Source organism: Bufo bufo, chromosome 3 (genome assembly GCF_905171765.1).
Source record: "Bufo bufo chromosome 3, aBufBuf1.1, whole genome shotgun sequence".
NCBI lineage: Eukaryota > Metazoa > Chordata > Amphibia > Anura > Bufonidae > Bufo > Bufo bufo.
This window is the reverse complement of record NC_053391.1, coordinates 100,786,912-100,859,000: the sequence shown is the minus strand read 5'-3', so window position 1 is coordinate 100,859,000 and position 72,089 is coordinate 100,786,912. Positions and strand designations below refer to the sequence as shown.

The following is a 72,089-nucleotide window of genomic DNA, read 5'->3' as shown; positions in this document are numbered from 1 at the left end:
ACTTGGAAGGGATGTATTCATAACCTTGAAATGAGATTTGTTAATTGAAAGTGAATATGAAAAAAAAGAAGTGTTCTATAAGTCATGAGGATGTTACGGCTGTCTTATATGGTGCGGGGGCAGGCGGCGTCTCATTGTAGTTTTCACAATGATGAAAAGATTTATATTTATTAGTAATCTTTTTCCTGTTATTGCAGCACCAACATATTCAAAAGCAGTGTACAAAGAGAGGTTTATCAATGTGCAAAACCTGTGTCCTAACGAGTTTTACTTGCTTGTTGTAAGGCCTCCAAATACAACCATATTTTCGGTCCGCGTCCAATCTGCATTTTTTGTGAATTGCATGAGGACCCATTCATTTCTGCGGACATGACATCTGTGTGCTGCAAATTATAGAACATGTCCAATGCTTTATGAACAAGAATAGCCATTCCCGTGATGGCGAGCGAGAAAAGTGTGGGATGCGCACGGCTGGTATCTGCACTTTGTGGATCTGCTGACTTACTCATGATCTTGTAAGCTTAGTGTGTTTTATCAAATGGGTTTGTCATGGAGTGGCTTGTTCAGCTGACAGACTTGGGCTACATTCACACTCGCGTTTGGTGCGGATCTGTCATGGATCTGCACAAACGCATCTGTTCAGATAATGCAACTATCTGCATCCGTTCAGAACCGATCCATTTGTATTATCTTTAACATAGCCAAGACGGATCTGTCTTGAACACCATTGAAAGTCAATGGAGGACGGATCCGTTTTGGCTCAGTTTCGTCAGACGGACACCAAAACTCAGCAATGTTTTGGTGTCCACCTCCAAAGCGGAATGGAGACGGAACGGAGCCAAACGGATGCATTCTGAGCGGATCCTTATCCAATCAGAATGCATTAAGGGCAAAACTGATCCGTTTTGGACCGCTTGTGAGAGCCCTGAACGGATCTCACAAATGGAAAGCCAAACCGCCAGTGTGAAAGTAGCCTTAGATAAATGTGTATGGGGGCCCCCCAACTGTCTGCTGAATGCAGTGGTCAAAGAGGAAATGAAGATGGAGCATGTTGAAGACCACTCATGCTGAGTGGGCATCTTTATGGTTTGGACAGACAGCCTATCCTAGGGGCAAGACCAGCTGTAGTCTCAGTTGTACGACATCGATTAATCTGTAAAAATGGCAGTCTGACCTCATTACTATGGTGAGAGCGTGGACAGACACCTCCTTAAGGTGCATTTACACGGCCCGAGAATCCGGCAGATCATTGGGGATGGTCGTTCCCGATAATCTGGCCATGTGAATGTGCCACCGATCACCCAGTGAACGAGCGAAACGCAGGTGATCCTGTCGTTCATGCAGGCACCACTGATCATTGCTTCTGGGCAACAGATTGTGCGGTCTAAACAGCGATCTGCTGCTCAGAAACCATCATTCTGTATGAGGACGAAGGATCGCAATAACGATTCCCACGTCCTCATACTATGGAGGAGATTGATGCATGAACCAGCAGCCAACTGTCGGGAAGGAACGCTTCCTAGGTAATCACTATGATGTATACGCATGGTGCATTTTTAAAATGTTCTTAACTGTACGCTTTATGCTTTAAAAAAATTAAAATTATTTTTTTTTTTTTAAAACTGAAATCCTGCATAATGCATAAAGGCCGTCACCTATACAGTGGTAAGTGACTCGCTTTGCCTCCTACTCATTTGTTTAGCAAACTGATATGTGAATTTATTGCTGTATTTTCAGCCTCCGTTACTTTTGGCAATTAGTAATGCAATAGATAGTGGGCACCACAAGAGTATCTGAACTGGGTGCTTCCCATGTGCAATATGTATGAACACAACACAGTACACATGCAAAAACGGAGCACCTCAGGCAAATAATAATTAACATTATCATAGTTTTGGTCTCTGATTGCATTAAAAAAATTAACAAATTAAAGACGCAGAATTCATAATAGCAGGTTTACACGGCCGATTGGTCGGGCAGATTATCGGGGATGAACATCCCTATGAACATTCGTTCCTGACAATCTGCCCATCTGAAGGTGCAGCCGATCACCCAGTGAACGAGCAAAACATTTGTTCATCGGGTGAAACTGTCGTTAGTGCTTGCAAGTGAATTATCGTTATCTGGGCGGCAGATCGTGCTGTCTAAACAGAACTCTGCTGTCAAGAAACAATGCAGCTGTATGAGGACTAGGGATGGCAATAGCGATCACTCCTTTTTATACTGTGGAGGTGATCGCTGCATCTAAATACAGAGCTTCACCCCCACTAAACGAGCAGCCAGTTGGCAGGAAGGAACGCTTCCTTCCAAATAAACAGCTGCTCCTCCGCCCATGTAAACCCACCATAAGCAACAGAATTGATAAGCAACAACTCTACAAACCACAGCACAACCCCCTAAGGGCTTGTTCACACGAACGTATTTTGCGTTCCGTATACCGGCCATTTTATGCGTTCCGCGTACGGTCCATATACGGAACCATTCATTTCAATGGGTCCGCAAAAGATGCGGACAGCACTCTGTGTGCTGTCCGCATCCATTGCTCCGTTCCGTGGCCCCGCAAAAATTATGAGTCCTGTCCTATTCTTGTCCGTTTTGCGGACAAGAATAGGCATTTCTATAATGGGCCTGCTGGTCCGTTCTGCAAATTGCAGACCGCAAAAAAACAGCACGGTCGTGTGAACAAGGCAAAATCAACATGTGAGGCTGAATCACAAAACAGATTGCTAAATCACAAGCGCTAGCAAACTGCCTAGTGCAGGGATCAGCAGCCTTCGGCACTCCAGCTGTTGTAAAACTACAATTCCCAGCATGCTCCATTAGTTTCTGTTGGAGTTCAGAGAAGAGCAGTGTAAGTATGCATGCTGGGAGTTATAGTTTCACAACAGCTGGAGTGCCAGAGTTGCCTACCCCTGGCCTAGTGCAATCAATGACTAGAATATGCCAAATCTAATGTAAAATGAAATAAAATAATGAAATATAAGTACTGTATTTTTCAGACCATAAAATGCACTTTTTCCCCCAAAGTGAGAGGAAAAGTGGAAGTGCGTCTTATAGTCCGAATGCTAATGACTGCTTCCATTATAGAAACGGTCATTAGTATGCAGGTCACAAGGAGCAGTGAGGGAAGCACTGTGCTGGCTCTACTCGCGCTCCCTGGTCTTTTTGCAGCCCTGTGTCTTGACGGCGTACAGCGTCAGTACATACTGCGATGTCAGTTCACAGTGTAGCATGGGCCGGAAAAAGACCAGAGAGCAGTGAGTGGCAGCGCCGTCTGGAGCAAGCAAGGTAATTTTTTATTATTTTTTTCCCCGGTATAATGAGGCTGGGGGGTATTTGATCTGAGAACGATGGAGCTGGAGGGTCTGATCTGAGAATGATGGAGCTTGGGGATCTGATGAGGGTCTGATGGAACTTGAGGGTCTGATTAGAGATCTGATGAAGAATGGGAGTCTGTGTTAGGCTACTTTCACACCTGCAAGCTGCGTTTTAGTGTCCGCCTCAAAAGCCAAGCGCAGCCAAACTGATGCATTCTGAACGGATCCTTATCCATTCAGAATGCATTGGGGCTGAACTGATCCGTTTTGGGCCGGTTGTGAGAGCCCTGAAACGGATCTCACAAGCGGACCCAGAAACGCCAGTGTGAAAGTAGCCTTAGGGGTCAGGGTCTGCTCTGAGGTCTGATGAAAAAAAAATAAATAAATTTATTTTCCTCCTCCAAATCCTAGGTGCGGCTTAGGCCTTTTTCACACGGGCGTCCCGGATTTGCTCCGCTTGCGTCACGTGTGCATTGCGGGAAACCCGCACGAGTGCGCACACAGTTTCAGTCAGTTTTGACTGCGATTGTGTTGCGTTCAGTTTTTATCGCGCAGGTGCAATGCGTTTTGCACGCGCATGATAAAAAACTGTGGTACCCAGACCCGAACCCGGACTTCTTCACTGAAGTTCGGGTTTGGTATCGATGTTCTGTAGATTTTATTATTTTCCATTATAACATTGTTATAAGGGAAAATAATAGCATTTTTAATACAGAATGCTTAGTAAAATGTGGCTTGAGGGGTTAAAAATAAAAAATGAACTCACCTCATCCTCTTATTCGCGCAGCCGGCATCGTCTTCTTTCTTCTTCTTTCAGGACCTGCAAAAGGACCTTTGATGACGTAATCGTGCTCACCACGTGGTGAGCGCGGTGACGTCAGCGCAGGTCCTGCTGAATGAAGATAGAAGATCCTAATGGGGTTGCGTATCCCTATCATCTCCTAGCAACCATGCGTGAAAATCGCACCGCATCCGCACTTGCTTGCGGATGCTTGTGATTTTCACGCATCCCCAATAACTTCTATGGGGCCTGCGTTGCGTGAAAAAAGAAACAACATAGAGCATGCTGTGATTTTCACACAACGCACAAGTGATGCGTGAAAATCACCGCTCATGTGCACAGCCCCATAGAAATGAATGGGTCCGGATTCAGTGCGGGTGCAATGCGTTCACCTCCCGCATTGCACCCGCGCAGAAATCTCGCCCATGTGAAAGGGCCTAAGGGTGAATAGGACAAGGGTTCCAGCCCCTAAGGGGGCTAATGGTAAGTAAAAAAAAAAAAAAACACTAAGGCTATTTTCACACTTGCGGCAGTGTGATCCGGCAGGCAGTTCCAACGTCGGAACTGCCTGCCGGGTCCGCTGATCTGGATGTGACTGAAAGCATTTGTGAGACGCATCCGGATGCGGATCCGTCTCACAAATGCATTGCAAGAATGAATCCATCTGTCCGCTTGTCATGCGGACAGACGGATCCATCTTGTATCTTTTTGAGAGAGATTTTCACGCAGACCCATTAATATTTTATGGGGCCTGCATTGCGTAAAAAAACACAGAATTGCGTAAAATCGCAGAACATTTTCACCCAACGTACAAGTGATGTGTGAAAATCACCACTCATCTGAACAGCCCCATTGAAGTGAATGGGTCCGGATTCAGTGCGGGTGCAATGCGTTCACCTTGCGCATTGCACCCGCGTGGAATTCCCGCCCGTGTGAAAAGGGCCTTATAGTCTGAAAAATACAGTAAATCATACCATGTAGAAAGCAGCCTCGTACAAATACAGGGAGTGCAGAATTATTAGGCAAGTTGTATTTTTGAGGATTAATTTTATTATTGAACAACAACCATGTTCTCAATGAACCCAAAAAACTCTAATATCAAAGCTGAATATTTTTGGAAGTAGTTTTTAGTTTGTTTTTAGTTTTAGCTATTTTAGGGGGATATCTGTGTGTGCAGGTGACTATTACTGTGCATAATTATTAGGCAACTTAACAAAAAACAAATATATACCCATTTCAATTATTTTTTACCAGTGAAACCAATATAACATCTCAACATTCACAAATATACATTTCTGACATTCAAAACAAAAACAAATCAGTGACCAATATAGCCACCTTTCTTTGCAAGGACACTCAAAAGCCTGCCATCCATGGATTCTGTCAGTGTTTTGATCTGTTCACCATCAACATTGCGTGCAGCAGCAACCACAGCCTCCCAGACACTGTTCAGAGAGGTGTACTGTTTTCCCTCCTTGTAAATCTCACATTTGATGATGGACCACAGGTTCTCAATGGGGTTCAGATCAGGTGAACAAGGAGGCCATGTCATTAGATTTTCTTCTCTTATACCCTTTCTTGCCAGCCACGCTGTGGAGTACTTGGACGCGTGTGATGGAGCATTGTCCTGCATGAAAATCATGTTTTTCTTGAAGGATGCAGACTTCTTCCTGTACCACTGCTTGAAGAAGGTGTCTTCAAGAAACTGGCAGTAGGACTGGGAGTTGAGCTTGACTCCATCCTCAACCCGAAAAGGCCCCACAAGCTCATCTTTGATGATACCAGCCCAAACCAGTACTCCACCTCCACCTTGCTGGCGTCTGAGTCGGACTGGAGCTCTCTGCCCTTTACCAATCCAGCCACGGGCCCATCCATCTGGCCCATCAAGACTCACTCTCATTTCATCAGTCCATAAAACCTTAGAAAAATCAGTCTTGAGATATTTCTTGGCCCAGTCTTGACGTTTCAGCTTGTGTGTCTTGTTCAGTGGTGGTCGTCTTTCAGCCTTTCTTACCTTGGCCATGTCTCTGAGTATTGCACACCTTGTGCTTTTGGGCACTCCAGTGATGTTGCAGCTCTGAAATATGGCCAAACTGGTGGCAAGTGGCATCTTGGCAGCTGCACGCTTGACTTTTCTCAGTTCATGGGCAGTTATTTTGCGCCTTGGTTTTTCCACACGCTTCTTGCGACCCTGTTGACTATTTTGAATAAAACGCTTGATTGTTCGATGATCACGCTTCAGAAGCTTTGCAATTTTAAGAGTGCTGCATCCCTCTGCAAGATATCTCACTATTTTTGACTTTTCTGAGCCTGTCAAGTCCTTCTTTTGACCCATTTTGCCAAAGGAAAGGAAGTTGCCTAATAATTATGCACACCTAATATAGGGTGTTGATGTCATTAGACCACACCCCTTCTCATTACAGAGATGCACATCACCTAATATGCTTAATTGGTAGTAGGCTTTCGAGCCTATACAGCTTGGAGTAAGACAACATGCATAAAGAGGATGATGTGGTCAAAATACTCATTTGCCTAATAATTCTCAAAGACAGAGAGGCCGGTGTAGCAGACGGATGGGAGTGGAAGTATTAACGTTGCAGGTTGTAATCCCGGGGCGGGGGGGTACTGGCAGCAAGTGAGGAGGCAGTCTTGGGCTCTTTAAACAATTGATGACGCCCTGCTGGGCACTGAGACTTATTTGCAGATCTGTAAAAGCTCTATTTCTGTGGGTGAGAAACGTGGATAAACACAAAGGTATGGTTGGAATTATGTTTGAGGGAACTACAGCGCATTGGCATGTGCTACAAATAGTAAAAACGGGTGACAGATTCCCTTCAAAAGTAAAGTAATGAGGAAGAAACTAAGGTTTAAAAAAAAAAAAAAAAAACACAAAAAGGAATGTTTGCATGACTCAATAAAAGCCTAAAGCTCTGCTATCTACCAAGTGTCTATTCACTAAATATTTTCTAACATTTGAAGCAGTTACATAGTTCAGCATGCTCTGTTTAACAAGGTCTAGCTTCTAGAGTATACAATTACAACAATGTGCTAAGTGAAAGGGGTTAACCCTTGATTTATGTTACATGGTTAATACGGTTGAAAAAAGACATAATTCCATCAAGTTCAACCAAGGGATAGGTGGGGACGCGAATCCCAGAAGGAAATGAAAACTAAGAATACTTTCACACTTGCATTGTTTGATTCCGGCAGGCAGTTCCGTTGCCTGAACTGCCTGCCTGATCAGGCAAACTGTATGCCAACGCATGTCATTTTTTTCTGACTGATCAGGCATTTTTCAGACTGATCAGGATCCTGATCAGTCAGAAAAAAATGCATTGCAATACCGGATCCGTTTATCCAGTGTCATCAGGCAAAACTGATCCGGTATTTTTTCTTTTTTTTCTTCACATTTTTAAAGGTCTGCGCATGCGCAGACCGGAATACCGGATCCGTCAATGCGGCAATTTGAATGCCGGATCCGGCACTAATACATTCCTATGGAGAAAAAAAATGCCGGCATTAAGGCCTCTTTCACACTACAGTATGTCCATTTCAGTGTTTTGCGTTCCGTTTTTCACGGATCCGTTTTTTTGTTTCTGTTGTGTTTCCGTTTCGGTTCCGTTTTTCCGTTCCGTTTTTCCGTATGGCATATACAGTATACAGTAATTACATAGAGAAAATTGGGCTGGGCATAAAATTTTCAATAGATGGTTCAGCAAAGAACGGAAACGGAAGACATACGGATGCATTTCCGTATGTGTTCCGTTTTTTTTGCGGACCCATTGACTTTAATGGAGCCACGGAACGTGATTTGCGGCCAAATATAGGACATGTTCTATCTTTCAACGGAACGGAAAAACGGAAACGGAATGCATACGGAACACATTCCGTTTTTTTGGCGGAACCATTGAAATGAATGGTTCCGTATACGGAACGCAAAAAACGGACCGCAAAACGGAAAAAAAAACGGTAGTGTGAAAGAGGCCTAAGGCAAGTGTTCGGTTTTTTGGGCCGGAGATAAAACCGGAGCATGCTGCGGTATTATCTCCGTCCTGAAAAGTCAAAAAGACTGAACTGAAGACATCCTGAACTGATTGCTCTCCATTCAGAATGCATTAGAATAAAACTGATCAGTTCTTTTCCGGTATAGAGCCCCTAGGACGGAACTCTATGCCGGAAAAGAAAAACGCTAGTGTGAAATACCCTAAGATTTATACACATTTTCATAAGCATTAATGTTATTTACTTTTAAGAATTCATCTAAACCCTTTTTAAAACTGTCCACTGTTCCTGCTGTGACCACGTCCTGGGGAAGTCTATGCCACAGATTCACAGTTCTTATAGTAAAGAAGCTTTGACGCTTCTGGAGACTGAACTTTTTCTTCTCCAGTCGGAGGCAGCGCCCCCTTGTCTTTTGAGGGCATTCTACATAGAACAGTTTTTCTCTGTATTTCTTGTATGGACCATTTATATACTTGTATAGGTTAATCATGTCTCCCCTTAGACGTCTCTTCTCAAGACTAAATAAATTCAATTCTTTTAATCTTTTTTCATAACTAAGACCCTCCATGCCCCTTATCATTTTAGTCGCTCTCCTCTGTACTTTTTCCAGCTGCAGAGCGTCCTTTCTATGGACTGCTGCCCAGAACTGGACTGCATATTCCAGATAAGGCCGCACCAACGCTTTGTAAAGTGGTGATATCACATCCCTTCCCCGTGAGTCCGTGCCTCGTTTAATGCATGACAATATCCTGGTGGCCTTAGAAGCAGCTGATTGACATTGTATGCTGTTATTTAATCTACGATCTGCAAGGACACCCAAATCTTTCTCTATAAGTGACTCTCCCAGTGTTACATCACCTAGGACATACAGTACAGACCAAAACTTTGGACACACCTTCTCATTCAAAGAGTTTTCTTTATTTTCATGACTATGAAGGCATCAAAACTATGAATTAACACATGTGGAATTATATACATAACAAACAAGTGTGAAACAACTGAAAATATGTCATATTCTAGGTTCTTCAAAGTAGCCACCTTTTGCTTTGATTACTGCTTTGCACACTCTTGGCATTCTCTTGATCAGCTTCAAGAGGTAGTCACCTGAAATGGTCTTCCAACAGTCTTGAAGGAGTTCCCAGAGATGCTTATCACTTGTTGGCCCTTTTGCCTTCACTCTGCGGTCCAGCTCACCCCAAACCATCTCGATTGGGTTCAGGTCCGGTGACTGTGGAGGCCAGGTCATCTGGCGCAGCACCCATCACTCTCCTTCATGGTCAAATAGACCTTACTTTCAAAGTTTTCACAATTTTTCGGCTGACTTACTGACCTTAATTTCTTAAAGTAATGATGGCCACTCGTTTTTCTTTACTTAGCTGCTTTTTTTCTTGCCATAATACAAATTCTAACAGTCTATTCAGTAGGACTATCAGCTGTGTATCCACCTGACTTCTCCTCAACGCAACTGATGGTCCCAACCCCATTTATAAGGCAAGAAATCCCACTTATTAAACCTGACAGGGCACACTTGTGAAGTGAAAACCATTTCAGGGGACTACCTCTTGAAGCTCATCAAGAGAATGCCAAGAGTGTGCAAAGCAGTAATCAAAGCAAAAGGTGGCTACTTTGAAGAACCTAGAATATGACATATTTTCAGTTGTTTCACACTTGTTTGTTATGTATATAATTCCACATGTGTTAATTCATAGTGTTGATGCCTTCAGTGTGAATCTACAATTTTCAGTCATGAAAATAAAGAAAACTCTTTGAATGAGAAGGTGTGTCCAAACTTTTGGTCTGTACTGTATGAAGCACAGAGATTATTACTACCAACATGCATAACTTTACATTTAGCCACATTGAACCTCATTTGCCAAGTTGATGCCCAATCACTCAGTGTTTGTCAGCTTGTATTTTATTGACATCTTCAATAGACTGAACAGTACTACATATCTTAGTATCATCTGCAAAAATAGAAATGGTGCTATTAATCCCGTCCTCGATATCCTTAATAAATAAATTAAATAATGGAGGACCTAGCTCTGAACCTTGGGGTACACCACTTATAACCCTGGACCATTCTGAATAGAAATCATTGACCACAACTCTCTGCAAACGGTCCTTCAGCCAGTTTTCAATCCAATTAGAAGCTATAATTTCCAAGCCTATAGACCTTACTTTACGTATTAAACGTCTATGAGGGACAGTATCAAAAGCCTTTGCAAAATCCAGAAACACTACATCCTCAGCCCCCCCTCTGTCCAGGCTACTACTCACCTCCTCATAAAAACAAATCAGGTTAGTCTGACAACTTCTGTCCTTGGTAAACCCATGTTGGTTATCGCTTAAAATATTTACAGTCACATACTCCTGTATTTAGTCCCTTAAGAGTCCTTCAAACATTTTTCCCACAACAGAAGTTAAACTAACTGGTCTATAATTACCTGTGTGGGACCTTGATCCTTTTTTGAATATGGGCACCACATTTGCCTTTTCGCCGATCACTTGGCACTGTACCAGGACCTAGAGAATCTTAAAAAATTATAAACAGGGGCACAGCAATGACTGAACTGAGCTCTTTAAGCACTCTTGGGTGTAATCCATCTGGACCTGGAGCATTGTTCACATTTACCTTATTTAACTTATCTTGGACCATATCTACAGTTAGCCAATTGAGTATATTACTGGATGTACTAACAGCCCCAGCACCACAGATATCAGCTCCTTTCTCTTCTTTTGTATAAGCAGAGCTAAAAAAAAACATTTAGTAACTCTGCCTTTTCCTTATCTTCAGTGACTACCCCCCCCCCCCCCTCCCTTTTCCAATTGTTTAGGGGACCTACCTGCTCAGACCTTGGTTTTCTAGCATTTATATATTTAAAGAATTTTTGGGGATTTGGTTTGCTCTCTTTTGCCACCTGCTGTTCGTTTTGTACGTTTGCTAATTTTATCTCCTTTTTACAGATTTTATTAAGCCCTTTGTAAACTTCAAACGCTACAGCTGACCCCTCAGATTTGTATTTTTTAAATGCCTTTTTTGTCTTTTATTGCACTTTTTACAGTAGCTGTAAGCCATGGGGGGTTTAATTTTAGCCGTTTATACTTGTTACCTAAAGGAATACATTTTTTTAGTGCAATTACTCAATGTGGATTTAAAGCTCTCCCATTTATCCTCAGTATTATTATGTGACAGTAGCTGCTCCCAGTCTATGCCCTGAAATGCTGCCCTCAACCCACATAAGGCTACTTTCACACTTGCGTTCGGGGTTCCGCTTGTAAGTTCCGTTTGAAGGCTCTCACAAGGAACGGATCCGTACAGCCCCAATGCATTCTGAGTGGATGCGGATCCGCTCAGAATGCATCAGTTTGGCACCGTTTGGCCTCCGTTCCGCTCAGCAGGCGGACACCCGAACGCAGCTTGCAGCGTTTTGGTGTCCGCCTGGCCGTACGGAGCCAAACGGATCCGTCCAGACTTAAAATGCAAGTCAATGGGGACAGATCCGTCTGACGTTGACACAATATGGTGCAATTGCAAACGGATCCGTCCCCCATTGACTTTCAATGTAAAGTCAGGAGTCCCTATTAATATACCATCAGATCAGAGTTTTCTCCAATCCGATGGTATATTTTAACTTGAAGCGTCCCCATCACAATGGGAACGCCTCTATGTTAGAATATACCATCGGATTTGAGTTAGATCGTGAAACTCAGATCCGACAGTATATTCTAACACAGAGGTGTTCCCATGGTGATGGGGACGCTTCAAGTTAGAATATAGTAAAAGAACTGTGTACATGACTGCTGCCTGGCAGGTGCCCCCTCCCTCCCCTGTATTTAACTCATTGGTGGCCAGTGCGGCCGGCTCCCCCTCCCTCCCTTGTATTTAACTCATTGGTGGCCAGTGCGGCCGGCCCCCCCTCCCTCCCCCCCTTAATTAAAATGACCGACCCCCCCATCATTGGTGGCAGCGGAGAGTTCCGATCGGAGTCCCGGTTTAATCGCTGGGACTCCGATCGGTAACAATGGCAACCAGGACGCTACTGCAGTCCTGGCTGCCATGGTTACTTAGCAATTTTAGAAGCATTATACTTACCTGCGATGTCTGTGACCGGCCGGGCGCTCCTCCTACTGGTAAGTGAAAGGTCTGTGCGGCTCATTGCTAATAGCAAAGACCTTTCACTTACCAGTAGGAGGAGCGCCCGGCCGGTCACAGACATCGCAGGTAAGTATGAGGCTTCTAAAATCGCTAAGTAACCATGGCAGCCAGGACTGCAGTAGCATCCTGGTTGCCATGGTTACCGATCGGAGTCCCAGCGATTAAACTGGGACTCCGATCGGAACTCTCCGCTGCCACCAATGATGGGGGGTCGGTCATTTTAATTAGGGGGGAGGGAGGGGGGCCGGCCGCACTGGCCACCAATGAGTTAAATACAGGGGAGGGAGGGGGGGCCGGCCGCACTGGCCACCAATGAGTTAAATACAGGGGAGGGAGGGGGGGGTCTGCCCCCTGCTGCCTAGCAGCACCTGCCAGGCAGCAGGGGGCAGTCATGTACACAGTTCTTTTAGTATATTCTAACTTGAAGCGTCCCATCACCATGGGAACGCCTCTGTGTTAGAATATACTGTCGGATCTGAGTTTTCACGAAGTGAAAAATCAGATCTGAAAAAAACAGTTATGCAGACGGATCCGTTCTGAACGGATGCAAGCGTTTGCATTATAGGAGCGGATCTGCTCCGAACGCAAGTATGAAAGTAGCCTAAATTAGCCTTTTTAAAATTCAGTGTCTATGCTCTGCTTGACAGAGTTTGCTTCTTATAGTTTTGGGGGAATATACCGTATTTTTCGCCCTATAAGACGCACCGGCCCATAAGACGCACCTAGGTTTTTGGGGAGGAAAATAAGAAAAAAAATATTTTTAACCAAAAGGTGTGCTTTTGGTGGGTTTGGAACTAATGGTGGTCTGTGGATGGCACTATTACTGGGGATCTGTGAAGGACACTGTTATGGGGGGATCTGTGGCTGACGGACACTGTTATGGGGGGATCTGTGGCTGACTGACACTGTTATGGGGGGATCTGTGGATGACGGACACTGTTATGGGGGGGATCTGTGGATGACGGACACTGTTATGGGGGGATCTGTGGATGACGGACACAGACCCCCCCAGCCCATAACAGTGCCATCCACAGACCCCCCAGCCCATAACTGTGCCATCCACAGATGTCCCCCATAAAAATGTCATCCACAGATTTGACCCCCCCCCCCGCGCGCGCCGCTCCAGTATACTAATATAAAATGTCTTATTTAATTAATAATTATTAAACATGCCCCCCAACTCCTAATAGTACCGTACATCCTAACCGCTTTAGTAGAATGCAGGCAGGCCGGGCGGCCGGCGCGTCACTCACTGACGTCACTTGCCTGTGCCCCCTGCTTCATTCATAAAGTAGGCGGCGCAGGCACGTGACATCAGGGAGTTACGCTGCCGCCTGCCTGCATTTTACTGAAGTGATTAGGATGTACGGTACTATTAGGAGTGAGGGGGCATGTTTAATAACAATTGAATAAGACATTTTATATTAGTATACTGGAGCGGCGGGGCTATAGTACACTGACTGCACCGCCCCGCCGCTATCGCCGGCCCCCATCTCCTCCTCCCAGTCCCTCCCCGCTCGCTCGTACATCACAGCTTGCGATGTAAAACTGCCAGCATTCGCCCCATATGACGCAGGGGCATTTTCCCCCCATTTTGGGGGGAGAAAAAGTGTGTCTTATGGGGGCGAAAAATACGGTAATTATATTGTGGTCACTATTACCTAGTGTTTCTCGAGCAGTAACATTTCCAACAAGCTCTGCATCTATAGAGATTACCAGATCCAACAGAACATCGCCCCTAGTAGGAGCTTCTACAAACTGGCCCATAAAGTGGTTCTGCAGCAAGTTGAGGAATCTTCTCCCCTTTGCGGTTGAGGCAGAACCATGAACCCAGTCAATATCTGGGAAGTTAAAATCTTCCATTATGACCACTGTGCATCCCGCTCTATTTGGTTATATAGTTGCATTTCTATCTCCTCTGTGATGTTAGGGTGTCTATAGATTACACCAAGTATTATTTTTTCAGTGTTTATATCCCTTTGAAATTCCACCTATAAGGTTTCACCATCCGCACCCACAATTGCCTCATTCACACTTGTCTTCAGATCACTCCTCACATACAGGCACACACCACCGCCTTTTCTATTGACCCTGTCTTTCCTAAATAGTGTAAAACCCTCAATATTAACAGTCCAGTCATGTGAAGAGTCCAACCATGTGTTAGCCACACCAACTACATCTATGTGTTCTTCTAGTACCATAGCCTCCAGCTCCCCCATTTTGCTAGCTAGACTTCTGGCATTTGTGAAAATACATTTTAAATTACTATTACCTGTAAAGTGAATATCCGGGATTTTTTGGTTACCTTGGTTGATGTTTGTATGTAACAGGTTCTTGTTACCAGCAGTTCTGTTTTTCATAGGTGTATAGTTCTGCCCAGTCTTCTCCCTACTTTCCTCACTAACCCCAGCCCCCACTAAATTCCCACTGTCCCCTCCTATATCCCACTTTCTATCTACACTATCTACCCCCTTATTAGTATGACCCCCACCCTCCCCCCAGATCCTAGTTTAAAAGCTTCTCCAGCCGTTTTTTTCCCCCAGAGCAGTTGCACCCTCCCCATTTAGGTGCAGCCGTCCCTACTGTAGAGCCTGTAACCGACAGAGAAGTCGGCCCAGTTCTCCATGAACCCAAACCCTTCCATCCTGCACCAGCTTCTGAGTCACTTATTTAACTCCCTAAGCTCCCGTTGTCTCTCTGGTGACACTCGTGGCACTGGTAGTATTTCTGAAAACACTACCTTGGAGGTCCTGGAATTGAGCTTCTCTCCTAGTTCCCTAAAATCATTTTTAAGGACCTTCCATCTCCCCCTGACTTTGTCATTGGTGCCAATGTGTACCATGACCGCCTGGTCTTCCCCAGCACCACCCAGCTATCTGTCAATCCGATTCGCAATGTGCTGAACCTGAGCACCCGGAAGACAACACACTGTTCGGCATTCACGGTCTCGGCGACAGAAGACCCTGTCTGTCCTCCAAATAATAGAGTCCCCTACCACCAGCATCTGCCTGACCTTTGATGCACTCCTTATCCCATCGTTCCTGCAGTGTTGCTGGCCCTGGGCTTTCATCCCTAATATCAGCCAAACAGGCATATTTACTAGGGCGTTCCAGCTCAGGACTAGCCTCCCGGGCACTTTTCCCTCTACCCCTTCTTCCTACATTAACCCAACTGCTGACCTGATAGTCCTGATCTTGCCCTCCTCCTCCCACCTCCATTTCACTGACCCCAGCCAGTACCTGCACAGTGAGGTCTAAGCCTCTCTCCAGTTTTGCAATGCCCCTAAGTATTTCGAGCTGCTTATTTAGATCCAAGATCTGGGCTTCCAAATGGGCTTCCTAGGCATATGTATTCACCCTCAAATGGCTCTTCAAGGCATGCATACATTGCACAAACCACTCCCCTTACACCATGGAAAAAACGAAGACCGGAATGGTTTGACGCTAGTGTTTAAAACTGATGGAATACAGTATACATAGTATACAGTATAAAATAGTACAGCAGGGTCCCATAGGCTTCTATAGACGCTGCATTACCGCTTTGGGGAGGTTACGGAGCAGTAATATGGTAGTGTGCATGACTTAGTGTTTTTTTTTTTTTTTGTTTTTTTTTACTGTTATTAGAAGCCACTGAATAAAAACAAAAAAAAAGTGACATACCCTCCACGACTGATCACAACAGGAATCACGTAATGCTTTTCAGAGCTGCCGACTGGCTGGGAGGGATCTTGGGATCTACCATGCGACTCCACATAACCCATGTTCGGTGCCCTTTCATAGTTCGCTCAGAATTTTCTGTACCGGATAAATGATCGTCCCTTCATTTTATTCTTGTAGTTTAAACAGGTAAATATTTTTTCCTCTTTAAAGTTTTTTTTTTTTTTTTTTTGCCCTTGGAGAAAAGGTTTATATTGCAGCCATGCTTTACTCTGCAAATCTCATTTTATTTTTGACTGCCAGGAACATCCTGGATGCAGTATGAGAGCCCGGAGCTTGCTGCCTATACAACTTCTTACACCAGACTTTTTTTATTTCTAGACCGTCATTTGTAGGACACGATTCAGAACGGAACTTGTAACAGCAGTTCCTCTTTTTGATCTTGCAAATAATTGAAACAAACCTATGATCTTACCTGGTGTCTCCACATAATTAGCCTCTGAACATTGTGAAGGGAATTTTCAATTCTGATCACTGTGAGACATTTCAAGCCAGCGGATAGCAGAACGTAATAAAGGTGATTTCCCTGTTCCTGTCTGCACATAGAAAACTTAGGGCTCTTTCACACGAGCGGGTGCCGTGCGGCTAGTCTACTTTTACAATCGCATTTTGGCTTTCCGTTTGTGAGATCTGTTTAGGGGTCTCACAAGCGGTCCAGAACAGATCAGTTTGCATTCTAATGCATTCTGAATGGTAAAGGATCCGCTCAGAAGTCATCAGTTTAGTCTCCATTCTGCTTTGGAGACGGACACCAAAGTGCTGCTTGCAGCGTTTTGGTGTCCGTCTGATGAAACTGAGCCAAATGGATCCGTCCTGGCACACAATGTAAGTCAATGGGGACGGATCCGTTTTTACTGACGCAATCTGGCACAATAGAAAACTGATCCGTCCTCCATTGACTTTCAATGGTGTTCAAGACGGATCCGTCTTGGCTATGTTAAAGATAATAAAAACGGATCCGTTCAGAACGGATGCAGACGGTTGTATTATCTGAATGGATCCGTCTGTGCAGATCCACGACGGATCCGCAAAAAACACGAGTGTGAAAGTAGCTTAATCCGCTGGGTGAAAGAAAGCCAAGCCCCGCACCGGACAGCAGAGACACTGAGCAGTAACATGATTGATAATGCTCTTTGCCTCTCTGTGATCTTTTTACTACAAAATCACGGTGACTTTACCTCACTGTCATTTTGTAGTAAAAAGATCACAGAGAGGCTCGGAGCATTATCAGTCATGTTACTGCTCCCTGTCTCTGCTGTCCGGAGCGGGGCTTGGCACTCTTTCACGCAGTGGATTACCCGCACGGGATCCGCTCATGTGAAAGAGCCCTTAGTGTGTGTCCTCTTTATGACGGACAGAGACATTTTATTGGTTGCTACCAAATATCTCATAGGACTTTAAAATTATCTTTCATTGTTCTATTAACCCTTACATTCATCTGTGTTTCAACAACTCTGGTAACAGAGATTTAAAAAAAAAAAAAAAAAAAAATACAAAGAAAAAATTGAATTGTTATTTTTTAAAGGGAATTTGTCACAACCATCCCTCACAGCTCTGGTCATCATATCAATGATGTTTAACCGATGGATTACTTTGATGCAAAATCCCTTTATTCCCCCCGCATGCTGTATGCAAATGGACCGTTTGAAGTTAAGGGGGCAGCGGTCTCGACGCTCAAGCTTGCTTCGCCCCATCCCACTTCTTGATGGACGTACACTGCCCGTCCCAAAAAAAAAGTCACCACCAAAAATATTTTGTTGGACTGCCTTTAGCTTTGATTACGGCACGCATTCGCTGTGGCATTGTTTCGATAAGCTTCTGCAATGTCACAAGATTTATTTCCATCCAGTGTTGCATTGCTGATGGTAGAGTCTGACTGCTGCGCAAAGCCATCTCCAGCACATCCCAAAGATTCTCAATGGGGTTAAGGTCTGGACTCTGTGGTGGCCAATCCATGTGTGAAAATGATGTCTCATGCTCCCTGAACCACTCTTTCACAATTTGAGCCCGATGAATCCTGGCATTGTCATCTTGGAATATGCCCAGGGAAGAACAGATCCATTGATGGAATAACCTGGTCATTCAGTATGTTCAGGTAGTCACAACTGACCTCATTCTTGGAGCACATACTGTTGCTGAACCTAGACCTGACCAACTGCAGCAACCCCAGATCATAGCACTGCCCCCCCACAGGCTTGTACAGTAGGCACTAGGCATGATGGGTGCATCAGTTCATCTGCCTCTCTTCTTACCCTGATGCGCCCATCACTCTGGAACAGGGTAAATCTGGACTCATCAGACCGCATGACCTTCTTCCATTGCTCCAGAGTCCAATCTTTATGCTCCTTAGAAAATTGAAGCCTTTTTTTCCAGTTTGCCTCACTGATTAGTGGATTTCTTACGGCTACATAGCTGTTCAGTCCCAATCCCTTGAGTTCCCTTCGCATTGTGCATGTGGAAATGCTCTTACTTTCACTATTAAACATAGCCCTGAGTTCTACTGTTGTTTTTCTTCGATTTGATTTCACCAAACGTTTCCCGACACATTTCTTCCTCGAATAAGATGGGTCCCCACCATCCTTCCAGTTTTTAATAATGCGTTGGACAGTTCTTAACCCAATTTTAGTAGTTTCTGCAATCTCCTTTTCTCTGCTTGATGCATGCCAATGATTTGACCCTTCTCAAACAGACTAACATCTTTTCCACGACCACGAGATGTGTCTTTTGACCTGGTTGTTTAAGAAATGAGAAGCAACGCATTGCACCAGTTGGGGTTAAATAACTTGTTGCCAGCTGAAAGATAATCGCCCATGCAGTAATTATCCAATAGGAGGCTCATAACTATTTGCTTAGTTAAATCCAGCTGGCAACTTTTTTTTTTGGACAGGCAGTGTGTGTAGTACATTGCTTTCTGGTTATTGTTGACCAATGTGTATATAAGATAATTATATGACACTTACTAATATAGCCTTTGTTGAAATTCTGCACCATTTTCTGTATTTTATAAGGTACATATGAGGTCTTGTCCATCAAATGGCTGCTGATGGCGAGTCTTGTGACCAGGCAGATTACCTCCATGTGATATCTCCACCATCCGGACACACTGCACCTGCACTAAACTCTAAACAGAACAAGTGCAGATGGCAGGGGCAGTGTACCTCACATGGTGGTGATCTGCCTGGTCACATGACCCTCCATCTGCAGGCATCTTATGGACAAGAAAAATAGTGTATAGTGGGCACTCAATATCTGCAGCTACACATAGGGTACAACACATTTATTATATAACATTATATAACATTCGAATACAGTTTTATAAAATCACATAAGAATTATTTGCAGTTTTAAGAATGACAATTATGTTCAATTAATAAAATTCATATCCTATATTATTAATTCATTAGATCAAATAAAATCTCCTAAAAGTTCCTTTAAAATACCTTCATACTGGTTGATAATGTGTGATCAATATAATGTAATTCTTCTGGTGCCAATATTTCAAGCACTCATTGTGCTGTATCCATGTTATTCACAGGTTAAAAAGTCACAGATACAGATTATCAGGGTGGTATTGGTGGATCAGGGGTTAGTTTGATGCAGTATGTTATGTATCGTACTTACTGCTTGTAGTCCGGTCTTTTTCTATTTCTGACTGTAATGGCGTCCCACTACAAGTCGGGTCACTCACCCCTCTTCTTCTGCCCGGTAACGTATGCAAGTCTGCGGCTTGTCCTGGTCACGGTTACCGCATTTACTTAGTGGAGTTCTTCCGGTTTCTGTTCAGTGTCCCACGTGTTGATGGTATCTCACGTGATCGGAGCCTGGAGGAATTCCACGTGATCTGTGTTCTGTTCCGGAGGCGGTACCAACCTCTATACGAACAAATGCTCTCACAGATATTCCATAGAACTTTTTTGCAATAATGCCGGTAGTTAAGGTGCTGTACAGTATCTTCTTAATGTGGGGATCTCATCCGCTATCGCTATACGCGTTTCGGGGTTACGTACCCCTTCATCATTACAGTCAGAAATAGAAAAAGACCGGACTACAAGCAGTAAGTACGATACATAACATACTGCATCAAACTAACCCCTGATCCACCAATACCACCCTGATAATGTGATTTTATAAAACTGTATTCGAATGTTATATAATGTTATATAATAAATGTGTTGTACCCTATGTGTAGCTGCAGATATTGAGTGCCCACTATACACTATTTTTCTGTATACTCCATTGTGGTTGGGGTGAACCACACCTTAGTGTGAGCACCTGTTCATGGTATCAGGAGGGGTGAGCTACTATACATATATTTTTTCTGCATCTTATGGACAAGACCTCTGTGTGGACAGTACAGTAGACTTTGTGTACCTTATGAAATGTAGAAGACGGTGCAGAATTTCAACAAATGCTATATTAGTGTCATTTAATCATCTTATGTACACTTTGGTCAACAATAACCAGAAAGTGACCAACCCCTTTAATAGAACTTAAAGGGAACCTGTCACCGGGATTTTGTGTATAGAGCTGAGGACATGGGTTGCTAAATGGCCGCTAGCACATCCACAATACCCAGTCCCTATAGCTCTGTGTGCTTTATTGTGTAAAAAAAAATCTATTTGATACATATGCAAATTAACCTGAGATGAGTCCTGTCCCTGACTCATCTCAGGTTAATTTGCATATGTATCAACTCGTTTTTTTTACACAATAAAAGCGCACAGAGCTATGGGGACTGGGTATTGCGGATGTGCTAGCGGCCATCTAGCAACCCATGTCCTCAGCTCTATACACAAATTCCCGGTGACAGGTTCCCTTTAATGAAACTTTTTTTTAAAACTATTTACTAGTCCTACAAGGACTTCTATAATGCATTGTACAGCTGATGTAATACAATTCATATACCTGCTATACTGACAGTCACCATCAGAGTGCACCAGAAAAGTGAATCCTGATTAAAAACGCTGCAGGCAGTCCTGAGGCCTTCACTAGGTTCCAGGCTGACGTGCACATACATCAGCAGCACACAGTCTCATTAGAGACCACCCTTTCTTAAGCAGTAATAAGCTGACCGGGTAGCCAGCTGATTTCTGCTGGTTCATCTAGTATACACTAGTCACTTTTTATGTTGTGGCCTTGTGCTAAAATAAAATAAAAAGTTTTTCCCCCATCATGCTGCTCTCAATGCTCCATAATGAGAAAATGAAAACAGAATTATTGAAATCTTTGCTAATTTATTGAAAAGGAAATACTAAAATCTTGCATTGACATAAGTATTCAGACACTTTAGTCAGCACTTAGTTTAAGCAACTTTGGTAGTGAATACAGGCTCCAGTCTTCCAGGCTCCAGTGCTTCCGTGGTGTTTCTGTCCGTGCCTCTGTCCGTCGGTGCGGACGGATCACGGACCCATTCAAGTTGAATGGGTCTCGATCCGTTCCGGCTGCCGCCTGGATGCTGCCCGTGCATTGGGGACCGCAAATTGCAGAACCTCTCAAGCTCAAGGACCATCAGTCTCCAGAGATGTTCAATTGGGATCAATTAAGTCAGGGCTGTGGCTGGGCCACTCAAGGCGATTCACAGAGTTGTCTCTAAGCCACTTTTGTGTCGTCTTGGCAGTGTGCTCAGGCTCATTGTCTTGTTGAAAGGTGAACCTTCAGCCCAGTCTGAGGTCCAGATCACTCTGGATCATGTTTCCATTAAGAATATCTCTGCTCCATTCAACTTTTCCTCAACCCTGACCATTCTCCCTGTTCCAGATGCTAAAAAATACCCCCACAGCATGATGCTGCTGCCACCACCATGCTTCACCGTAGGGATGGTATTGGCTAGTGTACGGTTTCCTCCAAATGTGATGCTTAAAATGGAGTTCAATCTTGGTTTAAACAGACCAGAGAATCTTCATAGTCTTAGAGTCCTTAAGGTGCTTTTTATTTTTTTTTGCAAACTTTCAAGTATCTTTTACCGAGGAGAAGCATCTTTCTGGCCACTCTGACATAAAGCCCTGATTGATGGAGTGATGGTTGACCTTCTGGATGTTTCTCCCATCTGACCTCAGGATCTTTGGAGCTCAGCCAGAGTGACCATTGGGTTCTTGGTCACCTGTTACTAAGGCCCTTTTCCCCTGATTACATAGTTTGGAGGGGCATCTGTTCCAAACGTATTCCATTTTAAGAATTATGGAGGCCACTGCTCTTGGGAACTTTCCGTGTAGCAGAAATCTTTTTTCGTACCCTTCTCCAGATCTGTGCCTCCATAAAATCCTGGCTATGAGCTCTACAGGCAGCTCTTTTCTCCTCATGGCGTGGTTTTTGCTCTGATATGCAATGTCAGCTGTGAAACATTATATGGGCAGGGGTGAGTCTTTCCAAATCACGTCCAATCAAGTGTCATAGCAGAGGATCTGAATCCTGATGTCCATGTGAAATTTTATTTTTTCCTTTTTAATAAATTTGTAAACATTTCTAAAATTCGCTTTTAAAATGTGTTTATATTTTTTTTTAATTAAAGGGAACCTGTCGCCATGAAAATGCAAACTAATCCACAGGCAGCAAGTCATAGAGCAGGATTTGCAGAGCAATTTCATATATAGATTTGTGGGAAAAGATTCAGTAAAAGGCCTCATGCACACGACTGTATATATTTTGCGGTCCGCAAAACACAGGTCCACAAAACATACAGATAACATCTGTGTGCATTCCGTATTTTGCGGAACCGAACAGCTGGCCCCTAATAGAACAGTACTTTCCTTGTCCGTAATGCGGACAATAATAGGACACGGTGTGCTGTCCGCATTTTTTGCGGACCCAGTGAAATGAATGGGTCCGCATCCTATCCGCAAAAAAAACGGATTGGACACGGAAACAAACAACGTTCGTGTGCATGTAGCCAAACTTTTATTTCCCCAGGATAAATTATCAGCATCAACTCCCACACTGACCTGATGTTGATGACCTATCCTCAGAATAGGCCATCAGTTTGGAGCCTGGAAAACCCATTTGATATTGTATTATGGAGTCAAAAACATAGAGCATATGAAGAGGGGTTGTCCAGTTCTGGTGCGGTCTTAGGCCTCATGCACACGACCGTATGTATTTTGCGGTCCGCAAAAAACTGATCCGCAAAAAAATGCGGCTTGCGTCCGTGTGCATTCCGTATTTTGCGGAAGGGAACAGCTGGCCTCTAATACAACAGTCCTATCCTTCTCCGTAATGCGGACAATAATAGGACATGTTCTATTTTTTTGCGGAATAGAAATACGGACATACGGAATGCACACGGAGTAACTTCCGTTTTTTTGGCAGACCCATTGAATGGATTTTATATAACACGCTGGAGCCTTCCTCTCATTCTACTTTATTTCTACAAGCTGTGGACTGGGGTGTGCTTTCCCTGAGTGAGCTGGTTTTCCACTACTGCCAGTTCTCTGTGTCTCCCTCTCTCTCGATAACATTGTGACTGGACACACCCCACTGATAAGGAGAACAGGAATGCCCATTTATTTTAATATTTCCAACAGGAATAAGAGAGGAACAGCACAACAGTTCCAAAAGAAAACACTACAGAATTTATAGAAGTTATCCCATGATTGATGTAAAAAAATGAAAATCGGACATCATATAGTAGGCGACAATCTTTCTAACAAAGCTAGAACCGGCCCTGTAAGTAATATGTATCTAGAGTGCCCCCCCCCCCCCCCATTTATTTCTCTGCTAGATTCTCTTCAAACTATCAGCTCAGGGATGTGTTTATTCTGCTGCAGCTCTGTCTATCACTAGGGATGAGTGAAGTTCAGCCTACAAGATTCGGGTTATCTACGAATTCCGTTATGGATTCCGCTACCAGGGACCATAACTTATGGCGGAATCCATAACGGAATTCTTAGGTAACCCGAACCTTGTACGCTGAACTTGAAAACACAAGGTCGTTTATCCCTATCTATCAAATCTCAGGGGACATGTCCTTTCCATCCCTATCGCAGCTCAGAGGCGAGTTCTTACTGCAGCAGCTCGTGTCAGTTGAAGAATGGAAATGAGCATGTGCGACCATGTTCACCCAGCTCAGTAGGTGCCGATTACTGTGCAGATTAAACACCAGGGGGCGCCATTGTAATGAAGTAAAGAGAATATTTCGCCAATGGAGCATTTTTGTAACAGGAAGTAAATTGCAAAAGTAACTAGTTTTTCATGCTGAATTATATTAAAATAACTATTCATGGTGGCACAAGCCCTTCAGTATAAAACAACACTTTAATAAAATGAATTACCCCCTCGTTGTGGTTCCTTTTGATAAACTAGGAATATAACTGAGAGACTCGTCCAGTAACCAGATTTGAATTAAAAGCTGTAAACCAGGATCCATATCCTTGCGGCGCCTGCATGAGACCGGGGCTCCCTATGGGAGGAACACACTTTTGATGAGTGAAAGGCAAAAATGAATGTGACAGTTCTGCCGTCATCCTGGGAACCGAATCTGCAAATGTGTGATAAATGATTTGTTTCCTCATTATCGGCCCTGGTTTGGCAGAGCGGCTGTGCTGCAGTCACCCACCGACAACGGAGCTCTTCTGCAACCCCTGGACTGTCAGCGCCTGTCACGTGTGCCTCTCCCTGGCAGCGAAAGGGTCGGGAGCAGAGGCCCGAATTGTATTGTCAGTTGCCATTTCCAATAGGCGGACGCTGGGAAAATTTGCGTGTGGAATTCATTCCCTTCATTTGTATTCATGGGCTTCTGAAAGGCTTGTTTGAATTGTAAATGGTGAGGTCACAGGACGTCTCTCCTAATGTATTTCAGATAAGCTTTGAAGGTTGGAAGCCAGTATTGTGACTTTGCTCCTTGCTGTAGTTTTGCACATACAAGGATAGCAGACCTTGGCGCAACCATTTCATCTGCAAGTCTCAACAGTCTGCTAATAAATTTCAAGTGACGGGCTTAGGAAGTAAATTCTGTATGCATGAAGAAGGCGCTGAGCGGCACCACCAACAGGTTATTTTCTGATTTGTTTCGCTTGAGCAATTAATTTGTTTTTAGATTCCGAGAAATAACATTTACAGATCACTCAAACCTTGAAATATGCAGTACGTCCTGCGGCTGGCAGGGAGGTGGTGGCGGTAGGTGGCACTGTATGACAATTTCAGAAGCAGAGGATACAAAAGGAAAAAAACTAGATAAACGGTGAAATAAAAGGAGCATTGTAGCATACCTGTACGTTTGACACTGTGTGCATTTCTTTAAAGCGTATCAGTTTAACAAAAAAAAGTTAGCATAATGGCTGTGCTTCTTTGTACAATCATAACTGTGAAGGAATGGGCTTCCCTAATATATTTTTCAGCCTAATTATACTTTTTGGCTGCACAGCTAGATGCATTTCTCTCACAAGCAGGGGGCATATCCCTTCTGTGGAATCTGTCGGTACTGTACTGCAGTGACCTCACTTCCCACTATGTTTGTTTTCAGCTCCATTGCTCACAGAACGGATGATGAGGGATAAATTAAACTTGCAGGATGCAGTGTAGAAGCAGTTTTATCACGTTCAGGATCTCGGCCTTAGCACTTTGGCTACTTCTCTACAGCTAGTAAGGTTCCCTTCTCCATGTATTAGGACTCATGCACACAGCTGTGTCCTCAAAACACGGGTACTGACCGTATGCGTCCCGCATGTTCCCTTTTGCATGTCCCGTCGTATTGTAAAAATGCCTATTCTTGTTTATAAAACGGACAAGATGTGAACATGTTATGTTGTACAGACGCACAGATGTGGACAGCACACATATGACATCCTTGTGCTTACTGCATATTTTTTGTAGCCCCATAGAAATAAATGGGTCCGCGTGGAATCCACGTATCAGACACGAACTGAAAATATGTCATGGTCATAAGGCCTTACACGGTGATCTCCTGCCTGTGGTTCGGTGACATCTGACAACAAGCTCCATGCTCTTTTCACCTGCTGACCACGGACTCTTGTAATGCACATTAATGAACACTGCTGACCAGGTTGTCTGCCGGTGGATATTCAGCATAAAAAAAGGGTCAATTCACACGTCCGTAGTGCACTGCGGATCCGCAATACACCTGGCCGGAACCCCAATAGAACTGCCTATTCTTGTTCGCAATTGCGGACAAGAATAGGACATGTTCTATTTTTTTTTTTTCCGGAGCCTCGGACCGGAAGATCGGGGGCGCGCTCCGGAAATGCAGATGCGTACAGCACACTGTGTGCTGTCCGCATCCATTCCTGCCCCATAGAGAATGAATGAGTCTGCAACCGTTCCGCACCCATTCTATGGACGTGTGAAAGGACCTTAATCCCCATTCTTGGTCATCCGCTTGATAATGTTACAGATGCATGGAGAGATAAATGATAAGAGCAACCAACATTAATGGTGCCTACATAAAACGTATTGTTAAAGGTACCTGGAAAGCCTGCTAAAACGGCAGCATGTGAATGGTGGCTTCACTCTAATGATCATAAGGTCTTAAAGGTGGTCACATTTCACTCTTTCCACAGGGAGATGGGACTAGGCACCGGCGCCAGTGGCTGTGCTTACGGAAACCACCGAGTGAGCTGGCGCCCCACTGTTTACGTAGCTCCCATGGTAGTGAATGGGAGCCACGCAACAGAACAAGCTACGCTGCTTCTAACCCTGGCCACCTGGGGTTGGCACTTTAACAGTCCTAAATCTACTTCTAAAGGGAAAAAAAAATCTTATTAGGAGGGGTTCTCTGGGATTTTTCTTTGATGGGTCTATCCTAAATCTGATCAGTGGTCTGACACCCAGCACTCCCACTGATCAGCTGTTTGGGAGTAGCTTTGGCGCGGCAACTACACATCTCCGTCCATTGTGTGGAGGACGGATCTGGTTACTGCAGCTTGGCTCCCAGTCATTTCACTATGAGTGGTGACCAGCTCCGTCCACCACACAATGGACGGAGATGTGTAGATCCGGCACCAAAGCTACAAGGTGACAGCCAAGGTGCGGGGTGCTGATCTGATATTGATAGCCTTTCTAATCCCGGTCTGGTCCGCTATTTAGCGGTATATATATCCTATTAGGGATATTAGACAGGGGGAACCTGTGCTGGATCTCCATCTCTTGGTCACAGTGCAGAGTCGGTACAAGCAGTTTTTTTAATCGTATATATTTACTTATTATTTTATTTGCACTGAAGCAAAAAGAAAGATGGAGGAGTGAGAATTATGATCTGATAACTGCCAAATAAAAAGCAATAGCAGTACTGTCCGTTATTGACTATGGATTGCTCACATGTAGATGTAACTGGAAGCTTCTCATCCTTCTCACTGGGTATAAGCAGTCACAGTGGAGGAAATAATGCTGCTATATGGCAGTTGCTCATTGATGATTGCTAGAGATGAGCGAATTTCAGGTTACGAAATTCTTTCACGCTTTGTTTACTGGTAAAAGGTGAATTGCGTTATGGATTCCGTTAACACGGGCCATAACGCAATTCTATGATGGGAGGCATTCCGTCATACTAGAAGTCTATGGGCTGCAAAACGGATCCGTCACGTTTCCGTTATGCAGGAGAGGACTCCCCTCCATAACGGATCCGTTATGCAGGCCAGAGACTTCTATTATGATGGAATGCCTCCCGTCATAGAATTGCGTTATGGTTCGTGTTAGCGGAATCCATAACGCAATTCACCTTTTACCAGGAAACGAAGCGTGAACAAATTTCAAAATATGAAATTTTCCCATCTCTAATGATTGCTTCTAGAAACACGTGGCATATACACACAAAGGGGTAGTCTCATCTTAGACATAGGTGCGGGGGTCCCAATGTAATACCGATATGCCACAAATTTCCAAAGTGAAAGGAGGGCATCCGCGCATGCGCAGCTACCTCCATACATTACTATGCGACTGCCGATAACAGGCGAGCACCGGCTTGGCTATCTCCGGTAGTTCTATAGAAATGAATGGAGCGGTGACTACACTTGCTGCTCCATTAATTTCTATGGCACTTCCAAAAATCGCTATTTTTCAGTACTCCCATAAAAATGAATGGAGCGCATTCTGCGCATGCGTGGTGCACTTTCCTTAAATTTTTAGTGCCCATTCTGGAGATCGGCGCAGTTCTCAGAGGTGGGACGTGAACCGATCAGATTTTGAAGGCATATCCTAGTGATACGCCATCAAAGTCTCAGATGACACAACCCCTTTAAGCAAAATTTACAGGAAAAAGTAAGTGAACCCTTTGGCATTCCCAGGATTTTTGCATTGATTTCTAATAAAATAGTCTGAGTGTTTTCTAAGTTGCAGCTCAAGACAATCACAATGTGAACTATTAAAGGGGTTGTCTCACTTTAGTTGCATTAATCATGTAGAGATTGCTAGTATCCATATTGCTTCCTTTGCTGGCTGGGTTCTTTTTTCCATCACATTATACACTGCTCGTTTCCATGGTTACAAACCACCCTGCAATCCATCAGCGGTGGTCGTGCTTGCACAATATAGGAAAAGGCGTCAGCCTCTCTGGTGGCCGGGACCGTGGCAGTGCACATAGGCTAGTGCATTCATCATGTAGAAAAAGTTAATACAAGGCACTTACTAATGTATTGTTATTATTAGGGATGAGCGAATCGACTTCGGATGAAACATCCGAAGTCGATTTGCATAAAACTTTGTTCTAATACTGTACGGATTAGGAGCTCCCTACATTATTAGAATGTATTGGCTCCGATGAGCCGAAGTTATTGTGCGAAGCCTCGCGAGACTTCACAAAGCAATCACTTTAATAAATTAACTTGTACTGTAAAAAAAAAAAAAAATCCTGAACTCGGGTTCGGTTCCAAGGTACCACTTAGAATTGAACCAGAGTTCGGGAAATGTTTTTTTTACAGTACAAATTAATTTATGAAGCAATAACTCCGGCTCATCGGAGCCAATACATTCTAATACTGTAAAGAGCTCCTAATCCGTACAGTATTAGAACAAAGTTTTATGCTAATCGACTTCGGATGTTTCATCCGGTCGATTCGCTCATCCCTAGTTATTATCCATATTGCCTCCTTTGCTGGCTTGATTCTTTTTTTTTTTTAATCATATTAAACACTGCTCGTATCCAGGGGTTACGACCACCCTGCAGTCCAGCAGCAGTGGTCGTGCTTGCACACTATAGGAAAAAGCTGGTGGCTGGGATCGTGGGAGTGCCTAGGCAACCACCTCGTATCTGCGCTGCAGCGGTGACTGTAACCCCTGGATACAAGCAGTGATTGAAAATTGAATCAAGCCGGCAAAGGAAGCAATATGGACAATCACAATACATTAGTAAGTGTCCTGGATTTATTTTTTCTATGGACCCAAAATCACACGGAAGCGCTTGTGCACCCATTCCAGTCGATGGGCCTGCATCCGTGATACAGCATTCACATGGCCAGTGCCTGTATCTCGTGGACCTGCCGTTTGTGGTCCGCAATATGGGAACGGACTGCTTATGATTGTGTTAATGAGGCCTTACGCCTCATGCACACGACTGTCTGTATTTTGCGGCTTGCAAAAAACTGATCTGCCAAAAAAATATGGATGACATCCGTATTTTGCAGAACGAAACAGCTGGCCCGTAGAATGGGTCCGCATCCGTTTCGCAATTCTGTGGAACGGGTGCGGACCCATTCATTCTTTATGGGGCAGGAATGGATGCGCACAGCACACCGTGTGCTGTCCGTATCTGCATTTCTGACTGCGCCCCTGATCTTCCGGTCCGCGGTTCTGGAAAAAAACACAACATGTCCTATTCTTGTCCGCAATTGCGGACAACAATAGGCAGTTCTATTGGGGGTGTCGGCCGGGTGTATTGCGGATCCGAAATACAATACGGACATGTGAATGGACCCCTGTTCTAGCCCTATCCGTGTCCATAATGTGGAAAATAATAGGATGTTATATTTTTTGGGCGGAACGGACATACGGAAACGGAATACACATGGAGTAACGTCTGGTTTTCTTTTTTCGGACCTATTGAAGTGAATGGTTACGTATACGCAAAAAAAAAAAGGAATTGACAAGGAAAGAAAATAAGTCTGTGATCGGCTCAGAATAACTTTAGACGTAAACCTTCCTTATTACAGTAATATTATATCCTGCATCTGTCAGCGCCTCACCATTTTCAAGACCTCTGCTACCTGTCACCAGGCTTCAGTATCAACTCTTCATCCCTAGTGATGACCTGAACATTGTACTTGTCACCAGGTTTACTCAGAGACGGGGACTAATAAAATGGCTGCCGAATATTATGTGTCAATGAGTTGAGGAAAACCTTTAGTGACGCCCTGTCAGTAGCAGTACACGGAAGAACACCACAGCCTCTCCTCACAGCAAGGTGGCTGATAACAGGGCACAATGGCTTACAGCTGCGGACAGGACAGGAACCTTTTTATTCAGTGGCTAAGACTGTGTTCAGATACGAGTGCGGTAACTTATGAGCCGCATAAGGGAGGGAGGGAGGAAGGGGGACGCTTCAGCTGCTGTGAAAGTGCACAGCCCCTGAGACCGGCACGTCCATAACAGCTGAAGCCGCCGAACTCCTCCCTCTCCCCGAAATGGCGGTGGGCGGGAGAGCGCCTCAATTTGGGTTGCGCGTGACGGCATGACGCAGCGCGTCGGTGCGTGCTGACGTCACCGGTGCCGGGCGGACCAATGGGGAGAGTTCAGCCCCTTCTCTCAGTGCCTGCTGATTCACCAAATAGTAATCGGCAAATCAGCAGGCACTAGGAGGACGGGGCTGATCTCTGCCATTGATCATCCGATCCAGCCCTGGTGAGTGAGCGCAGCCTCCGCCGCGGCCTTGCCGCCTCCCCTCCTCCCTCTCACCGGCAGCTCGTGTGCTCGGGGTGTCCTCATTGTTCCCCCAGGTGCTGGTTGGGTGGGCCCGGACGCACATTGGCTGCAGCGCGGCCCTCCTGTGGCTACGCCCCGCAGTGTGTCTAGTGCTGCTGCCCCCGGTCTGACCTGTGCTTTCTCTCTCCCTGTACAGTGCGAGGCGGAGTGCGGTGACCCCCCCGTGCGGCTCTGCCATGCTGGCCTGTTAGCCAGGACCAGGGACCTCGCCTTCCAGCTTCTCCCTCAGCTGCAGATGAACACTGGACTTCAGAAATGTAAGTGCTCCGGGGGAGGCATTGTCCTCCATGTCTCCTTCCCTGCTGATGAGTGTGACCACCAGAACATGTCCTCCCCACAGGGTAATAAGGGCTCCGCTTCATACACATTCCCCTCAGTCATTGTGATGGGTCTGAGATCCCACTCAGATTAGTGGGGGAGCTCTACACCCATGTCAGACAGGTGTGGGACTCGCTCCTGTCTTCAGAACGGCGCCCCGTTAGTGAAGGTGAGCGCGCCATCAACTCCATAAACATAGCCAAGCGAGCATGCGCCGCTGTTTTTGGAAGTCCCACCGCTGTGATTGGATAGCGCAGCATGCAAGCGCTGCCCTTTACTGCTATGGGACTGCCAGAAATAGCCTGGCCAAGTAATTTTGGAACTCCCATAGCGGTGAGAGTGGCACCACTCCCTTTCCTTTGGGGTGCCTGTTCTCAGATGGGTGCGGGTCCCTTTATCGGACATTGATGGCCCTTCCCAGTGATATCACCAATGTATGAAATGAGACGGGGGGCTGACAGTCATAGTCCTGTGACGATCATGTGGGGGCACAAGATACTGCCCAGAACAGCCATTGGCTGCCTCTCGCTGGAAGAAAATGAAACCAGCTTAAAGGGGTTGTCCATAAGATGGGAAAGAAGTGTCTGATCACTAGGACCCCCTAAAGTGATCACAAGAATGGAGGTCTCTTCCGAGTCTATGGGTTGGATGGAGACAGAGTACAGCGCCTACAGGTGGAGGTTAATCCTAACTGATGCAGCGGTAACCTGGTGTAGTTGCCTGTAGCCACCCATCAGATTAAGCCTTTAATTTGCTAACGGAGCTCTGAAAAATGGAAGGTGCAATCTGATTGGTTGCTATGGACAGGCTGGCCAGTTTTTCTTTGCACCAGTTTGGATGAATCTTCTTCCACTATCCCCATCAGTTCTAGACTTCGTGCACGCCTCATTTATTTGGGGACATAGGACCTCCGTTCAGGTGAGGAGTGGGGTTCCCAGCGATCACACCTATCACCTGTGTCAAGACCATTCCTATTCTGCCCCTTATAGCCGAGCACTAGGCTTGCTTCACGCATTGCATTGGTGATTGTGTTTTACATGTGAAAAAAAACGTTTTGGTTAATTTTTAATTATTATTTTTTTATTGTAACATGACCGTGTTCCAGCCGCATTACTCGAACCCAAATCCTCCTAATACAGTGTGACAGTGGGGCGAAGCTCATAGTCTACACCCCAGCATGGAATACATTGTAATGATGTCCTAACTTTTCTTCTAGGACTGTACATTCACAGCAGCTCTTCCCAAGGATCTCCAATTATTCCTCTGCTCTTCACATCAAGCCGTAGAATTGGACGCTTTATGGTCACCATAAGGCTCCCTGTGTGTTGCCATTTTATGGCCCCTGGGAGTAAGCCATACGTCCCTTTCTCTGAGCGTCTGTGCTTTGCTCTACACGTATGGCCTTAACAAACGTTGTGACCACCTTGTGGCATCAGGAGTGGACACCACACGTTTGTGAAAGAGGGCAACTAGTATAAATACATTATGGACAGTGACGGCGGCCATACTCATTGAATAGCTGTCTGCCAACCACTATCTCAACTCCTTGGTACACGTTTGGCTCGGCCAAATGTCTGTGTGCTCAATGAGGAGAGGGGAGAGAGCCTCTGCCAGTGGCATATCTCCCAGGAGAACTGAAGGATCGGGCGAAAATGTTCACTTTGCCCGTTCCTCCTTTCCCTCGACATTATCTGTCAAGGGAGAGTTGGGTGCTCTCCACACCAGACTGTTAGCTGAACCCGCCATACTCTAATATATATGGGGAGGGGGACTGACGGTGAGGTGGTCGGGTGGCTTTGACGTTGATTTATGGCACTACTACTGCATTCAATGTATTAAATTAACCCATTAATCCTCCCTCCTGGTGAGGACACACGGGCAGGGCCGTAAGAAGCCACAGTGCAGGTGTCCTTTCACAGTCCTCACTATGGGACCCCCCCCTTGTGGAAGCCATTTTGTTTTATAAAATATAGACTATTCTCTCCTCCAGACCAGGTGTGAGCAGACGGCTCGGTCTCTGGGGGGTGCTGCCGGCACACCTGTCCCCTGCAGGGCGGTAGTCTGGATGGTGGCTGATATGTGACACCAGGATGTTGCAGGCTTCATCACGTTCTGATACTGCCAGTCCTAACCACGTCGGCCCAGTCACCATGATTCTGCTGGTGCTTGGCGAACCGCTCAGGGCGTGAAATAGACGCACAGATAGTGAACATCCCCCACCCCTCAATGTGCTCCTCGGAGTGTTGCGGCCACTGTACAGTCTTTCTAGCCTTCGTGAATTGGGCGTTTTTGTCAGTGCAGACCCCAGGAGACCACCTACCCTTACATTCCTCTGGGAGAGCGATGCTTAAAATGCAAGCAGTGTTTGCGGCTGGGTTTGCTATCTGCGTGTCCCCTTTGTGCGGGGATTGCTGTGATAATGCTGCTGCCAGCCCTCACCACCCTCTCTCTAGTTGCTGAAGAAGTGCATGGAAGCTGCCAAGCGGAAGGAGGTTAGGCAATTAGGTTTCCTTATGAGTCCTTTAATTGTGTCTTTGAATACGGCTGTATTGTGTTTACAGCTGAGCCGATGAATCACGAACGTGTCATGGCTGCCACATTTTCTCTAAGGTGCAGGGTTCGGTGTACGCAGTGAATTATATTGGACGGTTTATGTTTAGACTGAGTCTTTTGTGTCCTTCACACCATCGTTAAATCACAAGTCCAAACTAAAAATACCAGACGCGCTCCAGCTCTGTAAAGCACCTGACGTGCCCGTCAGTCCCCACATCGGGGACTGTGCAACTGGCGCCCATCTCCATATCTCGTGCTTTTAGTTTTGGCTTGCTGCCGGCAATGAAAGCTTCCCACCTGAGGAAGTGATGGCTTGCCATCAGGTTCATGACCTTCACCGATCATGAGAATGAAGGGCCATCTAAATGGCCGGCGGTGCTTGATCGGAACGGACTGTCCTTCTTATACCAGTCGCTGCACCTGTAAAGATCCGACTTGTCGGATCCGCTTTTACAGAGACATCGGCCAACATAGGTGACACTTATTAAGAGTCATGACGGACGGTGACAGTCTGTGTGCATCAAATGGGGTCGGTAGAGTTATGTGCAAAATGATAGCAACTGAGAAAAAGCTCATTTATTTCCATATACTCGGGGGTCCTGCACCGTCAATTCCAAATGATAACATGGACATAATATACATTTTTAAACTGAAAATGAAGAAAAAGGAATAATAGGCCGTTCAAAACAATAGCAGTGTTTGCATTTTCAGTTACAAACTGGAATATTTCCACTATAAACTGAAATTTGTTTCTGGATTTAGCTTTTCTGTTAATCACCGAACTAATATTTAGTTGTATAACCTTCACTTCTGTGCGGCACGGAGTCAACTAACACCTGCGACTAGATGTTCAAGCCCAAGGTGACGGGACTACATTCCACAGTTCTACGTTCTTGGGTTTGGCATCAAAAACAGCATTTTGGAAGTCACTCCACATATTCTCAATCGGGTTGAGGTCTGGGGATTGGCCTGGAACCAGGGTGTTGCCCGCTTGCTGGTGTTTGGGGTCGTTGTCCTGCTGAAACACCCATTTCAAGGGCATTTCTTCAGCATAAGGGAACATGGTTTTAGGTGATAATTTTTTTACACAATAAAAGCACACAGAGCTATGGGGACTGGGTATTGCGGATGTGCTAGCGGCCATCTAGCAGCCCATGTCCTCAGCTCTATGCACAAAATCCTGGTGACAGGTTCCCTTTAAACACATTAGTGATGTTAGACTGCTATTATTTTGCACATAACTATCTATAGGTGCTGACGTGTTCACTAAGGGTGTCCGTCCACATAAGACAGGTGTTTCCCTCAACTTGCCCGAGCATGCGTGTGTTATGAATCGGTTCCCTGGCTGTGGCTTATTTCCCCTGTGAACAAAAAGATCCAGCATGTCGAAATACAACAACATAACCCTTATCGCTACCAACACCTGCCATCGGTGAAGTTGGGACACCCCCATGTACATCGGATCCCGAGAGAAGAAGCAGCAGGAAAATCCAGTCATTTCCCACCCAGTGCACAGCAACGTTTCTGTCCCTCTGTGGAACCATTTTCAGTTTTCCATTCAGGGACAGAAACTTTGCTCTGCATTAGGTGGGAAATCACTGGATTCTTTTTAAAATAATTTGACAGTGCTGCTTCTTCTCTTGGGATTTGTGTTGGACCTCTTGTACACGAACGTTGTGCATCCGTTCCGTGCATTGGGACCTGCAATTGCATGGGCAGCGGCCGGGACGGATCGAGACCAATTCAACTTGAATGGGTGCGGAGGCATTGGCAGACACACCACAGAAGCACTCCTCCGTGGGGTTTCCGATCCGTGCTTCCGTTCCGCATCTCCGTGATTGCATATCCGTTCAAGTGCCACGTAATATGGCCACGGGCACACAACGTTCGTGTGCAAGAGTCCTTTATTAAAGTTGTTGAAGTCTTGAGGCTTGCACCCAACTATATTGTCTTTGGCTGTGCTGCTGTTCTGTGGATATTGCTCATGTATACAGGGTGGGCCCACGAAAAAGTAGCCTCCCTCCAGCGATAGTATGACGAGATGAACGAGCAAGTGGATTGTTTTTTTGTTTTGTTTTTTAATTACCCACAAGTCACCAAAGATGCTGAAAGTGCATCATCTTTGGGCATGTGGGATTATGTTAGCTTATTGCTAGGGTATATTATCAGTGTCAGATAAGTGCATGTCCCATCTCTGGGACCTGCTCCGGTCTCCAGAATGGGGCCCCCTAAAGTGATAGCACACTGCTCATGCGTGTCCTGCTTTCCATTTCCCTGCTATGGGACTACCGGCCGTAGCTCACTTAGGCCACGGATGCCCAACCTGTGGCCCTCCAGCTATTGCAAAACTACGACTCCCAGCATGCCTGGACAGCCTACATCTATCTGGGCATGTTGGGAGTTGTAGTTTTGCCACAGATTGGGCTTGGGCAGTGCACCGCTATTTTTTGGAACTCTCATAGTGGTGAATGGAGAGTGGCTGCTGTCCCTTCACTTCAGGGGACCCTTTCTGGAGATGGGGGCAAGGCCCACCTCTGGGCTTCGCTCCTAACTGGCATTGATGGCATACACTAGCGATAAACTTTTATCGCAAGATCAGCAAATCTGTGTGAATGCAGTAGCTGCAAGGTCTTGGCGTGTGAGTGTCGCCGCGCAGGGCTGGCCATCGGTGTGCACCATTTTCACTCTTCCTCCCCTCGTTGCAGTACTGATTAATAGTCTGATGTGAGGTGCCTCCTAGCAAGGCGCTGAATGATAGGGAGCATCAATTAATATGGGAAGCCACCCCAATGCAGTGTATGTACAGAGCTCACATATAGAACGGTTATCCTCAATGTCTTCACTGGAGCTTCATGCATGCTCGTCACTCGTCTCCTCCATTTTTTTTTTTTTTTTATGAGCTAGGCTAAAACTTTCTAGTTTGCCGGTTCAGCCTCTTATTAAAAATATTTACCTAGTAACATGGTATATAATGCCGAAAAAAGACATTTGTCCATCCAGTTCGGCCTGTTGTCAGGCAAGTTAGGGGCTTCTTCCTCTTTTTGGTGCATTCTTGTCCAAATGTCTGATGGAGCCTGTGATCATTGTGCTGCTGCTTCACATAATCTGCATTCAAAGGATTACCAATTCTCTGAAAATGATTTTAATTATAGTTTTATCAAGGCCATTGTCTTGAAGAAAGAGTGCTGACGACTCGCTCGACGCCTTTAGTGAGGGATGCTTGCGTACAGCTATGGAAATGAAATTGCATCAGTTTTGGGTGCTGGTCGGTATAAGAAGTCTATGTCAGATTTTCACTTTTTAGTCTCCCCTCCCTTTAGTAACCATTCCTCTCTGTTCTGCATGCGGTAGGTGACTCGAGCATTACTGCTGATGGGTTACTAGTATGAATTGTCTTCTTTGCGTTCTGACTCTTGTGCCTTCTTCCTAACAGGTCTAGTAACTTGCAGAAATCTGCTTTTCCGATGTGGTGCGATTTCGATGTAGCACACTCTCCTGTCTCCGCTAGCACTTTGTAAGTTCCCTAGTGACCGGTTTTTGTTGTCTTGAGTCCAAGCACTAAAACAAAATGTCTTCCAGTTATAGTCTTGTAGCATTTCACTGTTATTACCTTTGGACCCTTTCGGTCCCAGAAATGATAAAGAGCACATTAGTTGGGATCCAAAAACTTGTATCCAGCCTAATAATAGTGCTTTTATGATGAAGGGCATGCGCAGTGGAATATGTAATTGTTCTCCATCGTGAGCAGCAGAGTTACATGTGTGTTTGCTGCTGCAGGTGTAGTTCAGCTAATTAGGGAACCAGAGGAGCGCCCCATAATTTGCTATTTTTGCTTAATTTGTTATGTCTATGCTCAGATCTTCTCCCTCCTGGTCTGGTTTCACACGGCTGTGTGTTGGTCCATGAGATGCAGTCTGTGATGGCTGCATTTCCTGTATCGACCGCAGCTCATGTGAGCCGAACTCACAGCGTCATAGATAACTTCTATGCTGTGAGTTTGTCTCGATCCAGGAAATGCGGCCGTCACTGCACATGGACTGCATTTCATGGACCACGCACAGCCGTGTGAAAGTAGCTTTAACAGGAATCTGTCACTATGAAAATGCTGTTCAATTTGCACACAGGAGGAGCTGAGCAGATTGATCTTAGGCCTCTTTCACATGGGTGTTGCGGGTGAGGGCCGGATGCATTCAGGGTGCATTGCGGGTAGGCACGCAATTGCAGTCAGTTTTGTCTGCGATTGTGTTCAGATGTTCAGTTTTTTTCTGCGTGAGTGCAATGCGTTTTGCTCTCGCGTGAAAAACTGAATGTGGTACACAGACCCGAACCCAGACTTCTTCACTGGTGTTCTGTAGATTTTATTATTTTCCATTATACCGTGGAATTTTCGCCCGTGTGAAAGGGGCCTTATAGTTTTATGGATAAGGCGCAGTAAAACTTGCAGTTCTTTTAAATGTGGGTGGACCTGCTCAGTGATTGACAGCTAACTCTGCATGGCTAAGCATAGCGAGCTGGCAGTCAGTAAGTAGGTGATTGTATGGTGACTGGTTTCCTTTTAAAGGATTCTTCCAATCCAAGCGTTAGGACATATTGCTATAAGGTGTAACATACTTTGATCTGTGGGGTTTTATCTCTGGGGCACCCACCTGTTCTGAAAATGAGGGGTCCACAGTGCCCTCTGTATGTCTCCTGCACATCAGTGCTCCCAGTCGCACGCTGCGCAGGTAGCTGCAGCACAGTGTTGGGACTGTCGTAGCGCATTGACGTGCAGTGAAAACAGAATGAGCAAAAGGGCATCGTTAACACAGCGGGCCTTCAGTCTGCAATGTGAGTGAAGTGGTGGCATATACCAGGAATATGCCATCACTTCATGGAGAATCCTTTCTAATGCTGTAAAATGGTATCGATGTATCCCCATTCTCTCCTGGTTCAGTGATTTGGGTGAAGAGCAGAGCAGCGCTCAGTCCCAGTTACTATTCTGTGAGGACAGTTGCTGATCACGTTGCCGGCCCTAGAATATGCCCCGTTGGCCCGAGCTGTCCTGTTAGAATTGCTCATAAAGAGCTTTATTATGTATATCGGGGGAGTTGCATTATGAGCAGTGTCCTAGAACATTAAAGTAACTTAACATGGAGCGTCTGCTCTTTCTAAATGGGGTACGTTCTCAAAGTTGAAATCCTGTTTTGCTGCACAAGTTTCACGGAGTCAGTCACATTGGGTTCTGGTTTCTTATTTCTGTTGGACTTTCTCCTTCCGTCCTTGTGACTGCATGCATGTGTGTAATGACGTCTCATTCCTTACAGGTAGGCCTACAATACCCATCCCTTCATTCTGCTGATCGGCTGCGGTCCAAGCTGATCGCACATTGATTGCATCTCCTAAGGTTGGGCAATCAATGTCTCTTATAAGAGAACCCTTTTAAGGCCCTGTCCTCATGGGACGTATCGCCCTCTGGGAAATCGGACATTAATTTTTGCCCTGGATCTACTGGGAAATGGGCATGAGATGCGGGTTTGTCTGTGGTTATCATACTCTGCAGCATAAATTGACTTGCTGCAGATTTTATTTCCGCATCTCGGGTCAATTTACGCTGCACATTTTTCTTTCCGTCTCATCCACTTTCGGCCCAGTTATTGGCAATACAAACGCTTGTTCCCGATAATTGGCGCATATGAATGAGCACACGCCTGTTCATCGGCTGACGGGCCTCCTTTATCAGGATGATCGGGCAATCTTCATTATCTATAGAAGAGAAGGAAGGAGGAAAGACCGCGGTAGCAATCGTATCTCCCGAATTCAAAGTTTGCATCAGCCTGTGTAATTGGGCCGCTTCGAGCGAGCACTGATGGAAGATTGGGCAGTGTAATGCCACCCTAAAATACTATGAGTTTACTGGCGGCATTTCCATCCAATGTGGATGTACCCTTGAAGGGATATACCCACAAGACATTTAGCATATCCACTGGGTAGGAGATAAATGTTTGATCTCTGAATGCACCACTAATATGACCTCCATTTCTGTTCTCTGCACCACTACAGTGAGGAGGAGTTTCAAAGTTTTTGGGACTGAGTCGAGCCCTGTACTCCGCCGTCTGTCAGTCCTGTGGTCATTGAATGCTGCTGCTCTGTTCAAACTTCTCCTCGCTGTGGTCATGCAGTGAAGAAGATTGGGGCCTCTGTTCTGGTAACTGCTAGCCTCTCCCCCAATGGTCACACATTTAGGGTCCATTTACACGTCCGTAAGTGTTTTGCAGATCCGCAAAACAGGGACACCTGCAATGTACGATCCGCAATTTGCGGACCGCATATCGCAGACACTATAATAGAAAATGCCTTTTCTGGTCTGCAATTGCGGACAAGAATAGGACATGTTCTATTTTTTTCAGGAAGGAATTGCGGTTCCTGAAAAAACGGATCCTGAAGATGCGGATTCACATCTGTTCCAGCCCCATTGAAAGTGGGTCCGCAAATTGCGGAACGAATACAGACCCAAATTACGGACATGTGAATGGACCCTTATGAGTAGGGATTGTGGTTCAGCACCTTGAAATTTTAGGTAGAAAAGTGTGAATAGATGTTTAAGTACCTTCCATCTTGGATGAAAGGTGTCCAAAAAGTACTGGATTAATACTATACTGTTTAATGATTATCCATATACAAAACATTCAGGTTACCTCTAAAAGGAATTAAAAATTGCAGTAATATTGCCCAAAATAGAGGCAAAATACTGACTAAAGGCTCATACACACAGCCATATATATTTTGCGGTCTGCAAAACACGGATCCGCTAAAAAAACGGATGGTGTCTGTGTTATCTGTGTTGCATCCTTTTTGTGGATCTCCTTGTCCGCAAAATAGACAATAATAGGACATGTTTTTTTGTTTTTTTTTGGGCGGAACGGACTTGCGCTCATATGGAATGCAGTCATTTCAGGCTTTTTTTTGCGGACCCATTGGTGAATGGTTCCGCATACGGGCTGCAAAAAAAACAAAAACGGAAAAGACACTGAAAGAAAAATACTGTCGTGTGGATGAGCCCTTATTCATAATCTCTGCTCCGTCACCTGGATTTATGAAGTTCTCAATTATCTTGTAGGTCTGTGATAGAAACGAGGTCTGGACCATCAGATTTCTGGACTATTGAATGCTTTCTAAGTGATTTTTGCTGTACTATGAAAAGCAGCCATGGATTGCAGCTTGGTATCCATCTTCATCCATGGGTAAAACCAGGGTTGAGAAGATACTTGGATTTTAGGAGGCAGTGAGTGCATATCAGGAGCGTCTTTCCTTGGCACCAGTAGCACATGTCTTGCCAGCTCAGCTAACATTCATATGTCGCATGCCTAAGCGTTTTCAAGGCAAGTGTCATCCCTGTCTGAGGATGATGGGTGGCGTCGTTAACTGGACTTGGGAACTATTGCTGAGCAGTACGTGCTGGGTGATCGCATGTTATGCTTGTATGGAACTTGAGGATTATAAAGGTTACACAAGTCTCGCGTGCACCTATAAATACGTTCTATCCCCCACCCTTGCCTGCAGGTACATATGGCATTTTGTTAGACACCGCCTTAATGTACAGAGTTGAACACCTGTTATAATGAAACCAGCTCTCTTCACGTCATTAATTGCATTGGGGTAGTCCTGTTGGGGTCCATTCACACGGCTGTAGTGCATTGCGGATCCGCAATACACCCGGCCGGCACCCCCATAGAACTGCCTATTCTTGTCCGCTATTGCAGACAACCATAGGACATGTTCTGTTTTTTTTTTTTTTTTCCAGATCGGCGACGCGCTCCGGAAATGTGGATGCGGAGAGCACACTCTGTGCTGTTCGCATCCATTCCTGCCCCATAGAGACTGAATAGATCCGCACCCATTCTGCAATTTGCGGAACGGATGCGGACGTGTGAATGGAGCCTTACTTGACTGGATTATCCCACTACAAGTATTTATCACCTATTCACAGGATAGGTGATAAATATTGCATCACGGGAGCTTTAGGAGTGCTTATAGGCTGGCGCACATCTCTCTATAGTGTCCAAGCACAGCCACCGCTGCTGGATTGCAGGGTGGTCGTAACCATGGAAACGAGCTGTGTATAATGTGATGGAAAATTGAGTGAAGCCAGCAAAGGAAGCAATATGGACAATCGCAATACATTAGTAAGTGCCTTGTATTAACTTTCTCTACATGATAAATGTCATGTGCTGAAGTGAGACAACCCCCCTTTAAATGTGTGTTTACACAGGACAGTAGTGTACTGCATGGTTAACTATGTATGTTACCTGTCAGGGTTCCTGCACACGTTCAGCTATGACCTTCAACCAACATCTGGAGCTGCCATTTTTAGTTCAAAAGACACACCAAAAATTGTGGGTGCAATAAAAAGTGAAGAAAAACACCAGCAAAATATCACTGCAGGTGGTCAGGTCCCATGCAACTGTAGCTGTAAATGATGTCTTAGAGTAGTTCAATGGTCAGGTACAAGGTAATCAATATAACCAATTAGAATCAATCAATCGGCCGATGGCACAGACACAATCAAGGATTATATCTGAGGAGATCTCTGCACAGTCTATTGATATACCTGGAGGGTTATGGGAGTAACTGGGTGGTTACAACATATAGTATACTGAAATTATTCCCATAAAAAAAGTCTCTTCGCTAGCCCAATAAATAAAATTTATAGTTGTTAAACTAAGGGTACTTTCACACTTGCGGCAGGACGGATCCGACATGCTGTTCACCATGTCGGATCTGTCCTGCCGCTATTTCGCTGGACCGCCGCTCCGTCCCCATTGACTATAATGGGGATGGGGGCGGAGCTCCGGCGGTGCACGGCGAAAGCCGCCGGACTAAAGTCCTGCATGTCCGACTTTTTAGTCCGGTGGCTTTTGCCGTGCTGTGCCGGAGCTCCGCCCCCGTCCCCATTATAGTCAATGGGGACGGAGCGGCGGCATGGCGAAATAGCGGAAGGACGGATCCGACATGGTGAACAGCATGTCGGATCCGTCCTGCCGCAAGTGTGAAAGTACCCTTATACATGTGAAAAACTTGAAAATTACCCTGGTCCTGAACCATTTAAAAAAAAATAAAACAAATGTACAGGATTTTGTGAATGTCTTGAGAACTGGTTTAGTTGATTTGCCGTTTGTGTTGGCTTACTTCTAGATTCCTTCTTTCTGATTTTGGTTCTTGATGCCTTTCGCTTTGCAGATACAGTTGGTAGAGTCTCAGCACGTTGGACTTGCTCTGCTTGGGGTCCTTTTCTAAGGGTAGTCAGTCCAGTCAAGGGTAGAGTCTTGAAATAGTATTGCTGCCCCCTAAGGCTAGTTTCACATCTGCAGCAGGGGCTCCGCCTCTCTGCCGGACTCCGCCGACTATAATGGGGTCTGGCACAGATCTGACCGATTCCAGGCGTTCTTTGCCAGATCTATATCGCCCTACCTCAGATGTGACACTAGCCTGTGTCGCCCTGCAGAGTCCGAGTATACGCCTGTGAGTTTCAGCCTGTCTTCCTTTGCCTCCTGCTTGTGATAGATTTCCCCCTGCCGGCTCTTACATGTAGGGGCAGCAGTGTGAGGATGCTGTTTTTATGTGATGTCTTTAGGAGCGCTCTATACATGGAGATGGGTCTGCGAGCTTCCAGGGGGGTATTTAATAGGTGATGGATGATGCAACACTGTAGTTTAGAGGAAGTTAGCCGTACAGGAGAGACTGACCTCGTGTCTACATAGGAGAGCAAGCTCTGGACTGCTGGTCAGACTGGGGAGCACATGTGACAGTTACTTCTAATGAAAAGCCTGTAGTGTGTCCATATAACTAACACGTGATAAAATACACGTAGTCTTTGAACAGTAAGATGCCTTATTCCAAGTAACTGAGGTCCATGGAATGTAGCATTTGCTGGACCATTACATTATACAATTAAAAATAGTGTTTTCTCCCGTAAAACTGTACAATTTCAGGCTTTGTGTAGAACACAGAGATAAATTTAATCCTTGGCATCACTGGCCTGGTATTAGAGTTTTGATGTAGTGCCACAAAGCCGAGCTAGAATTTCTATTATTAACATTGCGCTTACTCTATTAGGCTTTTTCCCCCCCCTCTTGTTGCACTATTTAAAGTTGGCCTTGGAAATGAGCTCCACACATCGGCTCTTAAAAACAAATTACTGCAGAGCTCGGGGTTAAAAAAAATAAATAAAATCCCCTGAAGAGTTGGTGTGAAGGATCACCAAAATAAGGGCCTATTTACGTGGGCCGAGGGCAGTGATCGGTTCGTTCCCAGCTTCTTAAGCTACTTTTACATATGGCAGTCCTGCCCCTATGGGGATTGTCATTATCACGATCATTCGTCCCCGTGCAGTTTCGTTGTAGCACGTCCCCTGAGTAGACAGGGTGGTCTGCTGCCGAGGCTGATTTTTATGTGCCGCATTCAGTCCCATTAGCCAACAAACAAGCTTTTTAGTCCTTTGTTGGGTGGTGAGTTGCATGGGCCAATTATTGGTAACGAGCATTGGTATGAACTTTTCACTACTGATGATTTGCCTATGTAAATGGGCCTTAAAAGGGTAGTTGCACTTCAGCAAATAGCATTTAGCAAGTAGAGAAAGTTAATACAAGGCACTTACTAATGTACTGTGATTTTCCATATTGCTTCATTATTCACTGCTCGTTTCTATGGTTGTGACCACCCTGAAATCCAGCAGCGGTGGCCGTGCTCTGAGGTGCTGCTCTCATGAACTTCCTGACAACCCACCAGCCACCGTGTTCAGGGAAAACCCTAATGTTATCGTTCCTGCTGATTTCTCCAGTGCTCATCCCTGGGTAAGTGATTATTATAGGACGTGATGGCAACGCGTTAGTGGCTGTTAATTTGCAGTGTAGAAACCTAGAAGAGAAGTCTGTTACTGAAGCTGTCTATACCGTGTCAGCTGAATGCTTGTTCTTCTGGCTGCTATTTCTCCGGTCGTTCATCTCCGTGGGTGAGAGGCCCGTCTCCTTTGGCACCAGCTTATCTTCCCCCAAAAGATCGGGCACATTAAGTTGTCATGCCTGACCCTTTTTCCCTCCTGTGTCTGCTGTTAGGGGGGAGCGGTCATGCTCAACATACCTTAGATGTTGTGGGTCCCACTAAGTCACCAGGTTTCGTAGACATTGAAAGTTATTTACATCTTCAGGCGGCAATTTTTATTATTTGTATTTTACTCATTTTGTGCTAAATCGTTCTTTCATTAGATTTTTTAACAAGGACCTTTCAACGGTCCTAACATGATCATATAACTGGCGGGTTGTGTAGGGCATACTGAAGGTATGTTAGAGCGCTTACTAGGTTTCTTATGTGCCGCTCTGTTTGCTCACTGTGCCACCCATTCTGGTTTCCTGCCTGGTATATAAATTCATACCATCGGTCCGGACATTATCTTATAACTAGCGCGTTGTGTAGGGCATACTGAAGGTATGTTTGTTTCCTATGCGCTGCTCTGTTCGCCTGCTGTGCCCCATGTTCTGGGTTCCCGCCTGGTATATAAATTCATACCATCGGCACAGGGTGAAGGAGATGCCAGCTTTTCTAAGGGCGAGTCTCCTTCCTCCTGGCTGTGAGCTATCTAATCGCAGCGGAGAGTGTCACAGCCCGGGAGAAGGTGAGCTTTTTTTTTTCTCCCGGGCTGTGACACTTTCCAGTGCGAGTGGACAGCTCACAGCCAGGAGGAAGGAGACTCCCCCTTAGAAAAGCTGGCATCTCCTTCGCCCTGTGCCGATGGTATGAATTTATATACTAGGCGGGAACACGGAGCAGCGCATAGGAAACATAGTAAGCTCTATAACATACCTTCAGTATGCCCTACACAACGCGCTAGTTATAAGATAATGTCCGGACCGTTAAAAGGTCCTCTTTAACATTTAAATATATTTATCTGTTCTGTCACAAAGGGTTAACAGTTTGTCTAGCTGGGTTAATTTTGTGCAATAAACCTTGTCTGTAAATTACTAAAAGGTCATAAGTGCTTATTTGTGCGCATTATTATCAGTAAGCTATAATAGAGCTATAAAGGAGTGTTTATATGGTCAGAGAGAGAGCCGCTACTCAGCTGACGGAATGAGTAGAAACACAGAGCATGCTACTAAGGGTACTTTCACACTAGCGTTTTTCTTTTCCGGCATAGAGTTCCGTCGTCTGATCAGGCATATCCCCATGCATTCTGAATGGAGAGCAATCCGTTCAGGATGTCTTCAGTTCAGTCGTTTTGACTGATCAGGCAAAAGATAAAACCGTAGCATGCTACGTTTTATCTCCGGTGGAAAAAAAAGGAGACTTGGCGCACTGCGTTCCGGCATTCAGTCCCCACCCCCCAACACCCCAGTATAATAAACATTGGTGGCGCAGTGCCAGTGAGGGTTAAAAAATAAAATAAAAAATTAACTCTCTCCCCCCCCCCCCCCCCAATTGATTGCGCAGCTGCCGGTCTCCTGTTCTTTCTTCAGGACCTGTGGTGATGTCACTGAGCTCATCACATGGTCTATTACCATGGTGATGGATCATGTGATGTACCATGTGATGAACACAGTGATGTCACCACAGGTCCTGAAGAAAGAACAGGAGACCGGCTTCTACGCGATCAATTGGAGAGTTCATTTTTATTATTTTTTGGCACTGCCCACTGCACCACCAATTTTATTATATTGGGGGGGGGGGGGCGCACTGCGCCACCAATGTTTATTATACTGGGGTGTATATAATGTTTATTATATTGACCTACTATGCATTCTGTATTAAAGAATGCTATTATTTTCCCTTATAACCATGTTGTAAGGGAAAATAATACAGTGAATAGACTTTCAGACTTAGCAACCATGCGTGAAAATCGCACTGCATCCGCACTTGCTTGCGGATGCTTGCGATTTTCACACAGCCCCATTAACTTCTATGGGGCCTGCGTTGCGTGAAAAAAGAAACAACATAGAGCATGCTATGATTTTCACACAACGCACAAGTGATGCGTGAAAATCACCGCTCATGTGCACAGCCCCATAGAAATAAATGGGTCCGGATTCAGTGCGGGTGCAATGCGTTCACCTCACGCATTGCACCCGCGCAGAAATCTCGCCCATGTGAAAGGGGCCTAAGGGTGAATAGGACAAGGGTTCCAGCCCCTAAGGGGGCTAATAGTAAAAAAAAACACTAAGGGCTACTTTCACACTTGCGGCAGTGTGATCCGGCAGGCAGTTCCAACGTCTGTACTGCCTGCCGGATCCGCCGATCTGGATGTGACTGAAAGCATTTGTGAGACGCATCCGGATGCGGATCCATCTCACAAATGCATTGCAAGAACGAATCCATCTCTCCACTTGTCATGCGGACAGACGGATCCATCTTGTATCTTTTTACAGGACGGATCCTGCATTCCGGTATTTTGATTGGCATTCAGGCAAGTCTTCAGTTTTTTTCGCCGGAGATAAACTGTAGCATGCTACGGTTTTATCTTTTGCCTGATCAGTCAAAATGACTGAACTGAAGGTATCCTGATGCATAGCGTTGTCACGATAACAAAATCTTGATTCGGTTTTGATTTGGCGATTAAAAATATATATACATTACTCTCAAATGTGTACATGACCTTTGCCATCTGACATGCCCAATACCCTGAGAACAAGGGGTCAGGCTTTTTTTTTTGTAGTTTCACGCAGTATGATGGGGAATTGTGTGGCAGGTAAAATAGTGTAGGCCATTTATTCCCAAACTTAATTGGTTTTGTGAGCTCCTGAAGAGCTCCTATTCCCATTCCTACCTTTTTAAGAAGGTCAGTGCTGGTGAGCCTAAAGTATTAGAGAAACTCTTGTAGCTGGTATGACGCATGTTCACCTTGAGTGAAAAAAAGAGCCTATTGTCCTCAATACTGGAGAGCAGCATTTTCTGACTGATCCTATAAGGCCTCATTCACACGTCCGCAATTTCGTTCCGCATTTTGCGGAACAGAATTGCGAACCCATTCATTTCTATGGGGCCGCACGATGTGCAGCCCAGCTCCGTAAATGCGGACCCGCACTTCCGGGTTTGCATTTCTGTTCCCGAAAAAAATAGAACATGTCCTATTCTTGTCCACAATTGCGGACACGAATAGGCATATTCTATTAGTGCCGGTGATGTGCGGTCTACAAAAATGCGAAACGCACATTGCTGTTTCCGTGCTTTGCGGATCCGTGGACGTTACGGACGTGTGAATGGGCCCTTATTCACGCTACATCAGGGATGCCCAACCTGAAGCCCTCCAGCTAATTTTTATGTAAAAATTACAGCTCACAATATGATCTGATAGCTGTTTGCTGTCCGGGCATGATGGAACTTGTAGTTTTGCAACAGCAGGAGGGCCGCAGGTTGGGCTTTCCTGCGCGGCTACATGATGGGCGCTGTGGCATTTTCTGTTTGTACAGGTGATGTTTTGTTTTTTCTTCATGGCTTATTTTTTTTATGAGGACTAGACCAGCGAAAGCACCTGCCAGCTTACTAGCACAGTGATGGGCAAACTGCGGCTCTCCAGCTGTTGCAGAACTACAACTCCCAGCATGCAAAGACTGCCTACAGCAGGGCATGGTGGGAGTTGTAGTTTTGCAACAGCTGGAGAGCCGCAGTTTGCCTATCACTGCTGACTAGCACAAACTGGTTCCGTTCCTTTCTTGTTGATTAGTTGCTTTGTGTCGAAAATCCATTTTACTTTGCAGGGTCTGTGAACAGTCATTTCATTTGCATTATGTGCAATGTTTTTTAGTGGATTGACTACATTTTCAAGGTTCAGTCAAGTATAGCAGCTTGATATTATCACTTTGTCTATCAATATGAGTAAAACTCTAAACTCTTCTTACATAACAGTTTTTTTTTTCTGTTTTCTTTTCTTTTTTTTGGCAGGGGATACTACACAGAAGATGAGATCTGCTCAGCATCCTACTCCTGCAGAATTGGATGCTTATGCTAAGACGGTTGCCAACAATCCCCTGACAATAAAAATCTTTCCAAACAGTGTAAAGGTTCCTCAAAGGAAGCATATCCGCCGCACCGTGAACGGACTAGATACATCAGGCCAGCGTTACAGTCCATACCCTTCGCAGGTCAGCACAAAGGCAGGACTTTTGGCAATTGTCAAGTCCCCAGCTAAAAGTGTTCTGAAAGGCTTTGACGGTGCACGTGCCCGGCTCTTGCCAGACTCTATGATGAATCCCCCTTCCGCTCCATATGTTGCACCTAGCACTTTAAACCACCCTCAGGGGCTTGCACGCCCCCAGCAAGCTCTGCAGCATGCGCAGGCCCTGCAGCACGCTCAGAGCATGCAACAGCAGACTTTGTCACACTCGCAGAGCCTTCCACCTGGACTGCAGCATCCACAAAGCTTGCCACACCCTCAGACAATGCAGCACCCACAGGGCCTGCCACAGGGGCTGCAGCATTCTCAGGGTCTGCAGAATACGCAGAGTATATCACAGCAACAGGCTCTTCAGCACACGCAAGGTGTGCAGCACACGCAAGGTGTGCAGCACACGCAAGGTGTGCAGCATACACAGAGTATGTCACAGGCACTGCATCACGTGCAGGGACTTCCACAGACAATACCACGCCAGCAGAGCATGCCACAGGCTCTGCAGCACCAACAGAACCTCCCACAGGTCCTGCAGCACTCTCAGAGTATGTCGCAGGCGCTGCAGCACACACAGGGAATGCAGCATCCGCAGAACATGGGGTCTCAACATTCGCAAAGCCTGCCCCAACAGTCTGCATTACAGCATGCCCCTGGAGTAAGTCACCAGACTCTGCCGCACCCTGCCAACAACATTCTGCAGCCAGGTTTACATGGAGCGCGAAAGTTGCCTGATGCCGATGCCCCTCCGAATGTGACAGTGTCTACCTCAACTATTCCTCTTTCTATGGCTGCAACCTTGCAGCAGAACAGACCACCAGACCTTGGCAGCATTGTGCACCAGATAAACCAGTTCTGTCAGGCCAGGGCTGGCATAGGCACTACCTCTGTTTGTGAGGGCCAGATCGCCAACCCCAGTCCCATCAGTCGTAACCTGCTTATCAATGCAAGTACTAGGGTTTCCACTCATGGCATCCCCATGCCTTCATGTGTTGGGACATCCGTAGACCATGCTGCTGCTGCTGCTATTTCCTCTGCTGCCTCGGGAAATGTCCCCATAATGACCATAAGCAGAGTGCCTGCTTCATATCCTGGTGATCTTAAACCCATGGCATGGAACCAACATCAGCTTACACATCTGCAACAAATGTGTGGAGAATCTGGTGGTCATTCTGGGAAACATACTCAGAGAGAAATTGCTGCCCAGGGTTTTCCTGGTAAGCAGACCCCCTACCAACAAGAACTGTGCATGAGCCAGTCTTTTGGCCTAAAACCCCCAATTGAAAAACCTACTCCTTCCCCTCCTGTGAATGGATTGCCGGGTCCCTTGCCGTATACCAATGGACACTATTTTCAGCCCATATGGAATAACATTTTGCCTACTCCGAACAGCGACAGTTCGGGATCGCAGGACCTTACCATTTTCCACGGAGCACAGGCGGCTGGGGCACCCTTGGATTGTGCTGGGGGTGCTCACTATAGAGGCGTTGGGGGAGGATCATCCAACCAGAACGGCTTGATGCAGACCATGGATTACCTAACTGGAGTGGACTTTCAGCAGTCCTGCTTCAGAGATCAGAGCATGGCTCCACATGCAAAGATTCAAAGATCCCAAATGAGTAGAGCCCCTGAGTCAGCTGATAGTCGAAGTATTCACATTCAGCATCCAGGGTATAGGTAGGCGCCGTCACTTTGCAACAGAGAGGATTTAGTCTTAATTGATTAGCAAGGCTCTTGTATCCTCTTCATTTGCAAACTTCTTGTGATCATTATATGCAAAAACAAGCCGTACGGTGCTGTAATTCAGAATATCTAATGTTTGTTTTTTTTGCTCTTTACTATTTTTATTTTTTGTAGTGGTAGTTTAGACTGTTGCCATTTAGTACTTTAGCACTGATGGGCTTCAAAATGCTGCTTTATTTTAATATTGGGAACACTAGGCCCTAATAAGTGTGGTATTCCTTCCCCCCTCTTTAATTATTTTTTTTTTAACCCTTTGCCCCAGCCTTGTTCTTTTTGCTTTAGAAGATGACAGATCAGCCTTCCTTCAGCAGATGGGGAACTCTTATACGTTGCGTCACTGGATCGAGTGCCGTGGTGCAACACCAAACCGATTAATTTCAATTCCCTTGTATTGATGGTGCAGCAACGAAAATGCATTGTGGAGTTTAGCACTGGATGCATGCATACTTTTTAGAGAATTACAGTTTTGTTTTGTGCTTTCACAGATATTTGGTTTTTTGAAGAAAAATTTTTTGAAAGAATGTTAGGTTTTTACGCTATGAGCCCAAAGGTCCTTATGGTTTACAGTAAGTCCCCCTTTTTATGTAGCATATTTTCTGCTTTGTGTTCAAGATGAGAATTAATTTTTTGTTGTTGTGGAGGTGGTGTGGTTGTGTGTGCACTAAAGCAGGCTGGTTACCCTTGATGTATCTTTTTTTTTTTGTGTAGCCTAGCTGCTGCCGTGCCTTATATCAGTCACATAGAACATCACCATGTTTTGTTTATTGCCGGTCCTAGTTGCAAAAAAGCTTTAGAATATTCTACTGTGACCAGGACATTACTATTTTTTTTTTTTTTTTTTTTTTTTAGTTTTTTTAGTTTTTCACATCATTAACTCGAGGCAGAATATTAAAGTTCAGGCTTGCTCTCCCATCAGACGTGGTGTCCAACACTGCAGACGTCTCAGACCTCGCTGTCTTTTTAGTGCAGCCTGCTTGGGAGTATTGGGTTGTCAAAGCATATGCAGAAAAATATTGCTTCATGATGGCACAATGTCCAGTAGACAGCTGCAGAGTTGATGACTGCTCTAATGGTGGCTGAGGAGGAGAGAGATCTCTGCAATGCTGGGCCTAATGTAAGATGATTGAAGGGGGGGGATAACTGCAGACCAAAACCTAAAGACACTTTGTATGGTTAAGTACGTTCAGTGCTTTTTTAATTTTATAATTGGATGCTTTTACATATGGCAAATTTCTATGGTGTGAAGAAAAGCCTGATGCATGGCAACTTGACAGTGTAAGGCCTCTTTCACACTTGCGTTGTCCGGATACGGCATGTACTCCACTTGCCGGAATTACACGCTGGATCCAGAAAAACGCAAGTGTACTGAAAACATTTGAAGACGGAGCCGTCTTCAAATTGCGTTCAGTGTTACTATGGCAGCCAGGACGCTATTAAAGTCCTGGTTGCCATGGTAGTAGTGGGGAGCAGTATACTTACCGTCCGTGCGGCTCCCGGGGCGCTCCAGAATGACGTCAGGGCGCCCCATGCGCATGGATGACGTGATCCATGAGCTTGGGGCGCCCTGACGTCACTGGAGCGTCCCGGGAGCCGCACGGACGGTACGTATACTGCTCCCCACTACACTTTACCATGGCTGCCAGGACTTTAGCGTCCCGGCAGCCATGGTAACCATTCAGAAAAAGCTAAATGTCGCGTCCGGCAATGCGCCGAAACGACGTTTAGCTTAAGGCCGGGACCGGATCAATGCCTTTCAATGGGCATTAATTCCGAATCCGGCCTTGCGGCAAGTCTTCAGGATTTTTGGCCGGAGCAAAAAGCGCAGCATGCTGCGGTATTTTCTCCGGCCAAAAAACGTTCCGTTCCGGAACTGAAGACATCCTGATGCATCCTGACCGGATTTCACTCCATTCAGAATGTATGGGGATAATCCTGATCAGGATTCTTCCGGCATAGAGCCCCGACGACGGAACTCTATGCCGGAACAGAACAACGCAAGTGTGAAAGAGCCCTAAGGTCAACTGAGACTTCCTGACCACAACGGAGAACACACAAATACTTTGTATCGATTAGGAGATCCTTTGTCCCAACAGTCATTTCGCCATAAAAATGGGAATGCCCTCTGCACAGAAGTCAAAACATTCCTTAAAATATTTGACCATTTCTCACTTCACTTTTGGACCTTTTTTATAAAAAAAATAAAAATAAAAAATGGACACGTACAGCATTATACATTTCTCTAAATCCCCTGAAAGTACATAGATTTAGGCCAGTTTCACACTTGTATTACAGCGGATTGCCCTTTCCTCACCAGTCTGATGGCCTCAATCTATCGCATCATGGGTCTCTGATGCTGTCCTTTTGAATCATGAGACCTGTGTCATGCTGTGCTAATACAGGTGCAGAAAAATGTCCCTCTAACCTGTGTGAAACAGGCCTTAAAGAGGGACATTCTGTTTGCTTGCAGCCACCACTAGGGGGAGCTTAGGAGTTCACTGCATACTGTTTATACATTGAATTCAATATTAGCGCAGTATGCAGTGAACTCTGGCTGCAGGCAGTGCACAATCTGCTGTTATAGTAAGAGATTAATCTGTGGATCATGGTGTGGACATTTACGGACTAGTCACTACATACTGGCAATGTTTCTAATTCCTACATACTATTGCTTATACTGGATGTGGCAGTAAAGTCTTAGTCCTTAATAAATGTACCATGCTTCATTGATTATTCCCCTCTTGGACAATACTCATATGGTAGGCCCTTGTTTGCAGACTGAAATGCCAGTCACAGTAGGTCACTTTGTAAACCTTTTGTTTTCTGCATCATTCATTTAGGATTGTATGTTTCAAACTACTTAAAGGGAAGCAGTCACTGAATATGTAATCTGCAGGCAGCATGTCATAGAGCAGGAAGAGCTGAGCAGATTGACATGTCGTTTTATGGGAAACGATTCAGTAAAAATTTTATTAAATTTAGATTCCTGCACATTCTGGGCTTTGAAGTCCAGGAGGCGGTCCTATCAGTGATTGACAGCCTTCCCTCTGACTGTGTATGCAGAGAGAGCTGTCAATCACTGATAGGACCGTCTCCTGGACTTTAAAGCCCATAATGAGCAGAAATGTAAATTAATAAAATACAAATTATATTGAACCTTTTCCAAAGCCTTCGGATTCCTGTTTTAAAGGGACACTGACAGGGCCAATAAGCATATTGAGGTATATATATGGCAGTACAGGTCTTATAATGGGTATTACAATCATCTAAGTATCCCCCCTGTCCACATTATACATACAGTAAACTTAAGTTTTATAACCTGCTCCAACGGTCTTCAATCTGCCCAAGGGGCGGCGTTTCACCTCTCTTGCGCCCAGCCAGCCTCCCCCAACTGCCGCTTTGAAGCGCCGCCCAGCTCATGAATATTCAGTTTGCTGGGCGGCTTCTGCGGTCCCCGCTCTGAAGCGCTGCGCTTAACAGTGCCCTGCGCATGCGCCGGATCTTGTGAAGTCGGGGACAGTAAGCGCCGCCCAGCGAAGTGAATATTGATTAGCTGGGCGGCGCTTCAAAGCGGCAGTTGGGGGAGGCTGGCTGGGCGCAAGAGAGGTGAAACGCCGCCCCTTGGGCAGATTGAAGACCGTTGGAGCAGGTTATAAAACTTAAGTTTACTGTATGTATAATGTGGACAGGGGGGATACTTAGATGATTGTAATACCCATTATAAGACCTGTACTGCCATATATATACCTCAATATGCTTATTGGCCCTGTCAGTGTCCCTTTAAAGTCTTAGAATTGAAGCCCAGTGTTATTTTACCTAAGGCTACTTTCACATTAGCTTTTTTTGCGGATCTGTCATGGATCTGCAAAAACACTTCCGTTACAATAATACAACCCCATGCATCTGTCATGAACGGATCCGGTTTTATTATGTCTTCTATAGCCATGATTGATCCGTCATGAACGCCATCAAAAGTTAAAGGGGGTTGAATCCGTTTTCTATTGTCAGAGGAAACCGATCCGTCCCCACTGACTTACATTGTGTGTCAGGATCCGCTTGCAGCAGCGTTCTGTCCGCGATGGGAGCTCAACCAAACCGAATGCATTTTGGTGTATTCAGAGCAGTTTTGTCCCCATTGACAATGAATGGGGACAAAACTGAAGTGTTTTCTTCCACTATTGAGATCCTATGACTGATCTCAATAGCGTTATTGAAAACGCTAATGTAGCCTAAGTCTCGCGTGACTTCGGACTTAAAGGGAACCTGTCATCACCTTATGCTGCCTTTAGTATGGGCAGCATAAAAGTACAGACAGTTGAGTTGAGTTCAACGCTCTGTCATTTTGAAAGTTAAAAGTGGTTGCCGAGCACTAACATCAGTCATTGCGGACTGGGCCTGTTAAAGAGTCCTGGTTATCCATGAAGTCCTGCTCTCCTGCCCACCTGCTGATGACTGACCGTCTTCTACCTAGTTTTCTCCCTTTCTCTCTAGGAGAGAACTGCCAATCATCAGCAGATGGGGGAGAAAGCAGGAGATTAGGAATAACCAGGACTCTGTGACTCTTCTCAAGGCCTGAGCTGCAATGATTGATGCTGGTTCTCAGCGACCACTTACCTTTAGCTCATGAGTGACACACCGCTGAGATCAGCATTTCTGTCACTACTTATCCTGCCCTCAGTGAGGTTAGCATAAAGTTGATGACAGGTTCTCTAACACATTCTGCCTCCATCAAGCACATACGTTTTAATGCTGTACTAAGATAGTTTTAACGCTGTACTGAGACCTAAGTTTGGGGACAAATCGACTTCTGAGCTTTTATCTGAAGTTCAATTTGCTCACCTGTAATCTGTACAGATCACTTTAATGCAGTTATCTCTATCATTATAGGCAGGTTTAAAATGAGATGGCAAAGGATCCATCATTCATAATGGGTGATTGTCAAAGCTGATCTACTCCTTGATTGTAAAATGACCTCTGCACAGCGAAGAGTCTTCATGAGGTCAGCTCCTGTCCATTGTGTCTATGGACCATGGGGCTGCCATAAAGGAATTCTGTAAATGCTTTCGAAATGCTGTTAAGAATGTCTCAGGCAAGATGGCCGCGTCCCCCCCCCCCAATTGTGTTCAGGAAATGGAATAAAGAATCCGTAATCGGAAAATAATTACAAGTTAGAAAAATAGGATGTGCGTTGATACCTGTTTTTAACTGGCAGGAAAAAAGTTTTGGTGACACATTCCCTTTAATTCGGGAACTTATTGGACTCTCATAATGTACATAATTGCCTGTGAGGGAAAAATACATACATTCCTAAATTAAAGGGACATTAAGCCTAGAAAATTAACACAATTATAACCAATTCCTCCCTTAATCTCCCCTTATATTTGCCCCCTCTGCCCAGCCATTTGGATAGACAACAAGCTACAGGTTCTCTTTCCTTTCTCTGCCTTAGAATGCAAAGGGGGAAATGTCTTATTCACAATATGCCTTTTTTGGCATAGAAAAGTCGTAAATAACTGAAACATACAGCAGGTCCAAGCTTATGTAGATTTCATTCTGTCACATGGAGCTCTGGAGGCGGCTTATGATAGGCCTGCGCGTCGCCATTAGGGTTCATTCAAACGGCTGTATGAATGAGTCTTTATCCGTTCCGCAATTTTGCGGAATGGGTGTGGACCCATTCATTTCAATGGGGTGCAAAAGTGGTTCTGCGGGGGGGGGGGGGGAGCCTATTTTTGCCCGCAATTGCAGACAAGAATAGGATGAGCTCTATTATGGTTGTGGCCATGTGCGGCCCTCAAATTGCAGAATGCACACTGCCGGTATCTGTGTTTTGCAGATCCGCAAAGCACTTCAGCTGTCTGAAATTAAATAATACATGCCCTAAATATTTCATAGTTTAAAGAGGACCTTTCATCAGGCTAGCTCTAGTCTAATTATTATCCTACCTTTAGGGCGGCCCCCACTGATGCCATGGCTTTTTTTTTTTTTTTTTCCTCTACTGAAACGCCCCCTCCCGTATATTTTGGTGCCTTAATAGGCATGCTCAACCTGTGGCCCTCCAGCTGTTGCAAAACTACAACTCCCATCATTCCCTGACAGCTTACAGCCATCATCCTTCAGAAGGGCATTGTGGGAGTCGTAGTTTCACAACAGCTGGCGGGCTGCAGGTTGAGCATCCCTGCCTTATATTATAATGAGGCGACTCGGTTATACTAGGCAGAGACTTGTATTTTCTATGGGAGTGGTTCTCTTCTCCCTGGCTGTGAGCGCATCCAATCAGAGCGCCCCGCTCTTAGCCAGGGAGAATGATCTCAAGGATGTCTACACGCTCCAAGTTCTCGCGAGAACTTGAGCTGTTTCTCCCTGGCTAAGAGTGGGGCACCCTGATTGGATGCGCTCACAGCCAGGGAGAAGATAACCACTCCCATGGAAAATACAAGTCTTCGCCTAGTATAACCCAGTCGCCTTTATTATAATATAAGGCGCCAAAATGGAGCTAACAGCGGACGAACAGGGGGTTCTGTAGAAAAAAAATAAGCGCCATGGCATCAGTGGGGGCGACCCTATAAGGTAGGATAATAAATAGACTAGAGCTAGCCTGATGAAAGGTCCTCTTTAAACTTTATTGCAAGCCTTAGGAGTAGTACAACTTGGCAATATGGTCCTTGGACAAGATACAGTTGCACACCCATGATGGGTAGTGTGTTCTTGAAGGGAACCAGTCACTATGAAAATCTAGAGTAATCTGTACGCAGCATGTTATAGAGCAGGAGGAGCTGAGCAGATTGATAAATACTTTTATGGGAGAAGATTCCATAAAACTGGTATTTCATTTATTTAAATCCCTTCTCATTCTGGGCTTTAAAGTCCAGGAGGCGGTCCTATCAGTGATTGCCAGCTCTCTGTATACACAGTTAGAGGGCAGGCTGTCAATCACCGATAGGACCGCCTCCTGGACTTTAAAGCCAAGAATGAGCAGCAATTTAAATGAATGGAATACAAGTTTTACAGATTATTTTTCCACAAAACTATATATCTGCTCAGCTCCTTCTGCTCTATAACATGCTGACTGCAGATTACTTTGCTTTTTCATGGTGACAGGTTCCCTTTAAGGCCTCTTTACAGGGGTTGATTGCCAGGATTGCCACATGCTTGTTCCCAAAAATTGTCTTCTCTAAATGTGTCACCGAACGCCTGATGGTTGAGCAGGGACTCATTCATCAGGTGAAAGGAATAGTTGGATGTGGTAACCAAAATCATTGTTTTTAGCAGCAGACTGTCCTTTTGTAAGCAGCGATCAGCCCAGAAGCAATGAATCTGTATGGGGATGAGTGATTGCAGTGTAGAGAAGATGGTTGCTCTCCTTTCAGCTGTCAAGCAATCAGGAACAGTTGCCTCATTACGCCTTCCCACCCAACAGGCTAGTTGATGAATGTGATTGTTGGGGGCCACACTGACCACTACTTCATTCAGACTTGTTGGACCTCTGTGGGTGAGGGTTTGTGGTGGGGACGCCAAGCTGCTTGATCTTTCTCCTACCATCTGCTGTTGGGAGGGCAGATTTGAAGTCCTGCCGGACTGATAGATATTGATTTCCCACATTTTATAGGGGCATTCTTTTTCTTTTTTCTGTGCTACCTCTTCTCCCACCTACAGATGAATTGGGACGCGCTCCTAGAACCTCTATGAAATTATTATTAATTATTATGGACTTGCTGTTAGGAGATTGCCATTCAGTTTAAGGCCAAGCATGTGCCGAAGTACCTTGGGTCTAGTTTGGCCCTATATTTTCCATAAATAGTTTCTTGCTATGACACCGTTAGAATAATTAGCAGTGCCAGACTGTTTTCCAAATGGGTAGTAGTGAATTCCCACTTTAAGGGTCCATTCACACGTCCGTATGAATGAATGGGTCCGGATCTTGCGGAATGGTGCAGACCCATTCATTTTCAATGGGGCCGCGGAACGGAAGTGTGGCTGCGGACGGCGCACAGTGTGCTGGCCGCATCCGCACTTCCGTTCCACAGCCCCGCAAAAAAATAGAGCATGTCCTATTCTTGTACGCAGATACGGAAAAAGCATTTCTATTGGGGTGCGGTCCAGTGTTTTGCGGATGTCTGAATGGACCCTAATACTGCAGCAGTAAAGTGGATTTGTTACCACAAAAAGTTTGCTTTATTAAAAAGTGAAGTGTGAACCCCACTACATGGCTACTAGATTAACAGTGACCTCCACAGTCATTTAACCAAATTTTGGGCTTTTTTGCATAAAACCAGTGCAAATGAAATCAACGGGAAAATAACCTCTAACAGAAAATGCAGCTAGATGCTTGTGACTTGTGGTTCTCCTGCTTCACCCCCTTCCCCACCCATGGCAAACATTTTAAGTTTCTAATTTTACTGCGTCCCCTTTGTTTTGAGCAAGTACAGAGCTTATTTTTTATTTCCCCCCCTCTTTTTCCCTTGTGGGCTTTTGAACTAGATCCTCAGAAATCATGATTTCCAGATGACCAAGGGGCGGAGATTGACTGTTGGTGCCAATTGTTTACATTAGAAGCTCGTTTGTCTTCTCGCTGATCCCAAAGTTTTTGGAAGATGAGTGAGTGTGTACAATACACTGTGAAGTCCTCATGCAGCGCGTTTTCTATGGCAACCAAAGGGTTACTTTACGAATACTAGTGAAACGGGGCTTATTTCCAGATTTTTATGTATATATAATTTAAAAGCCACAAGGCTTTATCAACTGTGAAAATGTATATACACTTCTTTTTTTTTTGTATTCTTTATTTCCCTAAAATCTTCCTTTCCAACTAGAACTGTTTTTACCCATATCCCACTGTACAGACCTGATTTGAGTACTCCCTTTTTAATTTATATATTTGATTCATTAAATTCTGTGGCCTATCCTGATTCAGGTTTGGAAGGTGGACTATAAGGAGGCATTCACCCCAATAAACCTTTAACATGATGTCTCTTTACACACTGGGGATGCTGCCGTTTTGTGCCTCAACAATCTCACGATTTTCATATCACTGGAAATTAAAGTTGCAGAGTTATGAAGCCCATGCCTCCCAATGGCTGGTTTGGAATGACTGCATTTGCGGAGTCCTAGTGAATTGAGAGGACTGGACAAACTCCAGGAGCCAGGTAGACCATGCGCTGAAGTAAAAGCTGCTTGCGCCTAATGGAGGCCATACACGTTAGTCTAAAATTGATCAAAATGGACCGAAAAAATAATTGTTGGGTCAACCAATACAGAGCTTCATCTTCTAGAAAGAAGTTGGCTGTGGATAAAATCCTCATTCCCAATTCCACGAATGGTCTTTCGAGGGAAGAACGTGCCCTGAATATTCCCATAAAGATCATTCGTTCTTCACCCATTGTCATTGAACATGTCTGGCCAGTTTGAACAACTGTAACATCGTGTCCATGTAACGCTCGTTCATCAGACTATCGTTTGGTCAGTTGTTGTAGAGCCATAAGCCTACTTCTAGCTTTAAGGTGTATGGCCTTCACAACTGGGTTGTTGGCTGTAGATGTCTGATGGTTGTGATTTAGAGATGAGCGAATTGACTTCGAATAAAACATCCGAAGTCGATTTGCATAAAACTTTGTTCTAATACTGTTGGAGCAGGAGTTCCATACAGTATTAGAATGTATTGGCTCCGATGTGCCAAAGTTATTGTGGTACCTTGGAACTGAACCCGAGTTCGGGAAATGGTTTTTTATAGTTCAAATTAATTTATGAAGTTATTGTGCAGTAACTTGGGCTCATTGGAGCCAATACATTCTAATACTGTACGGAGCTCCTGCTCCATACAGTATTAGAACGAGGTTTTATGCGAATCGACTTCGGATGTTTCATCCAAAGTAGATTCACTCATCCCTAGTTGTAATTGCCTGATCACTTTAAAATGGATCCGTCTGGCTCCTGGAGCTGTCTTGATTGCTACCACATCTACCACAATTTTTCTACTCCCAGCATAACTCGAAGTTGTAGCATCTGCCACCCAGTCAAGATTATTGGTGTACATCACATGTTGAAGATTTGAGGTTTGCATTGTAACACCACCTTTATGTATTTCATTGCTGCTGGACAGCCTTACTACTTTGTTGGCTTCTTCCTATGCTCCATAAACCCTTGTGATTTGAATGCATTTTTTCACTTTTTGGCTCTTTTTTTATTTCATCGTACAGCGAAGGTCTTGAAGAAACGAATTGAATATAATGATCACAATGAAGTTTGAATATTAAACATGGGGAGGGAGAAAAATGTAATACTTTCTATGTACACTGGCTAAAAGTTAATGCTATACTACTGTAATTAAGTGTAATATTTCTGTACGAATGTCGCTTGTTAGTGTGGGTTTGAGTAGACGAGTATGAGTGAACCCACTGCCGTCACTGACTGCGCCCTTCACAGACCTTCGGATAGACAAACAAAAGCCTTAAGTATTTGCCTCTAGATTTCTTTTCTATTCTAAGCAGCCCTATTTTTATTCTCCTACATGTTCTAATAGTCATACAGTTATCAATCCCAGTCACTCAATTGGTTACCTGAGTTTCTTGGTCCGTATGGTCTTGTACAGAACCCACGGTAGAGACCGCTGTTTTGTTGCCTTTCAGGTTATTGGTCACTAGTGATATAATTCATACACCTTACGTCCTTATATAATTCTCGTCAACATTAAAGGAACAGTCTGGGTAGAGATTATCTGTTTTAGGGTCTAGAACTGGGATCAGCAACCTCTGGCATGCCAGGTGTGGTGAAACTACAACTCCCAGCATGCACACTTGCTTGGCTGTTCTCAGGCCTCTCATAGAAGTGAATGGCACATGCTGGGAGTTGTAGTTTCAGGAGTTGCTGACCCCTGGTGTAGACCATGACCCATTCAGAACCAAGCAAGGAGAATCACTGTGTCTTGCTCCATCCCTGCAGTTACTGCACTAGTACTAACACAGTATCAGATTTGTACTTTTTTTGTGTTTGTGTTTTTTGGGAGCCTCCTCCTTCCCCACCAGACTTGTGGAGAAAAGCATACTTAACTGCTCCCTGCTGTTCAGTTCCATGTGCTGTTGCAGCCAGTGATGTGTCCTCCAAAAAGCATGTCATTGGTTCACTTGACTCTAGGGAGTCATGTCACTGCTGCCGCCAGTCTTTGGCTGCAGCTGCACATGTGACACCCCCTGCCCCATCTATTCTGGAATTTGACAAGTGGGGACCAGAATAGCAGAGTAGGCTTCCTTTCACAGGTCTGGGTGGTGGCTGCCTAAAAGTGTTTAAGTTGGACAGCCACTTTAAAGGGTTTATCCCATGATTAATGTAAAGAGAATTTTTTTTAAATCCAGTATCGTATACTACATGATAATATTTCTAACAAACTTAGAACCAGCCCTGTACCTCACATGGATCCAGAGGTCTCCCCCATTCATTGCTGCAAACTGCTTTCAAACGGTCAGCTTCAGAGGTGTTTCCTGTCTGCTGCAGCTGGTTGCAGTTGTATGGTGGAACTGAGCAGGACAGAGAAATTAGGAAAATGGTAAACAGCAGGTGGCGCTATACAGAGATTTCAGTAAATAACTCAGTGGCTATTCTAAAATTGTAATTGCATGCAATTACAAAAGTATTCAGATCCAGGTGCTGGTTTGAAAAATGTAGAATATTTTTCATGGGACAACCCCTTTTTAAGGGCTCATTTTACACAAGCTTAAAGAGGACCTTTCACCAGAAGAAAGCCTCTAAACTAACTATACAGAGGTGTAGAGCGGCGCCCAGGGATCCCCCTGCACTTACTGTTATCCCCGGGCGCCGCTCCGTTCACCCGGTACAGCCTCCGGTATGTAAGGAGTTAGGCTCCACCCATTTGATCCTGCCGGCGTCGTCTTCTCCTATGCTGTAGCGCTGGCCAATGGCAGCGCTCAGCTCATAGCCAGGCTATGAGCTGAGCGCTGCCATTGGCCAGCGCTACAGCATAGAAGACGCCGGCAGGATCAAATGGGTGGAGCCTAACTCCTTACATACCGGAGGCTGTACCGGGCGAACGGAGCGGCGCCCGGGGATAACAGTAAGTGCAGGGGGATCCCTGGGCGCCGCTCTACACCTCTGTATAGTTAGTTTAGAGGCTTTCCTCTGGTGAAAGGTCCTCTTTAAGACTGGTATAAATTGGACTGGGTTTCAGAAGAGGGAAAATAATTTTGTTTTCCTTCTCAGTAGAAAATACATCCTAGAATACAGACACAATTATTTAAATTTGAGACCTGAGCAAGCAAAACAACTGCCTCTTCACACCACTATGTAGTTAGCTCTGCAGGTGACCTTGTGGACATAGAAGGTAAAGGCTGTGGACACCTTTGACATGGGAAAATGCTTCCTTCAAGTTACCTTGAGTAAAAAATATAAAAGTTGCACCAAGTTTGTCTGCAATCTTTATTCATTTTCAGGCTCGTTGATATTCAGTTTGTAACCTGCCTCTATTTCTAGACTTTTCACATGAAGATGTCTCTCCCAATAATACATGATGCTATGGTCTTCCCTCTCCAACTGCCTTGTGCTTGCTTTCTTCCCTATCACCGGCCTCTGTGAGCTAGACTCCTTGGATGCTTTTCTCCCCCTCTCCACTCTGATCTGCTGTCTTCAACATCTTTCCTGTTCCTACTGCTATCTGTTATACTACAAGACTATTGAAAGTTTTTTGTTTTTTTTGCATTTTGGAAGCAAATGAAAAATCAGTGCAAAAGTGTCCATAGCCTTTAAAGCAGTATTCTACAATCCAGTGTTTAACCAATTGCAGTTTTTTGTTTAGAACATTAAACCTTTTTTTTTTTTATATATACATTGCTGCTGCAAGGGCTCAGCTATAAACCAGAACCAACCAGTGTATATCATAGTTTCCCAAAAATTTTTAATTTTTTTTTAGTTAGGCTTTACAAATACCCTAATTTGGACCAAAACTAGACTGGATGGGGCAATACAACGCTAGCTGATAAGGCCTTTCCATTGCTGAATTGCTCTGTGTTGTGTGACTGGTTGGTATTTAGATTTAATTGTTAATACTTTTATTTGTTTTTGCTTTTTTTCCTCTTTAATTTTGTTTTTATATTTTTTCCACATATAAGTCTAGCTAATGACCTACAAGTCCCAGCAAACTGAGAAACTAAAAATGTCACTTTTTTTTATTTAAAAATGAAGGCCAGTCTGCAGAACTACTTTTCATTTTTAGCATGTTTGAAAACATAACATCTGTAGAAAAAAGGCAAAATTATATTGGAAAAAAAAAGTAAGTTTTGAAGTGACGTTCATAGGTTGGTAGAAATTCTTAAATTTATTAATAGTAATGGGGGGGTAGATTTTTATTTTTCTTCTATGTAGGTTTATTTTTTTTCTCTCCCAAAATTGAGCTGTTTCTAATTTTTATTTCGAGATGCCTTCCTTGCCACGAGTAAGGAGCCTGCTTTATTTAATATTTGTACTAGCTTATTAAAAGGTGTTCTGAATTAACCTTATTTTTTTTCCCGTGCCAGAGTGCTGCTATTGGTCTTCATTCTGGCAGAGGCTAATGGCAGAATATCCATAGCACAGTAAGAATCTTTGGACTAAGAGATGACGTGCTGGCTGGTGTTGCCTTATATTTAATAAAAAGTGAAAACAATATGGAAATGCAAGTTATCATGCCTATTTTCTGTCAAATAACAGCAAGAAATGAAGTTCTTATTTATTATTTCAAATGGTGTCATGAGTAGTCACCGTTTCCAGTGCTGGAAATCTTAATGTGAGACTGACGCTGTCATGTCATGCAATATTTCCCAAACATGTTACCTCCCAAAAGCCACGGTTTCTTCCACCTCTTCCTTCATTCCATCCCTTGCCTGGGCCCTGACTTTTAAAGTGATATCCTTTTTATGTTGGACCCTGTAATCTGTATTTTACCATCCAAATACAAACCGCCTCCTCTAATAAAAAAAATAAAAATAAAAAATTGGAATCCTTGAGGAGTCTTGTTTTATCATGTTTCTTTTTGAATTCTTGTGTGGCCTGATAGCTACTGGTGTTGAGCGGATCAAAGTTCGGATCATAGAGCTAGGCATGTAGAGGCTGAGTTACTCTGTCAATGATGGTCAAAAGATCTGTAATTACGTATAATAGCTTTCATTAATGTCCCTTTCCATTGGTCCCTTAAAAGACTGTTGCTATGGTGTTTCGGTCTTCCCTTTAGCGTAAACAGAAGACCGGTGGTCATACACTCTGATTGGCTGGCAGGAAACTGTTGGAGAAAGTGTATGTGTGTGTGAGCAGTTTTGGCTTCGGAGAAAAGGTAGAAGTCATCTTGAGAAGATCCTCACTGTAGTGTTCAAAACAGCCATAACTAAGGGAAAAGCTCAAGGAAAACAGTGGTATGTGAAGAAATTAAACATTGCTTTATGCATAATGCTCCAGCAGCAGTAACATAGGCTCAATTTTTTTTTATGAAGACATGACAGTTGAGTACCACACTCTCTGTACAGCCTTAAAATGTATTGGCTCCGTGTAGGCAAAATTAGTTTCACTCGAAGTCATGCAAGACAGCGAATGAATTCCGTATTCAGTTCTAAATCTTTCAAAACATTTTAAATTAGGAATTACGAAATCCAGACTTCGGATTCTAACTGTAAAATGTTTTTAAAGATGTACAACTGCATACTGAACTCATTCACAGATGTCTCATTTGACTTTGGGTGAAATGAGTTTTGCCTCCATGGAGGCAATACACTTTAATGCTGTACGGAGACAGATCTCTGGACAGCGTTAGAATGGATCGACTTTGGATCTATGATCCAAAGCTCAATTCGCTCAACACCAGCTACTGGTTTAGAAAATCTATATAGAAATATTTTGTGGACTATATGCAATTCTTAAGTTACAAACTTTGGACAGTTTAACACATCACCTAGTTCTAAGGTAGTATTTCCAAAAAATAAGGCAGCACTCCAAATCAGGGTGAAAGGTGATGACCCAATTTATTCCCCGGCACCGTTTCAGCCCACTCAATGAGGCCTTTGTCAAGTGATAAGTGTATGGCCGGTGAAGGTCCGAAAATTAGACCCCCGCAAAAATGGGGCTTGGGTTTCATTCCGTCCCTCAGTATGCATGGAGGGATGATCAAGCATGCATGTTGCCAATCCATTCACTGTCCATGGGACTGAGGTTCCAACACTGCAAGTTTAAAGGTGTTTTCCAGCAATATTAATTTATTTTATATTTTTGGCAAGAGCCTGCCCCCTGAAATAGATTCATACCCACTCTACATTGCCTCTATCTTCTAGTTCCTGCGCGGCTTACATCCGGCGATGCATGGTCACGTGCACCTCTCTAGCCAATGATCGCCGTCAGTGCAGCATGTTTCTCCTGAAGCCAGTCATTGGTATATGATCTGTTATCGGTATTTCCTAAGGAAATGCCCTGACTTGGGCATACACCCATCTCAAATACCACCAGATCCTGGAACTGTGGTAACTACATGTCTCGTGTCCTTACCCAGACATCTTAGAGTCGGGCGTGACCAGTTCACATCTAAAACCATAAGGTTATTAGAAATTGTAACCAGGATGCTAGAAAGCCTGAAGCACAGGAGAGGCACCGCTGCGTGTCGCTGGCAGTAAGCAGACTTGAAGGAATAAATGGGTTCAATGGAGTGGCTTACTTCTGATTGTGGATGGTACGGTGCTACTAGCTCAAATTGAGGACTCAATTAGTAAAATAGGTAAATAGAAAGCAGTATAAGCGAGCACTCTTACCATGGTGTCAATTCAATAGATTTATTGGTTGTAAATAAAATACATGATTAAAATAACTTCTAAAATTCCCTACACGTGGGCGGCCGACCCTCAATGCAGGCAAGTATACAGAAACTGCAATATCGGCAGTGTAAGATGTTTCAATAGCAGCAACAATATTTCTCAAGGTACCTGTAAATAGTGGTCTATTGACTCATAACATATAATAGTGCAAAGTGAAATCAATCGTTCATAAAGTGCCTTCAAAATATAGTAGGACAGATGTCCAAACAAAAAAGTCTGTATGCAGGATTGTGACCTGTTAAATATTTGGTGGATATAGTACTTGTAACATATAGTGCTTCCAAAATAATAGTGAAATTCTGTGCAATGAGGCACCTGATAATAAGCTGCGCATATAATAATGCTGGAATAGTTATAATATCATTCAGTATCTCTTGAGAATAATCGCTTGGAAAAATCGTCCCAGTCAATGTTTCATCTAGGTAATTGAATGTTACACTGCTCCCAGTATGATCGTGAGTCGAATATAACACTGGTAAATTATATATAAATGCTTTATGGCCTCTTGTTGGATGGCACACTTACATGAGAAAATTTAAGTCTTCAGCTCCGCTCTTTCTTTGTAATGTTTGAATAGTCCCATATAGTTTAGGAAAGTTCACTCTTACCTCCTGTGGACCGAGGATACTTTTCTTATGATAGTCCAGGTGGTGAGCTGAAGACGCCGCCTCGCTCCTCGTGTGCTTGAGTAATTGCACAAAGTATCACGATGTAATGAGTGAGATTTCCGGGCAGTAAGTGAGATCACTTCGGCAGTTGGTCGATTCAATTTTCGAATATATCCAATGTTCGATTTATAAAAATATTCGAATATTCAAGTTTGCATGGCCATGCATATCCAATTCGTTCCAGTGGAGGCAATTGTCGAAGTGTCCAATATACCAGACGCGTTTCGGGATGATTCCACACCCCTTCCTCGGTGGTCAATACTGCTTTCTATTTACCTAGTAAGCAGACTTGGCCATAACTTGACACCACGTTACTAAACTTACAATAGATGGCATCGGCATCAGACCTCAGGACTGCAGGTGGGATTTCGCCAAAGGGATTACTATTTTAATTGCCTTTCCAAATAAAGTCCCAATATTTTGCCCCGTAGGTTTTAATTTTGACATTTATGCCTAGGTGGCTATTATGTGCTAACTAGGATGTACAGGAGTAAATGGCAGATTAGCCAGCGTTGAAGGCAGCAGGAAAACAAGCTGGGGGTTCACTTGACCTTGTTAACTTCCTTGTACGAACATGAGGGAGCTGTGAAATGAAAGCCTGTGTGTATTCCTCCAAAACTTGTCTTCAACATCTGACTTGGGGTATTATCCGGAGAATTAGAAGATGATAATAGATAATGACAGCACTTGTGATTTTGTAAGGAGTCCTGTAGCGAATCTGCTAATGCACAAGTAGAAAGAGGCTTCCTTAAAATGTAATTTGAAATGAGACCCATTTTCTCTTAAAACTAACTTCCCATCGGTATTGTTATATGAGGACAGTGGGTTATCTCATCCCCAAAGCCTTTTGTATGTTGCTAATGTAGTCTTCGCTTTGTCATTGTCGCATCGGTTTTTATGTACTCATTAGGCTATGGAAAGGTTAAGAGGTGCTCAAAGACATATCTGACATTTGAAGAAAAGCTCTTACAGGAAAAGAAGGGTATAACGTCTTTAATTGGCAAGAAGCTACTATATTGTTCTGGGATACCCGAGGCGCTAGTATCTCCTTTATATGTGAAAGGTAACTTTGTCTACTGCGGCAGAGATTTCATGGAAAAAAAAAAGAAGCTTGCTAGGGTTGATACAGTGCAGAAGAGATTCAGTAATCTCTAGTCGCAGATAATAAATTATTGTATTTAGCGTCCTTTTGTCTATATCTAATTTTCATGTTTTAGGCAAACGACGTAAGAAATTTAAAGTGTATGGCAGCCTGCAGTTCTCACCTACATTAGATGTATATGTGCTGCATCCAGCAATCTCACAAGGTGGGTGAAACTGTATTTTTAACCTTTCATAGCATTATCCTTTTATGTGCAACTACAGTAAATCTGTATCACATTTAGGGCTCATTCAGTCGGCCGTAAGTGTTTTGTGGTCCTCAAATTGCCGATCCGCCGAAAACTGATACCGGCCGGCACCATGATAGAAATGACTGTTCTTGTCCTTGATTGCAGGCAAGAATAAGACTTGCTCTATCTTTTATGCCGGGTCGCAGAAGTGTGTGCAACGGGCACCATAGCCAAGCGGCTCATGTCTACGACCAGCAATGATGCAGTTCGCAAGCCTTTAGATGCCGTGGTCAAGCGCAATGGCGGCATCTAAATGGTGAAAAACCCAGAAGCATGTGCTTCCATGTTCAGGCCGGCTCCCCCGTGCGGCGATCAAGGAATGCGGTCATTGATTCTAATATGCTGAGTCTCTCTGAAGAGACCCAGCGTATTAGAGCTGCAGTTCCTATGTTGGCCAGCGGGCCAACATAGGAGAACAGCAATTAAAGCTTATACCGTAGTTTTATGGAAGTACAGTATAAGATGTAAGAATTCGGAGTACTGCATATTATAGCCTTCTAGAGGGGCTACAAAAAAAAGTTTAAAAAAATTACCTTTACCTAGAATTTAAAAAATACATAAATATAGACATAATGGGCATTTGCCATTTTTTTCATTGCTTCTCATTCCCCCAAAAAATTTAATAAAATGTGATCAAAAAGTCACATGGCATCAATAAAAACTACAGATTGTCCAGCAAAAAATTGGTATAAAAAAGTTATGGGGTACAGAACATGGCTTCTTTTTTTTTTCCCCCCAGTATTAAAATGCAAGAAAAACTATACATATTTGGTATCGCTGGATTCGTACTGACCTGGAGAACGATGAACACTAGTCAGTTTTACAACATAGTTTTTCCACGCTTTCCACTACATACTATGTAATATTAAATGGTGGCATTAGAAAGTACAACTTGTTTGGCAAAAAAAAAAAACAGCCCTATTACGGCTATCTGAACAGAAAAATAAAAAAGTTATGACTCTGGGAAGACAGGTAGGAAAATAGTGAAAAAGCCTAACAGAAATGACTGCTAGGAGCTGTAAAGTACTATGATGAGGATAGGAGCTTCTTCAGGGTCCTATTTAGTACACCGTATACCAGAAAAATGAAATGGAGCCGCCCTCACCAAAGAAGCAGATCATTCTGGCACAGAAGGGACAATAAAGTGCAAGTAGTACTGCACTGTACTGTAAAGAGGCGCCACTAGACACCAAATACTGGGGTGTTACCAGAGAAATGACCATCTTTGGTTGGTTTGAGCCATTTTATGTTGAGTCTAGTTTTAACTTCTGATCAGGGGTGCACCTAGCCTTTCTGCTGCCTGAGGCGAAAACTGAAATGGCACTCCCTCTTCCCAATGCCAATTTCTTAACCCCTTTCCTTCAGCCCATGGCCCTTTGGCTGCCCCCCTCTTGCCCCTACCTGGTGCTGCCTGAGGTGATCGCTTTACCTGGCCTCATTGGTGGTGCATAGGGCTGCAGCTATCGATTATTTTAGTAATCAAGTATTCTACCGATTAATCGAGTACTCTAATAAGAAAAAGCTAATTAAAAGAACGTTTTCTATAAAAACTCAGCAGGTCCCACTCCAGTGCCATCAGTTCCCCCTCCAATGCAATTAGTTTCTCCAGCAGTGCCACCAGCTCTCCCCCCCCGTGCTATTGCACCCTCCAGTGCCATCAGGTCTCCCTCCAATGCCACCAGCTTCCCCATGTCATCAGTTGCTCCCCCTCCAATGCCACCAGCTCGCTGCAGTGCCACCAGCTGCCCCCACTCCCCCTCCTAGCCATCAGTGCCCAGCCACAGCACCAGTGAACTAAAATACTTACCTTTCCTGTAGCAGCACTGACGACACTCCAGAGATCTTCCATCCTCTTCTTTAGGCGCTGCACTGGGACCTGACATCACACAGCATCAGTTGCACTATGTATGTACGTCAGGATCCAGTGCGGGCAGACGGGTGACCATGGAGTGTAAGTAATAGCAAGCTGTTCACTCACACTCCATGGTCACATGGTACAAACGAATCATCGATGCAAAAAATTTGCATCGAGGATTTTTTTGCGTCGAGTTAATCGATTAATTTGAGTAATCGTTTCAGCCCTAGTGGTGCACCCCTGCTTAGGATGACACAGAAAAGACCATTGTAAGTTGAAAATTCTGTAGGGACATTTTCAGAGAGCCCTGGAGAATCCTTTGGTCCAGGGTGATAAAGAGCTCAATTTGCACCTTAGATAAGCAAAAAAAATCAAATTAAAACACCTTATGGTATCTTACTACAGAACTTTCAAATAAAATGATATTCGCCATCCCAAATCTCTTTTGGGAGGATCCCTTTTCTACATATTCTAAGAGTGCCAGCATATTGAATCTTATTGGTCCAGTCTTGACTTTTGGACATATTTGACCTTAACATAGCTTTACATCCATTCATCTTTCAAGAACCCAAGCAAATGTAGTGGCTAGCTGCTCCTCCACATTCTGACTGCAGCTAAATACCTCACCGCTTTAAAGGGTCACTAACATTTAAAAAAAAAATGTATGTCATAGACACACATCAAAAGTTTAGATCGGTGAGGGTCAGAGTACTGAGACCACCCACTAATCCTTATAACGAGGGGAGAGAAGCGTGCACATTGTGTGCTCTTTCCTTACTGCTGAGGACGAAATTGAGACAGGCCTGTAGACTTCTATGGAGCCCGTCTTCTATCCCTTCGCTCTAACGATCGTGGGGGTCTCGGCAATCAGACTGTCACCAGTCTAAACTTTTCTCTCCCTATTGCATATCAAAAGTTTTTTTTGAAAGTTAGTGACCCTTTAATGAGGAACCTGTACCCCTCACTGGGATCTTTTTTCTCAAATAAAAAATTTCCGCTCTATGGAACTTTTCACCACCCTCTAGATATATGCACTGAGAGCTTTCCTGGCTTTTATGCCTAATGTACTGTACAGTGCAAATGCATATCTTTAGTCTGTTTTCTCCATTTATGTGAAGTACAATATGGGCCAGAATAAGATCACTGAGGAGGATATTGTAAGCAAGTTTTTTTTGTTTTTGTTTTTTTTATAGTTCTCTGTGCGGTTTGTCCTTATTTGAATGAGTATTCTAGCTAGAAATGTACTATTTGTGCTGAATAGACGATGATTGTAGTAGTCTGGTTGCTGGGACCTCCATCGGTTACTGAAATGGGGTACTTGGGTCCCCTCCTAACTGCAGTGAGGAGTGTGCATGCCCCAATGGTCGGGCATGAGTACTGCTTCTCCATACAAACGTTATCGTAGTAACAGAAATGGCCGAGCAAAGTGCGGAACGGAATTGCGGACATGTGAATGGAGCCTAATCCAAAAAGAGAGAGAAGCTTTCCAGTGTTTATTGTACATTGTATGGCCAAAAGTTAATGATTTCAGGTGTTTGGATGAAACAGGTACATAAAAATCAAGCACATAGCCATGCAATCTCCAAAGACAAATATTGTAAGCAGTATTGGTTGTATTAACCCTTTCAGGACCAAGCCATTTTTCACCTTTCTGCCCAGGCCATTTTTAGCAAATCTGACCAGTGTCACTTTATGTGGTAATAACTTTAAAACGCTTTTACTTATCCAAGCCATTCTGAGAATGTTTTCTCGTCACATATTGTACTTCAT

The 72,089-nt window shown here is 44.5% G+C and overlaps 1 protein-coding gene across 2 annotated transcripts; it reads left to right on the top strand.

Annotated features, from left to right (window-relative positions):
• Positions 1-24,899: 24,899 nt before the first annotated feature.
• On the top strand, positions 24,900-64,550 carry FAM222B (family with sequence similarity 222 member B). 2 transcript variants are annotated; one of them, XM_040423405.1, is made up of 4 exons: positions 24,900-24,955; positions 30,968-31,088; positions 48,610-50,509; positions 64,093-64,550. In XM_040423405.1, the coding sequence occupies exons 1-4, from the start codon at positions 24,920-24,922 to the stop codon at positions 64,151-64,153; spliced, it is 2,118 nt and encodes a 705-aa protein (XP_040279339.1). In that variant the 5' UTR covers positions 24,900-24,919; the 3' UTR covers positions 64,154-64,550. The 2 variants fall into 2 exon arrangements, with proteins under 2 accessions (XP_040279339.1, XP_040279340.1); XM_040423406.1 differs by lacking the exon at positions 64,093-64,550 and having other exon boundaries at positions 48,610-50,513.
• The last annotated feature ends 7,539 nt before the right edge of the window (positions 64,551-72,089 follow it).

What these genes read in the sequence shown, in the direction of transcription:
- FAM222B (XM_040423405.1), top strand. Translation starts at nt 24,920, where the DNA reads ATGCATGAAGAAGGCGCTGAGCGGCACCACCAACAG. An exon ending in CTGAGCGGCACCACCAACAG is followed by an intron (nt 24,956 to 30,967) that starts GTTATTTTCTGA and finishes CTCCCTGTACAG; the next exon opens with TGCGAGGCGGAGTGCGGTGA. An exon ending in GAACACTGGACTTCAGAAAT is followed by an intron (nt 31,089 to 48,609) that starts GTAAGTGCTCCG and finishes TTTTTTTGGCAG; the next exon opens with GGGATACTACACAGAAGATG.